Source organism: Nelumbo lutea, chromosome 1 (assembly GCF_056320005.1).
Source record: "Nelumbo lutea isolate HS-2025 chromosome 1, American lotus-T2T, whole genome shotgun sequence".
Taxonomy (NCBI): Eukaryota; Viridiplantae; Streptophyta; class Magnoliopsida; order Proteales; family Nelumbonaceae; genus Nelumbo; species Nelumbo lutea.
The window spans coordinates 65,049,801-65,118,212 of NC_142684.1; the positions used below are offsets into that span (position 1 = coordinate 65,049,801).

A 68,412-nucleotide genomic window follows, 5' to 3' on the forward strand; every position below is an offset into this window, starting at 1 on the left:
CCTCCCCAACCTTTGTTTTGCCATTCCTTTTTGTTGGATTCATGGATTTTGGAGGGAAGATTCAAAATACAAGAATTTTGAAATCCCTCTCTTGTGTTAGACCTTTGTCATTATTGATATGATCATGAATCGGGATCCTTATGCATATAGATACAAATGGTCTAATGGGAGCAAGAATTTTTAGGAACATTTCTAACATTTCGTTTCTAGGTAGAAGAGTCATTTTCGAGTAATGTTTGATCAATTACGTATTAATTAATATTCGATTGATTGGTCTGAGGTTATCGACAAACAAGATTTGTCTAAGTCACTTCATTTCTTTTTTGTCTAAGTCACTTCATTTTTTTTTGTCTAAGTCACTTCCTTTTTTCTTTGTGAGTTTCGGGAATATCCCCATTCTTAGGTTCATCTAGCCTTTTTAATGCATGTGAAGGCACATTGCTCCACATTGTTTGGGAATATAGGTTGACTTTATCATATAAGATAACTTCCTATCCCTATGGGTAGGGACCCACAAAATGAGAATACATTATAAATTGTGTTTACATATTTGGGAGGGGTTAGGACTTTTCACATGTGCATGCATCGACCCAAGTTTAACCAGTCTAGGGCGTGGTATGGCATGGCATGGCATGGCATGGCATGGGTGTGGGTGTATATGTGCACCACACCATTTCCCCTTTCTATTATGTTTGGACCATTTATTTTTAAATTTGATTAACCATATTAACCATTTTCTATTCAATTTAAACAGATTTTGTTTGTCTAAATGTTATATCATCTTCCTCCTTGTGTCCCTTTAAACGGATGGCTTATGCACTATTTAGGAGAGACATAGCTCTTTGTAAGGACACTTTTGTGCCCATTCAGGTATTGAATACTCTCTATAAATAGTGTTGGTTAGCCTAGTGGCACAAGTTGATATATAGCATTATATTCTTACTTGTCCATCATCTTTGAGCATCTTCCATTAGTGATTTATAGAGGATTGGTAAGTGAATGCATGTCTACCAGAAGCTTATGGGATGTTTCATTTTGGAAACCAATTTGCAAATACCTAGTTTCACCATAGGGGCTAAATGTAGTTTTATGGAGTGTAACTAAGTGATACAATTCAATTCATTTATATTATGCACAAGGTTCAATTTGCAATTTTGCAACTTATAGTCAAATTCTTCAAAAGAGATCTTGAACCACTACTGAACTTTGGTTTGCACTTTCATACATCAACTAGTAATCGTTATAGAGTTTTGCACCTTCCAACAAGTTTGGAGAACATAGAAACGATAAGTTCCATTCTCCTATTTATTACTACAATTACAACAATCTTAAAATTGCATTTATATAGAGCCTATCTTTTCTACCTTTATTATGAAAAATCGGGTATTGTTAACAGTTTTAGATTTTTCCCTGAGTGAACCATTTAATGGAACCAACTTTAAGTGTTGGAGACAATGACTTATCTTTGTTGATGAACATGAAAGAACTAACCCGTTCTATTGTTGTTGAACATTGGTTTACGACTCGTCACCTATGCAAGAACCACATCCTAAACTGCCTATCTAATGAATTTTACAATGTCTATTGCTCATATAATTTTGCTTATGAAATTTGGAATGCCTTAGACAAAAAGTATGCTCTAGAAGATAATAGAAATGAGAAATATGTCATTGCGAATTTCCTACATTTTATCATAAAATAAGATGTGCACATGTCTGCTCAAATTAATGAATTTCATGTGCTTGTAGGCAATAGCAGAGCTAGGAAATTTCAATCCAAGGTTAGGATGTTAGGTTCTCTACCATGGTCTTCAATGTTGTTTGCCCTTTTTCAGACTTGGGACTTGGGAGTGCTGAAGTACAACAACTTGTTGGCTTTTTTAGGTAGATTTTACATAGATAGCTTATAAGCAAAACTTAGAGCTCAAATCAGCTGTCAATCAGTCAATCGAAGGGCAGTTTCCTTTAGCCTTTTAAAATAGTTTATCGAAGTTCATCTTGAACTAGCTTAGCAAATTCTCAGCTTAGTCATCCCAAACGGACCTTGTAACCAATTTGGCATTTGCATTTGCATTTGCACAGAGTTCGGATCTGCTTCTCACATAGTGTTCCTCACACTGATCTCACAACATATTTCAACTACACACCGAAACATCTCTTGTCCTTGTATATCATTATTCATGGGAAATGTTCCCAATACATGGTGGGGTGTGGTTGTGAGATATCGGTGTGAGGGGCATATCCCAATTCATTTGCACAAGCCACAAACGACCATCTTGTTTAAAATTCTTACCAAGCAAACCCCAAATGGACTAACAAACCCAATATTTAACTTCCTAATCAACCTGTTGAAGGCAGGAATTGATCCCAAGTCTCCGCTATAACTAGTTGCATATCTTAGGTCCTGTTTGATGATTAAGTGGTTTAAGAAATAAGTTTTTATGTATGTATTTGAATAAGTACTTAATGGTGTTTTGTGATAACCTGTTGAAGGCAGGAATTGATCCCAAGTCTCCGCTATAACTAGTTGCATATCTTAGGCCCTGTTTGATGATTAAGTGGTTTAAGAAATAAGTTTTTATATATGTATTTGAATAAGTACTTAATGTTGTTTTGTGATCCCTTTTCCAAACCACTTATACTTATTTTAAGTACTTTTTGAGGTGAGGATGTTTGGCAAGGCACTTTGCCAATAAGTGCTTAATTTTGCAAAAGTGACATTTTTAACCCCAATTTCACACACCTGCATAAATATTGGTTTTAATATATTATATTGTATATTTCAAATAAATTTACCACATCATTGCTTTAAAATACATTAGGATCCACATGTAAGCCCGTGGAGTGCCACATGGGCCCATATGTGGCAATAATACAACAATAATAATAGTAATAATGATAACAAGAAATATATAAACGACAATATATAACAATAATAATATTAGTATTAATAAATAATAACAACAATTAATAGTAATAATAATAATAATAATAATAATATAAATAATATAAATAATATAAATAATAATGATAATAATAATAATAAATAATGAATGTTTTCTGCAACACACCATTAATTATTTTTATATAATAAGTAACAATTAAAAATAAAAAATTGCATATTATTCAAAAATAAAAATATGCTTTATGCAAGAAACAAAAAACATATGGAAGAACACCACAAGTTTGCAATGAGAATTTTCAAAAAAAAAAAACAAATATCCATATTAATATTCCAAAAAAATCAAATCAAAATTTGAAATGTGCAAAATATAACAAAAACAAATCAATAATTGCCTATTATTGGTGTAATACTCAACCAAAGCAACCACAAAAAACAATCTAGTTATTCAAACAAAAAAAATGTACACCAAAAAACACATACAATATTGCACTAAAATTTGGTTTATATTAATGAAATATAAAAAAATGGTTTTGCATTAAAATATACACAACCAATAAAAAAGTAGATGAATTGGAAAAAATATTGGGTAGGGGTGGAAACGAATTAAGCTTTTCACGAGCTATTCAAGCTCGGCTCATGGAAAGCTCGATTTGGCTCGGTTTAAACCAAGCTTCAAGCTAAATTCAAGCCCAATGTGTATAGTTTCATTTGCTAATCGAGTCAAACTCGAGCCCAATAAAGCTCGATTCATGAGGCTCGCGAGCCTAATCAAGCTTATATATAACATAAAAAAATACTAACATTTTATAAAAAGAAAATATTTATATATAATATTTTACATAAGTATATATATATATAAATGAATATTTTTATTTATATATATAAAATAAGAATACTATATATAAAATATTTTTAATTTTTATATGTATAATAATAACTAATCTTTGTAATTCTTATTTTTTATATGTAAAATAAAATAAAATAGTTTTATGTATAATTTTATAATTTTATAAGAAGCTTGGCTCAGAATTGAGCTCGTGCTTACAAGCTTTTGAGTCAAGTCAAACTCGAGCCAGATGTTTTACTCGTGAGCCGGGCTCAAATAACCAAATATTTGACTCAGCTTGGCTCGAATTGACCCATAGTATTGATAGGAGTCCTTACAAGTGGTTGCTGGCAAGATTCCAGTGAGCTTTTAGCCCTAGCCTTCAATCTAAACAAAAATGCCATGCATAGCCCACTCAATTAAAAAACCCCAAAAAAAATGCAAAACTGGTTTTGGAAGCAATAAGAACACTAGAAAACGAAAAATGACCACCTACCAGTCAATTTCCGGTCATTAAAGTCATTGCTAGTCGTCCCTCCAAGCTCTTGCCTCCATTGCCTTGTTCAAATTGTGCAAATGAAGACAAGGGTTTTCTTCATTCGTAGGGATAGTTTGGGTATTACAACAAATTTTAGGGACTATATCATCGCAAAAAAATTGAATAAGCACTTATTGAATAAGTGCTTAAAAAAACCACCTTGATCTTACTTATTTGTTAAGTGCCATTATTTTTGAAATAAGCACTTATTCCTGATTTATTTGCCAAATAGGAATAAGTGCTTAATCTCTACTTATTGTATGGTCCCACCACTTCTATACTATATTATATACTGATATAGGCAACCTTAGCACCTCTCTCCTTGCTCCATTACCCCAATCTTGGCTTTTCATTAACTCACTCTCCTTCTCTTACCCTTTCCCAACCCTTCCATGTAGGCATGTGGCACGCCTCTCCTCCTCACTAGAGTTCAACTCCAACTCCCTCTCTCTCATGCTCATAATCACTTAGCCAACCCCCTCATAAAATTTCTCCTAAGCTATCTCTCCCACCTAAAATTCCTCCTAAAGCACCTCTTAATCTATCCTACATGCCCAATATAGCCACGTGGCACCACTATTCCCTATTTTCTCCTAAATTAACTCTTATTATCTCCAATTCCTATTTATCTCCTAAATTATCTTTAATTTAGGAAAGACTTCCTCTCCTAAATTATCTTTAATTCCTATTTATCCTCTACCCCACTTTTCATCTTGTGAGTAAGGTGGTAAGGCGACATACAGGGGTCTCCTTGAATGACAATGGAAAGCTGAGAATAGAGGGTAGGCTAAAGGCTAAGAAGGAATATAGAATGTTGTCCCTCGTTATGACTCGGTCCTCCTTTTATAGTGGAGATCCCGAGGTCCTGAAATGAAAGAGCTAAAAGTGGTCGATTCCCATTTGGGAAGGGAATCTTAGATTCAGTGTTAATCACTAGGGAGACATTGCTAGGGTTTCGCCACATGTCTTATGAGGTATCTCAAGGACAACGTTTCCTTTCATCCAAAGATTCTCGTAATACACGTATGCTACTTCCTTTTGCGAGTCTCTTCGACTGACATTGAAGGGATGAGAGGTCCATCCCATGGACGCCCAAAGATTGTAGAATAAGGGGCGAATTTCAAAAAAAATTTCTCTCCCTTCAACTGGGAATCACATTCCCTATTTAGAAAATCATATTTTCAAGGATCATTCTTGAACCTTAAACTGAACCAGATCTGAACCAAAAGGAATAGGAGAAAATTATACCTGATATGGAGAAGTAATATCTCCCAACGAAGGTGTTCACGCCCAAGGAAGGATCCAAAGACTGCTCCCACTGAAGATGGCGCAGTGCAGGATGGAGCAGAATCAGCAGTGTTCTTCCCCAAGAACTCTGTCCTTCGCAAGAATCAGTAGAATGGTACGTGAGCACAGCTTCCTTCTCAATCCTTTCTCAAAGAACTGATGTCAAGATCCAATCTTGACTTCTCCCACAACTGGAGATCGAACTAGCAAACAGGGCGTCAAGAACAGGGAGGCGGCAAGAGAGTATTCACAGGGTGCAGAATTCTCTCTTCTTGATTTCAGCACTAAAGAGGATCTGATGTATCTCTTGGTCTCTCTCAAGGCTGCCGCCCTCTCCTTCTTTTTGTTAACTTAAAAGATCAGCTCCTAATCCCATTAGGAGGTGCTTATCCAAATCATATTTGGATCAACCTTTTCTTCTAGTGATAAGGATAAACTCTTATCTTATCTGCAGATTAGATTAGCTTTCTCCCAATCCCATTAGGAGGTTTCTAGATCTGAATCACATTCAAATCTAGACTCTCTGAGTGGATAGGATTAAGACCCTATCCTATCTGCTAATCCATCTCAGAATTCGCCCCTTTAATTAACTAAATAAATACTCCAGTTCGAAATGGGCTTTAGGCCCATTAAGCTTATGTGCTCACTTAACCTTCCTAACTGCTGTCCAGTTGGGCTTCCTTGTATGGCGTGGGACCCAAACATTGATCTACACATCAGCCACATGGGTTCGGCCCAGCCTTTGTTACAAGGCCTGGTCGAATACACTGTTAAAGACAGTGCACCCCCTGAAACCCATCAAATGGGCTCTATGGGCCCAACACTTACCCTAAGTGGTCCCTGGGCCAAGCCACCTTGTAACACCCAGGGACTGTGGGCAGATGCAAGATTAGCCCATCAGGTATTATCCTCAATGGTCTTACACTTAACCTCTCAGCCCTTAATGATCATACACTGTCCGACAAGAGAGGACCTCTCCCTCAGCTGCAAGGAACAGTGTTGCACTCTCCACTTATATGGATCCCGGGAATTAAAACCTTTTTGCAAACATTTTAGAAACCATAATATATATATACTTTTATATCTCATATAAAATATACTTTGCAAAACAAATGTCAATGGTTGAAATCGGCTGCCGGCAGTCTTGGTTTCCAACAGTGAGAGTGCATCCCCGATCATTACCTTTGTCCGACAAAGGGGCTGATCCTGTCACTATGATCAACCATTCAGATGAATTCTCGGATTGTCCCAACATACCCAGGTTTTGACCCTCGCTAAGGATCTCACTAATTGGTACATCAATGACAGCCCAATCCGACACCTAGTGCAGTATCATAATCGAGTCTAGGGGTCAGGTGTAACTTTCCAGTTTTGCCCATCAATCTCCAAGGTCCAGGGCAATACTGGAAATCTGGTCCAGTTCAAAGATTCAATTAATCCCACACTGTATGTGCCTAGGGTCTCACCCCGGTAGCTGAGACAAGCCACCCCAACCGACTTGGTGGCACCACAGTGTCAGCATTGTCAGGATAGGTCTCCCCAGACCGACCCACTGGCTGTGAACATTCTAAACTAACACAAGTCTCAATAAGTGTTCAGTTTAAGGGTATTACACAAAAACATACCAAGGGAACATGAATCAAATATGCACTTTTATTCATTTACAATAAATTCATAAGGTACATCAATTTTGATTGAAGCTAAGGGCATACAAAAATGTCTAGCAGACATGGCACGAATGATGTTAATACTTATTTCGTGTGTCTTCTATAATCTTATTGGGCATTCTATCATGTGCGTCGTTAGTGAAGCATGTGTTTCTTTACTCGTTTCTGACCTGCGATGGACTTGATCTCATCGCAGGTTTGTGATGGCTCTGAGCTCATTGCAGGCTCGCGGTGGTTCATGCTCATTGCGCATATGCGATGAATCTAAGCTCATTGCAGCCTCATGACGGCTTTATGCTCATTGCATGTTTGTTTCAAGCCCTGAGTTCATCACAAGCTTATGTAGACTCAAAACTCATCGCAGGTTTGTGCCGAGTCCTGGGTTCATCATGGGTGCCTTTGTGGCATTAGTTTAACATCTTACGTGCTATTACAGTGGTGGTAATCAACATGTACCTACACATCTATATCCATCTAAAGAAAGTTTGAATTAAATTTTTTCATAAATATTTAAATACTATAACAAATTATGTAAAATTTTTAACATATTTATTAAAAATAAAAATAATTATAATACACTTAATAATGTTCTACTTATTAATAATTTTATATATTTATAAAATTCATAATGAAATTATATAAAAACAAAACAAATTATAATTTTAAGAATTAAAAATTTTAGAAAAGAAACTATTTAAATTATTCAGTTTGGTTGCAGATTATTTAGACAACTAAACTAACTTGGTTGGGTTGGGGAGTTGGTCACCTGAAATCAACCGACCATTTGTGAAAGCAGTCCAACTCGGGTTGTATTAGTTTGGGTTGATTTTGGTTTGGTCGGTTGGTTCAAAAGATTTAAAACTCAAAAAATTAAATTTAAATTTTAAAATTGCAGTGGTATTATTGAAAAAAAAACAGAAATTAAAATTTTAAATGTACAATATAAAATATTTTAGTCTAAGAAATGTGGGAATTTTCTCACTTTACTATATTAGAAAAATTATATTTAAAATATAAAATATTAATATATATCTATGGTTGAGCTGGTTCAATTTTGGTCGGTTTACAATGGCTAAACTGGAAATTGACCCAACTTGGTCAGATTGGGAAATTGTTGAACCAAAGTTGACTGAAAATACTACAAAACTGACCAACTTGGGTCGAATTGGGTCGGTTTGGTCAGTTTGATCGATTTGATGAACAACCCTAGGTGAAATTAATTATTATTTTTTTGTATTGCAAAAAAAAAAAATTAAAAGCAGTATATGAAATATAAATAATTATTAATTATTTAAAAAGTTAAAATCTAAAACAATTATCTACTCTTATTTGTTTCTATTGTTTAACTTTCACTTAACAAAGCCCATGCATCGTAGGGGTCCCTACTAATAGAAATTGCCACATTAGATGGAAATCCGAATTAGGTAGGCATGTCATTGTAAACACGTTATATGAGAACTTTTCAAATATTTTTGACACTTGTCCATTGAAATTAATACCCCCAACCTAGGCTTGAAAAAGATTAAAGACAACTTTTAATAGTTGTCAATATTTATAAAGTGCTCACTGAATGTTAATCTCCCCTTCTTGCTCCATTAATTTAGGGAGAAAACCCACTAAATTAGAAAGACTGTTTATCACGATTCATGATAAAATAGGAAGAAAACCACCTCTCACAATCCCTACTATCCTCTTCTACCCTCTTCAAAAGTAACCCAACTCACCAGTACTCTATTCCCATTGCTCTCCATTTTGGAGGAAGCAGGGGCGGTACTTCTCTCAACCCAAAATAACACTCCTACTTTCCTAAGCTATCCATATCCTCTCCTAATGCATCCCACATTCTTTCTCTTCCAAGTGAAACACCGACCTCTTCTCTTCTTTTAGTTCAGCAGAGAGAACCCATCCTAAAGGTAAGGCAAGAATTTTCTTCAATTTTCTCCTTCTACACAACGAAACAGGGGCTCCGCCCCTTTGTGTTTCTAACTTATTGTATTCTCCTATTGTAGTTCATCCATAAACAGATTTGAAGGTAGACAAGTGGCGGTACAAAGTCCACCCCATTGTGCTTTGATATAGTGCCATAGGTAAGCAAAATTTTTCGCAAAAACTGGGGCGTCGACTTTCTCCTTCTAAGCAACGAAACAGGGGCTCTACCCCTTTGTATTGCTAACGTATTATTTTCTTATCTTGCAGTTCAACAATTTAATTAATTTGAACAACCAGCATACCTCCATCCCATTGTTCTCTAAGTGACTTCGGAGAATTACACTTGGAAATCACTACTAGAATACCTTTACCACTTTGAAACCTCCATCCCAGGTGAGTCATTCATACATTCTCCAGCATACTCCCACCACATTTTGTTTGGTGGAAATCACTGGGAATCATCTCCAGGTCACTTGGAAATCACTGGGAAATGGGAATCATCACCAAGTCCATGCATCACACTATGTTAGACCAGCTTCATCTATTGTGATCGTCCGTTCGAGCGATCACTGTAGATGCAACATGGGTAACATTGATGATTAAAATGGATATGATCATTGCTATGTCCACCTCAGATCTTACCCATTTATGTTATTCACAATTTACAATATTTGTTTTGTTTCAAAATTTTGTTTAAATAAAGCTTAGTTTACCATAACTACAGTAAACTATTTACTTAAAAATTGTTTAAATAAATAGTTTGTTTACTGTAATTACAATAAACTATTTGATAATAATAATAATTATTTATTTATAGAAAATAATTATTTAGTAATAAATTTATTTTCATAAAACTATGGTGTCTCTTTTTTCAGCAAATGTGCAGACCAATCAAAACTTGAAAACGAGAAATTTCTTTACATCGGGTGAAGATGACGACGACATCTGGGTCATATTGATAAGTTGTGAAAGTCATCAAGTCATATTGATTTTTTTTTTCAGCCTATATGCACGTGGACGATAACAACACCAACAATTCTATATATATTGGTGATTTATTGTTTTTCAACTTAAAGACTTGTATCAAATCTTCTTACCCTATAACTTATATCAATGTTTTCAATTTATTGTGCTAGTTCAACCATTGCTTGCCTAGAGACTGATTTGACAGATGAAATTGTTACTTAATCAGGATTTTAGGTTTATTTTCCACCAAATTGCTTGTCTATAAAACAGTCATTGACTTGTCCAACAACATGGTGGCCTAGCTAATCAAACATTTGAACCATTTGATCTATTTAGTAGGGTGATGGAGTAGACACTAATTCTCTATTTTCATAATTTTTGTATTCCATTTTCATCATTTGACAAAAACGAAAGTGGTTTCATTGCTAAGGCAGTTTTAAATTTTATATTTCATTTCTATCATTAATAAAAATCTTCTTATTTATCGTACTTATTTTTGTTCATATTCTATTTCTTATTTTGTGTATTTATATTTATTTTTAAAACTTTAGTGTTTAGTTATGGCATCATAGGTTCACTTGTTTGACCCAAATGATTGAATTTCTTACTTGCCACTAAAAAATAGATTTCATTTTTTTTTGTTAGTTTAAGAATATAGATTTTTATAACATTTAATATCAGAGATGTGCCCAACATTTTTTAAAAAATTTCTTTATTTTTTGTACTTCTATTTCCAAATTTTTTGTATTTAATTATGGCATATTTCATTGTTTGACCCAAATGACTGAACTACTTGCCACTTAAAAAATCGTTTTGTTTCCAAGGTGATTTTGAATATATAAGTTTTTATATTATTAAAATTGTTATTTGTGGATTTAGTTAGTGAAATTTAATGATAAGAAACAAAAATACATTAAATATATGATTAGAGAGTGGAAGTTAACCTTAAATATAAGATTTAATTAGAGGAATATAATGAAATGAAAAATAGTATTCAATTTACAATTTATATCTTCGTAATATATATATATATATATATATATAGAGAGAGAGAGAGAGAGAGAGAGACCAAATTCAAAGAAAGGGGTTTTTAAAGTCAAGAAAAAGTTTAGAAGCCTTAGAGATCTATTACCACTTCTTATAGATTCCAAATAAATTGTAATTCATCTACAAATCAACATCTAGCTCCAAGTGTTTAGAATATTTAAATTTGTCAAGATAAATACTCCATGCAATTTCTGTATACCCATACATGTGAGTTATTAAAAAAAGAATAAAAATAAACAGACATATTGTGCAGGCCCAACTTCAGTTAGTGCAAGCCCACTTCACACACCGTTTGCACACTGTGAGGATGCGCCATGCATCCTTCCACGATTGCAACATCTAAACCCATGCGAGAGGAGAGTAAACAGTGCTTATCTCTCACAACCACTGTTTGTTCTCTCCCTCTCCTACTGGCGGATGTTAACACCAGCAAACCTCCCTGTTCACTCTCTCTAGAAAAAAGTGCTCAGGTGTTAACATTCATCGGGCATTAGTTAAGAAAGAAAGAAAGGTCCTCTCTTACCAACAGCGACGAAGCGCATCACCAATAACTATTAACATTGGCAACCGGCGACAGACCATCAGGTATTGATTCTTTTTTTTTCTTTCCAAAATCACTCTCTCTAGAACCAAAAACCCTGTTCACTCTCTCCAAAAAAAAGCTCTAGGTTGTTAAAAGTTGTCAGTTGCTAGTTGGGAAAGAAAAAAAAAACAGGAAAGAATGGTTTGTCGTCGTTTGCCAGTATTAACAATCGCTGGTGATGCGCTTCGTCGCCATTGGAGAGGGAGAGAACGAATATGGGTTGTGAGAGCCAAGTACCGTTTACTCTCCTCTCGCACGGGTTTACAAGTTGCACATACGGAAGGGCGCGTGGCGCATCCTCACGGTGTGCGATAGGGGCTTGCACTTACTGAAGAAGGACTCTTATTTAATATGCATAAAATAGTTCCATTTCTATCCCCTTATAACGAGGGTTCAATTCGTTCTATTCTGATATCATTTCAAACAATTAATAAAATACCTGATTTGTCCTCAAATTCAAATATGAAAGCATTAAAACAACAAGCGGGAATATTTATAGATTTTCCATAAACCCGAAGGGTTATTATGATTTTCCCAAAAAAAATCACTAATTTGTATATGCTTTTCTAACTTGTCCTACAATGCTCCCTTTCTTGGGCCTTGAAATAATTGTCTTTTATCAATCTTTTTTTAGGGTATGTTTATTTGAACATCGTTTGTAATAAAGGAATTACATTTCTTTTCTTTTCCTTTTTTTATCTTACTTCATGGAGCTACACAACAAGGGTGGCCCATCCCCCAAACCTAGGTGCATGTGGGATTTGATCCTGAGTCTCTTTGCTACAACCAATAAGAGACCTTAACAATTAGTCAGTTGACACCTTGTAAATAAAGGAATTACATTCAAAACTTATTTGATCAAGGATGATTCTTTCATCTTTAAAAAGAGTTTTCAATTTCCAATTCTAAATTTTCTTTTTAATTTTAGTTGTGATGTTCTTTAGACATTTCTTATCAATTATGTCTTGAATTATTGGAACACCCAAGTATTTTTCATTGTTTGTTACTTTGTTTATATTAGGATGCTTATAATCTTAGAAATCAATTTTGAAGCCTGTTTGGCATTTTTTAGAAAAAAATTGGTCTGAATACTTTTGGATGAGGCCCTCTCAAACATCTTGAGATTGGGTAGAAACTACTTATAAATCAATTGAAAAGATAACCTAAAAACCATAATCAGATTTGTGGAGCCACATTCAAAATTCATATTTTAAAATCACCAATAGTGACAATTGGACCTACCGTTAAAGATGATCAAATAATAATGATTTTATTCAATATAATATTAATTAAAAGAGAAAAATATATCCAACTAAACCCTCCATAAAATTTCAGTTATAATTCATTTAAATTCAATGAATTTTATAAATGCCTATTCAAACACCACTCCATCAAATTTCAGTTACAATTCATTTAAGTTATATGATTTTTATAAATGCATATTCAAACATGTTGTCACTTATCAAATATTGTGAACTCATTTAAAACAATCAACAAAATATTAAAGTTGTCCTCAAATTCAAATATAAAAGCATTAACACAAAGGGGCAAATTCTATCCATCTAAGAAATTTTTAGTGGTAATTCGTACTTTTTAAAGTAGTATAGATTAAATCACGCTAATTATATATAATTAAATTAGCATTGTTCAATGTTAAATGGTGACATATTATTGTTAATCTATGATAATTGATTAATATTATGTCAATGTAATTATTACACATTAACAACACAAATGTAAATAAATCACATTATAATTAATTAACGCTAAAGAGTAGAATAATTAATTAGGTTAATACAAATAATATGTTAATTTAATCTAACATATTAATTTAATTTTATTTATTATGACCAAATTATAGTTAGATTAAATGTACTTATACCTGGTTAATTAAATTTCTATATTAATTTAGTGTATACTATTTAATAATTTAATTAACTTAAAACTAATTAGTTATGTTAATTTAGATAATATATTAATCTCTAACTAGTTATTAATTGATTAAGTATCTTAGTCATTGATATGTTAGCTTTATATTTTTTTATTAATTATAATTGTAGGATGGCAATTTTCCCTGTAAGATTGGGGCCTTACCCTATTCTGCCCCAAATTGGGCAAGTTTTCCTTGACCTTAAATGGAGATGGGGCAAGGATGGGGTGAGGACAGGGAAAATATTTTTGCCCCAAATTAGGGATAGGTCTGTGATATGTTTTGCATATAATTCCTCAAACCGATGCTAAATTAGTAAAATATCCCTAGATTTAATATTGATTTTTAAAATATCTCTAAGTTTTTCTAAAATTCTTATAATCCAATGGTCCCATAATTCAATTTATAAAGTACCCCAAATTGTCATGATCTAATTGCTAAAATACCCCCTAAATAGATTATTTTTAGGTGGTTGTCACAGGGCAGGGAAATTCGAGTATTCCCCGTCTCTAATAGGGAGTGGGTGCCTTATCCTAAACCTGTTCCAGTACCGGGGGCAGAGAAGGGAAAATTTGAGGATTCCCTATCCTTGACGAGGAGTGGATGCCTTGCCCTGAACCTGCCTGACACCGGGGACGGGGCAAGGATGGGGTAGAATGTCATGACTACGGAGTGGGAATATCTCCCCATGAAGTACAAAGATATTCCCAATGCAAGGCTATAATCCGACCGTGTTCAAACAGGCCTTGCACTAATTGAAACCGATCTCATTTTATTCTAGGTGCCAATGGATCAGTCTTTAAGGCTCTCTTTGATTTTACTTTTTTCAATTACTAATTAATTGACAAATTAATAATCAAAATTTACTGTTAATTAATTAAAAATATTCAAAATTAGTATTGATATTTAAAAATTTAATAATTGCATGTTTTTATTTAATGTTGATTTACTGAAAATGATTATTGTTAATTTAATATAAATAAATAATTTTAATAAATTTAATTTTATAATTTATTTATAATACTTTATAAATATAATTGGGGTGGGTGCCACTCAGAATTGATGCCACGATTCACGGGCCGGCATAGATGTATAAAGTGTAGGTTTTTGACATTTTGAATGTTTCTAGCTTACAATGAAATTAAGAAATCTTCATTACGCCTGTCTGTACTTTTCCGTTATTTTTTCATGGTTGTAAAGGGCATTTTGGTCCTGTTACGGGGCAATTCATTTTCAGTCACCGTTAATTGCTGACAGAAGATCTCTCTGAGCCTCTGCTCCCTAGGGTTTAGGGAGGTCTTTGGTCGATCGTCGGAAAATATTGATTGGGAATTTGGAATAAGTACGGGCAATGAAAAAGAGGATATATTGAGCAATGCAGAAGCTCAACTTGTTATCTCGATCTCTTGTTAGAGCGCGAGGGTTCTGCACATCTTCTAATTCAAATACAGATAAGATTGTTGCTGCTGTATTGTTCGAGAGATTACCAGTCGTTATTCCAAAGATTGATCCCGTAGTCTATGCATTTCAGGAGTTCTCGTGAGTTTATTTTTTTTCCTCTCTCTCTCTCTCTCACCACATTATATTCATCCATTTGTGTTTTTAATCAGATTTGTGATCCTTTGTTTTCAAAAATAAATGATAAATACTCACAATATACTCAAGGATGTTCAATTAATTTCCAAAACTGGTCGTGATTCTCAACAAAAAAAGTAAAAATAAATAAATAAATACATAAATTAAAAGTAAAAGGGAGAATGAAGCTCCTGACATAGCTGGTGGAATGAGTCTTGTAGGTTTCGATGGAGACAGCAATACCGACGAAAATATCCGGACGATGTCTTAAGCAAGTCCGATACCAGGTGAATTAGCTATTCTTTTCATCTTTAAGTATTGTATACGACTGTTGATGCTAGACGACTGTCTGTTTCATCTACATTTTAAGTTCATTGGTCATGGTTGATTGACTTAATATTTGATTGATACGAAAAAGGGAACTAGTTCTTTTATTTTGGTAAAGAGGGAACTGGTTTAGTATTTGGTAAAACCTATCAGCCATTTAAATGAGGTGAGGGGAGCACGAAGATATAACCATATGTTGACAGGTTTTTGGAAGGGGAAAGTCGGGAGCAAGAGAACTGGTGAATTATTTATGCTGTTTCTAATCAAAGAGACAAAAAACGTGAGTTATTTATTTAGTCATGCTTAGGACCCTTAGGTTATGGTTGGGTAAAATTTGTTATGAAAACTATCTGTCACTTGAGGCATTGGTAAGTCACATCTTCAATGAGGGAGGTCTTCAGGATATCAGAACCAAAATCCATGTATTGGCGCATTTCAATTCAAAGGTGGTTTGGGGAATGACTCTCAAGAGCTAGCAGCCTGTTTGAAATTTGGATGCTACTGGAACGAATGGTGTCATCGTTGTACTACATTGTGTTTCCGAGCATATACCATTTAAAATGGAGCTAGTTCCGTATATCTTTCAGGATTTCAAGAAAATGAATTCTTATATATATCTGGTAGGTGGTAGCGACTACAAATGACATCATTTTAGATGATTACAATGTTGGTTCAGTTGGCTTTAGAACCAAATAATATGATTTTTTTCTTGTTGCACCAAAACATGCTCTAACTTTTTTTTTGGTTTGCACATACTCCAAAAGTTTGAGCATCTTCAGTTGCAGAAGTGTTTGTTCACTTAAAAGTAACTGGAATTTTCTTGAACATTCACTATAAGCTTCCATTAACAAGTGTGACCGGTTTAACACTACAGGCAAATCTTCTTTAATATTTTCTTCTACATTTTAATAAAAATTCTTTTTGATCCTATTGCTGATAAAGAGTGAAAATCTTAGGATTTCCCTCAAGTACCAAGGGTGACAAGTCCGGATCTATTAATAGTAAAATAGTTTCCTTCCATTGCAAAATGGAGAGAGAAATAGGATAGATATAAGGTAGATATGTAAGAGTATATACATATATAGCAATGTGGTCCACATAAGCTCATATTCTCTCCTCTCTGTGCTTGCCAACTCCTCTCTGTGATTAGCAAATGGGTCTAGATGATATAGGAATAGCCAACATGGGAATTTTAGATGATTAACCAATAATTTCAAATATTTAGGTGCATCACCCTTTTCTTCATGGCACACATTTCATAGTTAAGCCTGGACCATGCCAGCTATGCAGCAAAGCTTACCAATGTTGCTGAGAAGCAAACCTTTCACCCTGAAACAGCCTGTTAACTTGTCCCATGATGATCTAGCCACTTGCAATGAACAAACAGGTGATTAGCAGATTCCACTGCTACCCCACACATCACACACCGGACATTATCCAGCAGAAAGCCTCTCCTGACCAGGCTGTCCCTAGTCAAGCACTTTCTTGGGACTTCTGATCACGCTAGGGAAAAAACCTTTGATGGGGATGTAAGAGATACAAATTCTTTGTCAAGGGAAATCGTTGGCTGCAACCTGCTCAGTCTTCCTGAAGAAGGACCTTGAAGAAAAGACCCACAAACCTTCCCGAACCCAGATTCTGTTATCTTTGCTGCTTGTGTTAAGCAGTTCATTGCTTAATCTCCTTTACACGTCTGTTCAGCTTTCTATTTCCCAGTTGTTCAAACTCTTCTCAGACCTGGATCCATATCATATGAACTATGAAGGAAACACCTCCATGGAAGGACAGTTACTGCACCAAGCATCCCTTCAAAACCTCACCCTGTGACCATTTCCCACCTTGTATCTAATCTCCATGAACTCACCGGGTCGAACAGGTCAATTGTCCCACTGTCTGGGTCAGACGGTTTTTGACCAAGTCAACGGTTTTTGACCTTCTCTGGGTTTTACTCAAATCGGACCCAGAATCTTGACCGCATTATTGTTCGAGCGGTTCAACCGTTTGGGTCAATGTCGGGTTGAACACACTGTAGAAAGAGTGATTTCTCACCCATAAAATGAAAAACGAAGCAGTGGGACGGAGCCCCTGTTTTTTTCACTTAGTCAAAGCTGAGTAAGAAAAAGGGGGGGGGGCAGAGACAGCGATTTAAAATGCACGCCTGAGGTGCACCTAGGCACACAGGCGAGGCGCATTTTAGGGTAGGTGCCTTGCCCAGGTCCTAAGGTGCAGCACTTTCAAAACCTGATGTGCCTTGCACCTTGGCCCAAGCATTCGCTTGCTTCGCTTGCTCACCGAAGCTCTGAGAACCCCCTATTTGCTAATGTTGTTCATTCATTCATCTTAATAAAATATCTTCTTAAACGACAAATAAAATTATAAAATCATTATTTTTTGTGTGAGAATTAAGACTCTAACATGGACTTGTTTGGGCTTTGCCTCGAGGGGCATGGCACAGAGGCAACTCGTAGAATCAGGAATGTAATATGTTTTACATCACATTAGCTACTTGAAGTAGTGCAATTGAGGAAAAAAGAGATTGTGGGCTGTACATGCTTGAAAATGTTTTATATGTTTGATTTTATTTTTAAATATTCATTTGAATATGCTTTACATGTTATGTTTATGTCTTTTAATTTTAGATAATAGGGTTTTTAAAACATAAACTTTAAAAGTTAAGTTTATATTTCTTATTAATATTATGTTTAAATTTTAATATTTTTGATTTTTTTTGCATTTTTTGAATTTTCTGACTTTTTTTTTGATGTTTAACAAATTTTTTTTGTATTTTTGCGCCTTGCGCTTTTAAAACACTGGGCGGACCCCCAGTTTTGTAATGCAAATGTCACAAAACAAGGGGGGCGGAGCTCCTGTTTTGTCATGCAAAAATGATAAAAGAAAGTGGGGGAGGCGGAGCCCCTGTTTTTTTCACTCAAAACTGAAAAGGAAAAAGGAGGTGGAGCCCCTGTTTTTCATTCAGACTGGAAGAACAAGAGAATAAAAGAAACCACGTTCTGGACTTCTGGGTGGGGCTTTGGGCGACCTGAAAAAAAAAACAAAACAAAACATACCTTGAGCTGAAGCTGTAGCTGGTTGAGTTCGGTGGAGTTCCTCTTCCTCCTTCACAGTTTGGTGGGTTTGGTCAAATGAGAAAACCCTACAAGAAAGACAAAACTCAGTTTTAGTGTTTTAGAAAACAAATAAAAATAATGTTAACATGTAACAGGTTCTATGTTATAAATATAAGACTGCCAATAACATTTCACAATAAATATAACAATTCCAGGACTAATAACACTAGGCAACCACCTAATATTCTGGGTGGGCACCTAATGTTAAAAGCTTCAGTCGTCTGGGCGAGGCGTCCTCAGGAAACTGCCTAGTCGCCTAGGTGCCGCCTTGATAACTATGACTGAATCGTTAGTAAGGCCTAATTAATTTAGGGCCCACTGTTCACTAAAATGAATTGTAGTTCCCTTTCTTTCCTAAATAAATTACTTCAGCCCACCCATAGGACTGAGCTTAGAAAATCAACTTGGAAAGAAAGGCCCTTTCTTTTCTTTTCTTTTTTTTTTTAAAAGGCCCATTTCTCTTTTTATGCTATGGTTGGGAGTACTTTAATAACATGCTCCCAGTCCAACAAAATTAAGGACTTAACACATGCATATAGATATGCATGGAGATAGGGAGTCCCCTTGCCTTAAGCTTCACGAGCTAAAGAAATGACCATGCATTCCCCCATTTGTAATCATCACAAAGGATGGAGTTGTAACAGACATTTCAATCTAACTTTTCCAGGTAGACTTGAAATTCATCCATGTTAGGGCATAGTCCAAGAATCTCCAAGCCACGTGATCAAATGCTTTTTCCAAGTCTGCTTTAACAACCACTTCTGCTTCCTTACATCTTTCTCTAGAGTCAATAAGATCATTTACAATCAACATCTCATCAAGTATCTATAATCTATCTCTCTTACACAAACACTCCTTGGATCTGAGAAATGATATCTTTCATTACCTCTATCATGTGCAAGGCCAATACCTTTCGTCCTTTCCTAATATTATATACACTATCGAGAAGGCTGATATGGCAAGTCTTGTAGGTTTGTAATCCCTCCTTTTTCAGGTATCAAGGATGTAAATATTGCATTCAAACTCCTTTCAAATTATGCATTCATATGAAACCCCCTGAACACTTTCATTAAATCTTCCTTTAAAAAGTGCCAGTGCCTCATGAAGAATATTAGGGTGAAACCATTGAGCTCCGATGACTTATCCTCGCTCATTTAACCAATTGCCCCTTTTACCTCCTTTGAGAAACAAGTTTCCAATTCCCTAGCTTGCTCATTTGGTATGCAGCTGAAATTTAGTCCATCAAGGGTCAGTACGATCTTCCATTTTTCTTTGTGCAGATCAGTGAAATAGCCAGAGATATCCTCCTTTAACTATACGTCCTCAAAAACTACTCCATTAATTTCAAGCCTTTTTTATGGTGTTCTCCCTCATCCTTGTGTCTGCTACCTTGTGAAAAGGCAGTATTATTGCCACCTTCCTTCAGCCGTTGAATTTGAGTTGTTTGCCTCCATTTCCTTCAGCCATTGTTCCCCCTCCTTTCCTATCTTGTACTTTTTTTTTTCTTTAGCAGATGACTAATGCTTGCAGTCTACCTCTCCCTTAACTTGCTTCCAATAATCCAATTCCTAAAACTCCCCCTGTCGAAAGCCTTTTTTCTTTCTTCCTGAAAATTTCTCTCCTCTCTCCTACCCTCTCCCACTCCAAAAACTGCTTTCCCTCCAGAAAATGCTAGGTACTGACATGAGCATTTTTTGCTACACCCAAGCTAATGCATTTTTAAGAGCCTGGGCCTCCTACAAAACATGGGGCATTCTTAACCAATGTTTTAAGATTTGGATAAAACCGGATGGTCGAACCAGTCAACCAGGGAACCAGAAGGCATTATGGTTTTTAAAACTCCCAGTTTTTATTTTTTAAACCGGTGGAACCGATCAAAACCCAGCAGAACTGTTGAAAACCTGTTGGTTTGAATGATCCAATCAGGTTTCCATGACCCACCTGGGTCAACAATGGCTAGAAACTTCAAAATGAGAGAAGAGGATTTGAACTTGAGAATATTAGCCTTCAACCATTAACCCAGTGTGTCTCTTGCGAATATTTGTCTCTTTTAACATAAATATTGGTCAAACATGTGTATTTCTAAATAAAATGCAAGTTGCAAGACTTGAACCCTGGTCAATTATACAAAAACCAACATCTTAGCCATATAGCCACTGCCCATACACCTGTTTACCCGGCGGCCATTCCGATTTTGTGTCCGGTCCGAGTCTTAAAATACTGTTCGTAACACCAATTCATGCATTGTATAGGCCCCTGTTAGTTAGGAAAGATAAATAAGAGGTCAATAATAAGAAATAATGGAGTAACAAAATAGGGATATATTATTTTCATAAAAGACTGTCTTTTTCTTATTTCATAATTTTACCCCCCTGGTGGATTGGCAGTTTCAACTGTGTTAAAATATCACCTTTTGGTTTCAAGTGGTGTTGAATGTTGTAGCTTGGTTCAGGACACTCATCTATATCTATTTCATAGATTCCTACATATTTGCTCTAAATGCCCTTTCCATATGAAAATTGCTTTTTTGATCAGGGGAAAAGGTGACTACCAGATTGACTATGTACCAGCTCCACGGGCCACTGAAGCTGACAAGAAAAATGATAGAAGGTACAGGGTAAACTTATATGAAATGCATTTTAGTAGGAGAGACCCAGAATGCTTAAATATGCAAATCTCTTTATCTTTTTGTTTGTTGCTGTATTAATTCATTTCATATTCTATATTCTAATAAAAGTTTATTAGCATAGCATGAGTACATTGTTAGTTCTTTTTGAAGTGAACAGTCTGAACTGAATATTCATCTCTGTTAAATTGCACTAGGAACAATTGTTGCTTTGGGCTATATTTTCATATTTCTATAATCATGTCAAAATCATCTTAAAAGGGTCATTACCCAATGTTGGTCCCAGATTTCTTGGGTCTTGGGAAGGGTGGACTGGATATGGATATAGCCCCTTTTTTTGATCAGCAATTTGCACAAAGTGGTTACTGTCAAACTCAAACCTTCATTCATGCTTGTAAGCCTGAGATTTTACTATTGTACAAAGCGATGGTGTCTTGTGTCAAATTCATCTTCTATGTGCTATTGCTTTCATAATGTCTGGAAGGCACAATGTTGTGGTCTATGAATCATAAAGATTTGTCAGTTGAAAAATGAAAACAAAGGGGACTGAATGCTACCTGACACAATGTTAGCATATGAGCAGACCAAGGTTCAGATTATCAGTTGCCTCCTGCTTCAGAAATAGGGATAAAACTCCATTCAGATTATTGCTAATCATTTTCTTTTATATGTTGTTTCTTCATTAAATCCAGCTTTACATTTTTCCGCTCTGTTTTCCATTGACTAGACATTGGAGATCCCTTTGGGAAAATCCAGCTTTACATTTTTCCGCCCGGTTGGCATTTCAACCTTTTATAGCATTACTTTTGAGTATTGACTAGGAAAATGTAATAAAAGAAAGCTTGTAATATGGCTTACCTTGTGGCAGTCACTCTACCAAACGAATTAACTGAACAATCTTTTCCATTTACTGCTCACTATTTGAAGAGGTTTGCTACTTCTTTTCTGTGGATTCTTGTTTTTAACGAGTTATTGATATTGATTTCAGATTCTATAAAATCTCTGAAAGATAAGACATAGTTTGTGAAAGCAACTTGAATGTTGTATATGCCTTTTAGGTTAGTATATAAAAATATATATGAATTTTATTTTCTAGCTAGATAATGCCTTTGTACAGAAAAAGAAAGCAAAATTTTGACATTAGAATTCTCAAACATGCATTTTATGTAATAACAAGAAATGCACTTTGGAAGTTGTCTACTGAACTGACTTCTGGGTGTCTTTGAGCCAAGTTTGGGTTCTGAATGTCTTTGACATAATGGAGTCTATGATTTACTGCAAATGTCTGATTTTCTTTTCTTTCTTTAAGGTCATTACAGCGAGCACTTGACAGACGACTTTATCTTCTCCTCTATGGTAGTAGTTATGGGGCTCCAGCTGGAAAACCTGTCTGGCATTTTCCTGAAAAAGTTTACGAGGATGAAGAGACATTACGCAAGGTTGACATCAACCTGCCATTTTTCCCTTTTTTGGTTTGTTTCCTATTTCTCTTCTAAAAGTTTTTTGTATGCTGATTATGCCCTTAAATTGCAGTGTGCAGAGTCCGCATTAAAATATGTAATTGGAGACCTTTCCCACACATATTTTGTTGGGAATTCTCCTTTTGCTCATATGGTTGCAGAACCAACAGGGGATGCACCTGACCTTCCTTCATTTAAGGTAGTTATGAAGTTATCCTCTTCTAACTGTTATCTATTTTTTTACATAGCGCCTATCATATTAAGATTCAGTCCATACTCAAAAAGAATGCTATTTCTACAACTACAAGAACCAAAGTTAGTGTGGGTAGGCCTTATCTTTTTGTTATTAGCATTGTGTTATAGCTTGTGTTTTTCTTGGACTATGAAGTTAAACTTGATTTTCTTCCAGCTAACCTGTAGCATCCGAGGTTACCAAATGGCCCAAGCTCCCTTGCTAAGCTTGAAATCTCTTAGTGGCTGTCTAAGTGACCACACTCCTAGGTTTCTAGATTACATCCACCTTATTACCGGCTTGGAGTCTCCTTCCACTTGTAAGTGCTGCATTCCCCATTGTTTTGCCAATCTCAGGCCTTGGAGTAAGGCCTTAACTTCTGCCCTTAAGGAATCTCCCACCCCAATTGGGCCTGAGTACGGGTCAAAACTCTTCCTCATTTCTGAAAACATTCCCATGTGCCAATGGACCTGGATTACCTAATGAGCTTCCATCAAAATTTAATTTCACTCTGAACTGAAGTGGTAGGGACCAACTCTTTTGAACTAAAGGGGAAGAGGGAGAGGATACAGCTATAGAACTCCAACTTCTAATTAAATCAACTGTGGAGAAGTCCTTGAATAGATGCAGGACTTTCAGCCAATGTAGAATCTTGATGGCAATGCCCTCAACAAGTGCTTCCTTGGATTTTTCTTGCCCTCGGAAAATCCTATTGCTTTTTTCTTCCCAAATCAACCAAAGGGCAGCTGCTCTTGTTATTCTCCACATTACCCTACCTCTTTTCTTTGTTTATTGGAAGAAGCTAGAGTCAAAAAGGTTCAGCACACACGAGGGGGATTCCACTTGCAACCAAAAAGAGAGGAAAGCTAATCCCACAAGTAAGAAGCAAAAGTACAAGAAATCAAAAGATGAGTTGTCGTCTCACCACTTCTTAAGCAAAGGCAATAGACATGTGGGGAAAGGCACCAATTTGGTCTTTTTCTTTGAAGTACATTCATATTATTGATCTTTTGGGGAGCCACTTCCCTGCTAAAAGCCCTAACCTTTGGTGGAACAGGAATACACCACACTCCTTTAGCAGGAAAGGGGATAGGTGCAGCAAAAGGCTGAATTAGGGAATTGAGAGGAGCAAGAGAAGATCCCTGAAGAGGGCTTTGTCACTGAACTCAACTAAGTAAACAGTTCATCTGCACAAGCCAATTCTGAATCCCTCAATCCTCTTATCAAGCCCAAATTTCAGGTCCCCTCAGACTCACAGAATGAGGAAATGGCTTTGAATTTATTTAGGGAAGGAGAATACATTACGGGGAGCCTGTCCTTAAAGGGGTGTGTTTCCAAACCAAAGATCCTACCAGAACAGAATTTTGTTACCTGAGCATACATATCAACTCTAATGAAAGGATGAAAGGTAGGCAAGACTCCAGCAATGGCTTTCCAAGGGGAGAAATGAGAAGCCCTAGGGTCGAAACCAACATCCCATCCATTAGCTGCCATCCCATGAATGCTTTCCACCACCAAGTGCCATAAACTGTCTTGCTCTAGGGGAAACCTCTACATTCACTTCCCTAACAGTGCTACATTTCTTAATCTAATATTGTCTATGCCTAGACCCCCGAATTCCTTTTTCCTAGAAACTACTTCCCATTTCATTGGATGGTCCGTTTTTTAGTCTCCTGGTTCCTGTAGAAAATCTCTCATAAGCTTTTCTATCTAATTGGCAACCTTGATAGGAAATTTAAAGGTAGACAAAAAATACACCGGGAGGATAGCCACATAGTTTTCAAGGCGCCAAGGCGAGGCTGGGCGTCAGGGGGACACCTAGGCGTTGGACTTTTTTATATAGAAAATATTTATTTTTGATCAATATTTTTATGTAGAAAATATAGATCCTAGGGTAGTTCCCTAGGTACCATAGCCATATTTCCTTAATGATTATTCATAAGAAATGTATAGAGTTCATGTTAAAGTATAGAAAATCAACATATTCATGAGAAGAAAAAAAAAAGAAGGAAAAGAAAATTAAAAAAATATAGGGTTTGAACCCTTATATTTGTTATAGGAAAAGAAGAAAAGAAAAAGTAGTAGTAGTAGTAGCCTCTTAGCAAGAAAGAAGTCCCTAGCTATTCTATTTACTAAGATTGAAAAGTGACAAGAGGTAATACAATCCTTAATCCATTTACACCATTTCTCTTCAAAACCTCTGTTCCTCAACACTTCTAGCAAGAAATCCCAATCCACCAAGTCGTATGCCTTTTCTAGGTCAAGCTTACAATCAGATCCTTCTCTCGTTGTCTTTTCGTGTAATCCCCACATTCATTGGCTATTAAAATCTAGCAGTAGTAGATTTTAATCCCCAATCAAGCTAATAGGTCTAAAGCCCTTAGGCTGACTTGCAGACACCTTCTTGGGGATCAGGGCTATAAAAGTGGCATTTGCACTTGAATTTATATTTCCTCTTTCAAAGAACTCCAAGAAAACCTCCACCAAGTCATTACCTAAAATATCCCAACAATCTTGATAGAATGCCATAGTGAAACCATTTGGGCCTAGGGCTTTTGATCTTTCCATAGAGAATACTACCTCTTTTATTTCCTGAACCTAAAATGGCCTCTCTAGGGGTTCCAACAATTCCCTTTCTCTAGTATGCCACTCAGAGTCGACTAGGGTCTCTCTCACTCTACTGGGGTTGTCGTAAATGGATTTAAAATACTCCACAAAAGCTCTTGCAATATCTTCCTCTCTTGTCAACACTACACCATTTCATTCCAAACTTACAACATTGTTTTTTCTCTTCCTTCCATTTGCCAAATTGTGAAAAAAATCTTGTATTACCATCTCCTTCATCTACTTGCATCTTGATTTTTGTCTCCAACATATCTCTTTTTTTCTAAGGATTTCCTCTAGGTCATATTTCAACGTCCATTTCTCTTCCCTTTCTTCAAACCTCAACCCTTTTCTCTGCTTCAGCAACATCAAGTTCTTGAATCCTTTTAATAATAGCCTCCTTTCTATCATCAATTCTGCCAAACTATTCTTTATTCGAAGCTTTGATCCTGGCTTTCAAATTTTGTAGCTTCTTGTAGAATCTTTATCCTTCCCACCTAAACACCACTTGATCCTCTTCCCACCACTCTTTCACTTTCTTTTGAAAGTCTGGATGTAGCAGCCATATGTTCTAAAACCTAAAAGGGCAAGGTCGTTCTCCTAGTCTTTCCTGTGATAGTCTAATTGGACAATGATCCAAAGTAGGTCTAGGTAGGGCCTTCACCACCAGGCCTCTCCACGGTTCCAATCTGAAGAGAATAAGAACCTGTCTAACTTACAACAAAAGGGCTCTTTCTGAAGATTAGACCAGGAATATTCAACTTGCAACATTGACAACTCTCTTAATTCAAAGGATCCACAAAAGAGTTGAACTTCCTCATACTTGAGGTGACCCTATGGTTGGGGTTATTTGTTTCATTGACAAACCTAACGACATTAAAATCCCCTCCCAAGTACCCTATATGAGTTTGGCCCATAAACATTTGTTAAAGCCCATTCTAGTCCATCGTCTCTCTTCTTTATTTGATTGTAACCGTAAAGTTACCAATTAATTCTTTTGTACAATCCAATTCCTCATTTTTCCAGATTGTAAGAATTCCCCTTGAGGCTCCCCAAGACTGCAAAAGCCCAACTCAGTCCTCTATCCGACCAAATACTTCTCACCCATCTCCTATCCACTTCTAATAATTTTGATTCTTGAATTAACAAAACATCTGGCTTCTCTTTTCTGAGGACTTCCCTTATCAATCTTCTTTTCCTAGAGCTCCCCAAACCCCTTACTTTCCAACTAATAATCTTCATTGAGAAACAACCTTATGATCAATCCCTAACAACACCTTTAGTTAACCTGACTAATCCCTTTCTCCAGTACACCCCTTGTCATGGTTCACTTCACACCTCAGTTTCTCCACTTCACTCAATTTCTTCTTTCTCCTTTTAGGCATCCCTCCTTCAAGCTTATTCATAGGTTTCTCTTGGTCTACAACTCTTCTTTTACTGACTCTTCCTCCTATTCTCCCTCTTTGATGTTTTTTCACCTGTAGCTGTCCCTTCACCTTTCCTTCCCCATTCCCAGGTACTAGGAATTGGAGTATCACCCTCCTCTTCCTTATCAAAGTTGGCCCCTAATTCCTCCTCTGCCAGAAGTCTAAAGATGCAATATTAATCCCGAAATCCTTTCCCCTTCCTCCATAGATTCATTCAAAGCCTCCACATTTTCTAATGCCTGTGTTACTTCTAGTGATTCACTAGGACAGGCAGTTTCAGGATGAGAAACGACTCCACCTGCAGCCTGAGATGAAACAACAATTGGGAAAGGGGAAATATTAGCACCAAAAACTCGAGGAAAATTAGAAAAATGACAATCCATACCAGAGTCGTCAATACCCGAAGTGTCTCCAAACCTGCCTAAGTTTTGAGGGAGTTTGCTGGGGGAAGTCTCCTCAGGATCAAACTGTGTTGCATGAACAGGGGAATAGGGAATGTCTGTTGCTTTGCCATTCAAATTGGAAGACAATGTACTCGATCTACAGACACCTTGACCTTGTTGTGGACTCATGACAGGTTCTTCTGTCTTTGGCCAAGATGTTCACCTCACCCGAAGTACCGCCTCCCATTCCCAAACTCTTCCAAGGTTCCAAAGGCTTCACAGTCTTAGGCAGAGTTTCTTCCCCGAATAAAAGTTTTGTTCCAAGGTCTCTAATGCTAGAGAAGAGCTTTTGAGCATGTACTTATCACACTTCCTATGCTGGAATCCTCGAGGAAAACATCGTCTTCTTCCTTCACAGTTGACCCACTCTGAGTCGAAACCATCTTCATCATTCTTCTTCCGGTCGAACTTCGGATTTGTATGCTCCAGGGTTGTGGAATAGGAGACTAGCCTCGGCCTCCAGTTGAAAATCTCAGCCGCTGTTGCATTTGACTCACCTTTCTTTGAACCGGGTCTTGATTTGGAAGATGATAGATCTGAAGTCCTGAACAATGGTCTATCACCTTCGGCATTGCCTTGGTCACGTGACCACTGACCACTTAAGTAGTCACCTGATCTCCTTTGCTCCTTTGGCCCAGCCCCGACTTTACTTCCTGTAACTTTTGGTAATGGCCCATTTAAAGGTCCATTTCCAGCTGCGTTTTGGTTTGTCTACAGGCCCATTCCCAGATGCCATGTGATTTATCAAATAGTCCCTATCCCCACTATGTGAACATGGTTCAACCCTTGTCGACTTAACCGGCTCAACACTTGGCCTGATGCTATTCAAACTTTGCACCACTCTACCTGATTTTTTAATGGTTGGCTCATTAAATGCTCCATCTGTCAAAGCTTGGGCATAGGTCCTGCTCCTGCCTGTAACTTTATCTTGTCTTGCATGCTCAAGGCTTTTCCCCTGTAAGCAAACCTTTTGCATTCTTCTTTTCCAGACTTTCCAAAACTGTGTAAATCTCAGCCATTTTCAAATCAGCAGTCCCTGATTTCCATGCAAGTGTTCTTCTTCCACCTCCTCTTCCTCTTCTCTTCTGGACTTTCTTCACAGAGTAGCTTCAATGGAGGATGGGAGCCAAGCTGAGTAAAAACAATAGTCAGTAAAGAGTTCAATCTTCCTTGGGATTTCTTCTGGTTTAACTCCACTAAATCTTATGGCTGCTGACCTAAGGTCTAGCAAGAAGACACCAACAAGTCTTGCCTTACATAATGAAGTAATAGACTCAAACACTTCTTTCTTCCACAGATGGAAAGGAAGACCATCAATTCTAACTGTGATTCCATCCACCACCTCCAGGTCCTTCGAGTTTGAAACAGGGGACCAATTCATAACTGTAACACTTCCTTCAGCTGTCTGCACATTCATTGCTCTGATTTCCACTTCATCTTGCAACAGGTTGATCAAGGCTTTTCACTCTTCAAGCGGAGTGATTAAGACAAGACCCTTCATTTTTAGATTTTTAATTAAATCGACAGCTATTTTCCCCCAATCCCCTGGTTCCTTTTCTACTACTTCTACTAGTTTCTTTCCCCAATCTGCCCTCTCCTCTCTATAGGCCAATTTCCCAACACCCAAAGCATTAACCCACCAGCATACTTGTTGCTTCATGTTCTTTCTTAGGAGCAATAATCTCTGTTTCTACCATGGGTTTTTCCAAGACTCTTACTTCTTCAAGAATAAGAACTCCTGCAACATATTGTTAATCTCCGCCCAGATTAATCCCTTTCTTCCATCAGGAGTGCAGAGCAACTGTCTTTTCTTCTCTCCAAAGAACTCCACCACAACCAAGAATCTACCCTTGTTATTACTAAATCTATCTGCTAAATACTTCCTCTTTTCTCCTTTGAGCTTTTCCAGTCTAACTCTCTGCTAGTAAGAAGTGCTCCCTCCATAAAACGTTGAAGCCATTCAACCACATCAGTCCCTACCAGTAGAATCATAGTCTTTTCAAAAATCAGATTTTTCGCTTCAGCCTTCAAAAACCTTCCCATGTTGACTGCTGCTCGAACTCCATCTCTCTGCTAGTAACTATTATTATATCATCTATTGGTGCTACTGCTAGATTTCCATGAAGATACTTTTTCTTTCATTCCTAGTCTTGCTACATATCATTTCAACATCCTCATCTTAACTATGCTAATTTTCTGAATGTGTTGCTTTTTGATTGTCCAATAATCTAGTAGCTCTCTTATTAAAGTTTCCTTTCAGTACATTCATATTATTTGACTACATAAACTGCTTCACTCCTTTCTATCCACTCTGATTCTTTAGATAACATCCTCTTTAATATTTCCCTTGTTATAGATTTTTAAAACCAAGTAGCAGAAGTGGTTGACTTAGTATCTAACCCCATTTTAGTCTTATCAATCAATATGATGCCATTAGCAATTAGCAAACAATAAAGCCATGGAACTTCAACCTAGAAATGCCTGCTTAACTCACAAAGGACTAATAGAAATAAATACAGGGCATATAATGACCCCTAGTCTAGATCCCTTATTTTTTTCATCAGCAAATAAAAGTTCTTTTATTAAATTATTAATTACTGGTTACAGTACAAAGACAATCCATCATGTATGTGACCTAGGTCACAACAGATTACAACATTGCCCAAAATAAAGTGGGCCTATCAACCCCCTGCTTTGCTAGCACATTCGCCAACCCATTTGCTTCCCTTTTCACCCACCCAAAACTAGAATTATATTTCTCTGCAAGTAGGTCAATTTGTCTGAAGATAAATTTGAATTTCCATGGTGCTGAGTCAATTTGCTTTGCCCTAATTATGACCAGTAGTGAATCCCCTTCAATTTCCAGTTCTCTTGCTCCTAGCTGCTTGGAAAATTTCAAGCCTTGTAGGAGAGTCTGAGTTTTAGCTTGAATCGAGTCACAAAATCCAATTGGTCCTGAGATCGGTGCCACCACTACTTGATAATTCCGAAAATCTCCCCCTATTCCTGCTCTCTCCAGATTACAAAAGGAGCTGCCATCAAAGTTTAGCTTTAACTTTTTTAATCCTGGTGGTATCTAGTCCATTCTTACACTTTCTCTATGTGTTTTTGACTGTGCCACTTCTCTCCAATTCCTTAATATGTCATCTGTAGAAACACTCCCGAAAAATTCCAGTGTTTGAACCCAATGTGCAGATCTGATTTTTATGGCTTCAATCACTTCCTCCTTTGACTTTCTTTTCTCATTTAATATCCTTTGATTTCTTTCTTCCCATATAGATCAAACCAAGGCTGCTCTTATTGCCTTCCACATACATCTTCCCCTTTTCTTTTGTTGCCTCAAGAAATTGGAGCCGAACAAACTCACTGTCTTGTGGGGGCCCATCTACAACCAGAGAGAGAGAGAGAGAGAGAGAGAGAGGGACACACACATCACAGGTGTTTGCCTTCACCAGGAACATCTCTCAACAAAGAGCTTATGCTTTAGGCTACAATCAGAATTTGCTTTGGATTTTGTTTTGGATTTCTCTTTATTTGCTTCAGGTCTTATTTTGCTTCATTTGTACTGCAATCAAACAATATATGGCAAGATTCGAAACAAAAATAAATCAGAATTTGCATCCAAATCATTTGCACTACTATATTTTTGCATCAGTGTAAATAAATTTGCAGTGCAACCAAATGCAGCCTTAGGAGGGATTGGTTTGCAGTAGATTTCTCTCACAGGGAAATTAACCCTCACAGTTAGAAAGGGTTAGCAGATTAAAAAAAGAGGTACAAGAAAACAAGCTAGCATGGGCTGGATGCCAAATTCTATTATCAGAGCTACTTTGATCCAAGTAAACCATCTCCAAATTTGAAAGTAGGAGGGAATCATATTCATTATCTCTCAAGCCCCTTCTGAACCCAAAGTCCCAATTTATCCCAAATTCTGATGACACTCCAACCCTGGCTACAGGTTCAGCCTTAAGATTTGACAAAGAGTAAAGGCTAGGGAATTGCAAACTAAGGGGCTGGTCCCCAAGCCAAAGGTCTTCCCAGAATGACTTTATTCCCACACCCTATGCCAAGATGGATCAAGTTAAGAAAATAGGGAATACCTCAGTGATTGCTTTCTAGGGTAGTTTGAAACTGCATTACAAGCTAATTTTGCATCCCAACCATTGCCCACTACACCATGAATGCTTTCAATGACCCTATGCCATAGTCTTTCTTCCCCACGAGGAAACCTCCACTGCCATTTACCTAGGAGGGCCATATTTCTCTTCACCAAGTTCCCAATGCCTAGTCTGCCTTGCTCCTTGGGTTTACAAACCTACTCCCATTTTACCAAGTTGTCTTTCTTTTCCTCCTGGTTCCCATAAGAAGTCCCTTATTATCTTCTCTAGCTGTTTAGCTATTTTTTCTGGGGTCCTAAAGGTGGACAGGAAGTAAATGGGTAAGTTTTCCAAGGTAGACAGGAAATAAGTGGGTAAGTTTTCCTCACAGCCTAGTCTAGACCCCTCGTTACTAGAAGCTCTCTTTTGCTTCCAACGATGTTCTTTGTTTGGTCACTATACTACTATAAATATCAAGGTTTAAAATGTCGATGTCGATGGAAATATCGCTTACCAAAATATAGGACATATGTCGGAAATGTCGAGGGGAAATATTGTAAAAATTAGAGACATTGTGGAAATATTATGAAATATGTGGAAATATGCAAAAATATTTTGTAAAATAATAAAAGAAGCATTAATACATATTTCTAGACTATTATCTTATTCCCAACCATTATATAAAGTTAAGAAACTAAGATCAATAACAAATTAGTAAATGACGATTTACTGATTTATTATGCATTTTGATGTTTTTATAAGGTTATCTGATATTTTCTTTTCTTATTTTTAGTTCTGATTTATTATAAATTCTAATATATTTATTTCACACTAGTAAATAGAAATACATTTATTCTGATTTTTTAAATATTAAAGTTTAATACATTATGTTTTATTATAAATTTAATAGACTGATTCTCCTTTTTGTAGTATTAAGATTATGATAAATTCTGATTTCTTATAAAACTTAATGAATTTATTATGATTTTTAACACTAAATTTATAATAAATTATGATTTAGTATAAATTTTATTAAACTTATTCTGATTTTTTATATTAAATGTAGAATATGGTTTATTATAAAATTTAATAAACATTTTCTGATTTTAATAAATATTTTAAAAAATACTAACTAGTTAATATTTTATTACTTGAAAAATATTTTATGTTTTATATTATAAAGTAATTAATTTATTCTTTTGTTTTTGTATTTTGTTTATTCTTTTTATAAATATTTTATTTGAAATATTAATGGAATAATCTATATTAATATACTGTATTATATTAATATAATATACTAATATGTTATATTTTTAATGTACATTAGTTGACATCTTGTCGACATAATAGGAAAAACTGTATTTTTTTTGGTTATTTGGACTGATTTGGTCGACATTTCCGAAATATAGGAAATGTCGACCGACATAATGTAATTTTTATATTACCATCCATTTTCATGTCGGTGAGCCTTGACATCGACATATGTCGGGCGACATTTGAAACCATGATAAATATCCTTAATTAGGTCAACATTACCAACTTTGTGTTTATTTTCTTTCCAATACCTACCACATTTCCCCCCTAGGGACCCTAATCATGCTCCTTTCTCTAGATTGATATACCGCATGAGCAATTCTTATCTTTTACTTGAGCTTCTCTAGTGCTTAGTTACCAAGGTGACTCCTACCCAGGCACCTAGGGGTGAGCATTTCTAGCCTGTCCTTGCAAGCAATCATGTGCATATATTATAAATAATATACATGTGTGTGTGTGTGTGCACACTTTATATTATACAAAGTATAACATATATTTCATAAATATATTATGTCCTATAATATACAATACTATATATTTAATAAAATGCATTTAAAGTCATAGGCCTGAAGTTCTGGTCTAGGCCCAGGCTATAGCCCTTATCATAGGTGCCATGCCCAAGTACAACCTGACCCATGATCACCCCTCTAGGCACCTAGGCGACTAGGAAGTTTTTTGGAGGTGCCTTTATTGTATGTGCTTGGGACATTTTTAGGCAAAGAAAAGGGCAGGCAACACCATATTGTATGTTGTATTTTGTGTTCTATGATGCATAAAATCATTTGGTATAATTTGCCTGTTTTTCATTATTTTTTTTTTCTTGGATTCTTGCTGCAATACTTCATTGCTTGGATTAACTTTCTGTTACTTTGCTTGTTTGTTTAGATTTTTGTCATATGAAAATTTATGGTTTTAAAAACATTTCATGATTTAAAAGCTATAAAATTAATGATGTAATATCTCTATATATGAAAAATTCATTATTATTCTTTCTTTTAGCATTGTTTAATACAATCGTCTCAATGAAATGATAGTTTCCAAGGTCGATCACATTGGCATAATAAAGTTGTTTTTTTTAAGTATTTTCTTTTTCCATCTTAGGGTTTTTTCTCACTCTTATTGATTACCCATGTAAAAGGTAGCTTCCAATGTTGCTCTTCCTTCCTAGTTTGAAGCCAAAATTGTTGTCTGATATCCTTGTTACATGTCATAGTCTTTGATCAATCATTTGTGCCTAAGCTTCTCTTATTCTTACCCTGTATAGATTAAGAAAAATGCAAGATAATTATGGAATGTGATTACTTTAATTGAGATGTTCCAAATTATGTCTCACTGTCTTAGTATGATAACTTAAATGAATCCCTAAAATTTTCTCCAATACTTGCATGATCCTCAATTGAGCATTTTTCAAAATTGAGCATCACAAGCCCCTGCCTTTGTTGTGTATGATCAAAGAAGCTTGTGATGATTTGTGATCCTATTGAGTCCACAGAAACACCTCTAAAAATGAGTAACTCACTCATAGATTGTAGTATATAAGTATAATTTTGTTTGTGTCAATGTTTAACGTAATACAAAGGATGTTCTTAGCAGGCTATGTCAAGCATGTAGCTGAGGAATACATGCAATATGCAAACCCAACCCTTTCCATTAGATTCCTAACCTTGAGCATAGGTTTGGCTTTACATGACCAAGATTGACCTGGATGGTAAAAGTTGAAGGGAAAAAAAGAAGAAGAAGCATCTCAGCTTGATAATCTACATCCATCAAAATCTAATGTGTAGGGTTTCCTCATGGACTAATTGGCACAAGCATTAGTAGATTGCTTTGGTGTATCTTCTCTAGGCTGCGTTATTGTGGGAAATCCCAGGTTGAATTGTTAAATGGTGGGTGTTTCACATTTGTTACATCCACGGAGTATATCTAGGCAAGGTTTAAAATGTCAGTATTGGTGGAAATGTGATGAGTTACCACTCACCTCGGAAGCCCCTTCGAGGGTGGCTTAACCTCCTGAAACAGAAGATGGGAGGGAAAGGGGAAAGGTAGGAAGATGACTCAAAGAGAGAGATGAAAGGGATATTCATTCACGCCACTTATTACATGATCAGGGCCTTATATAGCTGGCCTACATGTATGCAATCATGGAGAGAATATCTTCTGGTGGCAGTGTAACTAACTTTTGGAGGCTCTGCCGCGTGTCACGCTAGCCTCTCTGTCTTCTAGTGAAATGCTGTTCGGTGGTGGCCTGCTCCATTCCTATAGTTGGGTTCAGAGGGAGTGTTGGGTCCCAACAATTCCTCCCCCCTTAGCATTGACCCTGCCCTCAAGGTCTAGGTTTGGAAACCTCTCATTCAGCCTAAGATAAGGTTCCCAAGTGGCATCATCTGGAGGAAGCCCAACCCATTCTACCTTGGCTTCTGGCACAACCTGACCACCTCGTCGAACCCAATGGAAATCTACAATTCTGATAGGCTCCGTGTCAATGTCCCCTTCTTCAGTGAATTGGGGTAAGTTGGGTGAGACAGGTGGTATGATTTCCCACTGCCTTCTTAAGAAGTGAGATGTGAAACACTGGATGAAGCTTTGAGGTTGCAGGGTGGTCCAACCGATAAGCAACAAGGCCCACTCTCTCCAGAACCTTATAAGGCCCATAATACCTGGGTGCTAGCTTGTGCCAAGCCCGTCTTACTATTGAGATCTGGCGGTAAGGTTGGAGCTTGAGGTAAATGAAGTCACCCACCTGAAATTCTAATGGGCGGTGGTGAGTGTCATAGCGGGCCTTCATTCGCTGTTGGGCTTTTGTCAAGTTGGACTTAAGCAATCTAAGAATCTCGTCTCTCGCAAGTAGACGGGTCTCTACTTCTGCCACCTTGGATGACCCATATTTATAAGGTAATATGGGAGGAGGTTCTCTGCCATATAGAGCTTTGAAGGGTGTCCTTCCAGCAGCCGAGTGATAAGTTGAATTGTACTAGTATTCTGCCCACAGAAGCCAGTGAGCCCACTGTCGAGGCTTTTCCCCTATGAAACATCTAAGGTAGGCTTCCAAGCAACGATTCAGAACTTCAGTCTGCCCATCAGTCTGCGGGTGATAACTCGTGGAGGGGTGCAGTTGGATTCCTTGCAACTGAAAATATTCCTTCCAGAATGAACTCAAGAAAGCAGGGTCCCGATCTGAGACAATGGATCTTGGGGTTCCATGCAGCTTGGCGACGTCCCGGATGAAAATGTCAGCCACCATTGCTGCGGTTTAAGGGTGAGGTAATGCAGAGAAATGGCTGTACTTGGTGAGACGGTCAACCACTACCATGATAACCTCCTTTCCTGCAAAACGAGGAAGACCCATGATGAAGTCCATGGAAAGGTCTTCCCACACTTGATTTGGAATCTTGAGAGGTTGTAGAAGGCCAACGGGAGACTGTAACGAGTATTTCTGCTATGGGCAGGTTTGTCATTCGGATACATATTGTAATACATCCTTACGCATTCCTACCCAATCACAGTGGCTGCTGAGCCTCTTTAGGTCCGTAGCACCCCTGAGTGCCCTCCCAAGGCGGAGTCATGAAACAACCTTAGCACTTCAGCTTTGTGGGCCGAATTTTGTGCAACAACAAACCGACCCCTAAAGAAAAGATCAGGCCCCACAACTTGGTAACTAGCAACCGCGTCCGCTTATCTCTAATGACCTGCAACTGCGGATCAGACCTGGCTTCTTGCTGTATAGCTTCAAACAAAGGGAAACTGGCTTGAGAGCAGGTCAGATGGGCTAACTCTTCTACTCATGACAAGGCATTAGCTACTCTGTTTGCGGGCCCCGGCTTATATTCTATGAGGTAGTCAAAGCCCATCAGTTTACTAAGCCATCTTTGTTGCTCCGGGGTGTGCACCCTTTGCTTTGCTATGTATTTCAAACTTTGTTGGTCTGTCCTAATAACAAATTGGCATCCCATTAGGTATGCACGCCACTTTTGTACTGCCATTACCACAACCATCATTTCTTTGACATAAGTGGATTGACTTTGGTGAGCTGCTGAGAGAGCCTTGTTGAAATAAGCAATAGGCTGCCCTTTCTGCATCAAGTCGGCCCCTACTCCTACACCCAACGCATCACATTCTATTTCAAAGGGCTGAGAGAAGTCTGGAAGAGTGAGGACTGGAGGGCTAGAAACTGCTGTCTTCAAGTCTTCAAAAGCCCGTTGGGCTTTATCAGTCCAACTGAAGGAATGCTTCTTTAATAGACGTGTTAGAGGGGCGGCCATAAGCCCATACCCCTTAATGAAGCGCCTATAATATCCGGTAAGCCCAAGAAAGCCCCGCAGAGACTTTACAGTAGTGGGCTTGGGCCACTTCTAGATGGCGTCTACCTTTTCTGGGTCTGCCATGACCCGACTTGCTGCAACCACATGGCCTAAGTACTGAATTTATCCTTGTCCAAAGGAACACTTTGTCATTTTGGCATGTAATTGGCGCCCCTTTAGAGTTGTGAGTGAGTTTCAGATGTTCCATATGTGTGTCCCAATCCCTGCTGTACACCAGAATATCATCGAAAAACACCAGAATAAATCGCCTTAGAAATGGCCTAAAGATGTCATTCATGAGGGCCTGAAAGGTGGAGGGGGCGTTGGTGAGTTCAAAAGGCATAGCCAAAAACTCATAATGGCCATCGTGGGTCCTAAAGGCCGTCTTGTGGATGTCAGCCTGGTGGATCCGAATCTGATGATACCCGGACCGCGGGTCTAATTTGGAGAACACTCGTGCCTCTCCAAAAAGCTAAGGAGTTGAACATCAGGAAACTCTTAATTGAAGGGGATTCAGAGGTGGTGATAGGGTGGCTGCTTAAAGATCACAATGGCTTATGGAAGTACAATAATGAGAGGAGGAAATTCAAGTGGCTGGTGTGGGAGATGGAAGTTAAGATACGTTGGGTTAAAAGATTGGCTAATTCCCTAGTTGACGGTTTAGCTAAACAAGGGGCAGAAAGGGATTCACTTTTTTGGGCCAAGCCGTAACTTTAGTGTGTTTTCTTTCTTTTCTCTTTCTTTTTTCCTTTTCTTGAGGTTCTTTGTTGCACTTGGAAGATAAGTGTGCTTGTCTTCCTTTTGTAAATCTTCTATTGATGAATTAATGAAAGTGTTATTGATAAAAAAAAAAAAAAAAAGAACACTCGTGCCTCTCCTAACTCATCCAGTAGTTCGTCCATGAGGGGTATAGGAAACATGTCCTTCACAGTAATCTGATTCAAGGCTCGGTAATCTACGCAAAAGTGCCAACTACCATTCTTCTTCTTCACTAAGAGTACAGGAGATGAAAAAGGGCTGGTGCTGGTCTGTATATGCCCTTTTTCCAATAGTTCTCTCACTGCCTTCTCAATTTCCAGCTTCTGAAAGTAAGGGTATCTATATGGCCTCACATTGGCCGGATTAGAACCGGGTAAGAGAGGTATCTGATGATCACGAGCCCGAGGTGGAGGTAATTGGTTCAGCTCCTTGAATACATCGCCAAACTGATCGAGTATCGATCGTAAGGCCTTGTGTTGGGCTTCTGTGGGGTGAACATAGCCCTGGTTGTCCAGAATTGGGACTGTGGGCTGAATGCCTAAGTGTCACGGGGATAATCGTTGGGGCCTCGTGCGGCGCTCGAAATGGGCGAGTAAGCCTACGAAACAAAGCAAACACACACACAAAGGCAACAAGATGCACACGAATTTGCAAAAGGGCTATTTGTATTGCATTAATCAGTGGTAAGCACAAGCACACAGTACAGTGTCAAGGGGATCTCGTGCTTAACCTTTACACGCTTATGAGCTCACTCGACTACCTACCTCCCCTCAAAGAGTACGTTAAGCTTTTGGGGGAGTGACAATATGAAACATCAAAATGATGGAAAAGCATACTAAGTAATTACAATTACGCCATTGGCGGTCCCCCTTACAAAATACAAGCAAAGCCCACCCATGACACACATGTTGACACCATGAAAGCACGTGGTTGGCACTCGAATGGCTCACTGTAGGTGCTTGATGGCGCGACGAAGGAGTCACCTGTGACATTCTCCCCCACTCAATTCGATCTACGTCCTCGGAGATCGGCTTCGGCTGGTCGCTTATAGTCACTGTTGCGGAAGGAGGGTTCTTCTGCTGCTCCCCAAACTGGCTGTCGTCCAAGGCCGAGGTGTATATTTTGGTGGCATGGCCGGGTTGGCTCATTCTGTTGGGGTTTCCTATGGCTAAGTCCTTTCCTGGCAGCCTCAAGGTATGTTAGTGGCTGGTCCTGTTTGGCTAAGGGGTAGGTTTGGGCCAGGTAAGGATCAAAATGGTGTTTTGGATTATTAAGGTGTGGATTCCCATGCATTTTTCCCCAAGGGTATCTCACAGGGCTACTACGGGAACTAGTCTTAGGGATGATGTGAATGTGGTCCCTAGATGGCTTGGGTGGTACTCGCTCTCCCCGGTGGTTGTGGTAGTAGATGTGGGCAAGGTTTGACACGGCCTTGGGTCTTCTTCTGTTGGGCCCACCAGTTGCAGGCACTTGCGGCTTCTGCTGCGAAGTCGACTTCTGCTGATGTGGTTGGCATTGAAACTGATGTTGCTGCTGGTGTTGACTTGGGCGCTGACATTGGTGTTGGCGCTGAAAATGGAACTGTCTTGGGGGTGACTTCTTCCTGGTGACGACTTCCCAACCGGTTCCAGTGTCGATGTGAGGTACTTGACAGGGGTTCTTCCTTGTTGACGCCGAGCTGTCTTCATGGTTGATAGTTTCTTGGTACAACAGCAAGGCTGAAAGCTGCTTCCCAAGTATCTGCAAGGCTGATGAGACAGGAACCATGCAAGGGGAGTGTTCGTCCAGAATAAGCAAACTGTTGATGTGTGGCATAAGTGCTGCTTCCGCCTGCTTGAGGAACTCCACTCCAAGAACCACCTGAAAATCATCCAAGGGAACCACAGATAGATTGATGGGTCCTTTCCATGGTCCCACTCGGAGTTCTACTCCACGGGCCGTGCCTTCTACTGCCTTGGCCCCAGAGTTGACAGCCTTGACCCACCCAGCTTGTTTGGTGGTGGTCAAGCCGAGTTGCTTTGCCTCCGCAAGCGAAATGAAGTTATGGGTGGCCCCAGTGTCCACCAAGGCTTGGGTCGGCCTCCCGCCGAGGGTGATGTCTACATAACTCAGCCCCTTGTGGGCTTTGGTGGGCCGCTTTGATGTGGCCTCTTTCTTGACCATGGCATTGATGAGTTGGAGGGCGCCTACTCTGAGCGCCGCTGTGGGTTTCTCCTCATCGCTCTCTTCACTATCACTGAGTTTGGCGATGAGGGCAGTTATTTTCTTTCGGGTTGGACAGTCACTCGTCCAATGCTTCCCGTTGCAAAGGTAACACGGCGTAGGAGGTCTCCTAGAGGATTGGTGGCCCTGGTAGCTTGGGCCTCCTTGTGGTTTCTTCCCTTGTTGGTAAGTGTAGGGCTTGTCCGCGGGCACTGGCTTCTCCTTTGTAGGGGTTGATTGTGGATCTCCCCCACTCAAACTCCTGGTACTTGGGCTGGATGGTCTTTGCACATCTTCCTTAGGTGTTCTCAGATCAACAAGCTGTTCAGCTATGGCCATGGCGGTGGCAAGGTCCTCAACCCCACGTCACTGGAGTTCGAGCTCAGCCCATGGTCTGAGACCGTCCATAAAATTGAACAGAAGATCCTTGTCTGACATGTCAGTGATCTCCAGCGTCAAGGCCGAAAACTCCTTGACATAGTCATGTAGTGATTCTTGATGTCTGAGATTCTTCATTCTTCGGCGCGCCAAGTACTCCACATTTTCTGGGTAGAACTGCCGCTTGATCTCACGCTTGAATCCAACCCAAGTGTCGATGGTACGGGTTCCACGTTCAATGTCTTGGCAACACCTACACCACCATAACATTGCAATATCAGTCAAATACATAGCAGCTGTACGTACCTGAGTTTGGTTGTCAATGATGCCAGTGGCAGAGAAATATTGCTCCAATTGCCACAAGAAGTTGTCAAGCTCCCTAGCATCCCGAGCACCCGAGTAAGGTGTTGGCTCTCGGATCTTGATGTTCATGGAAGCTAGGGTGGAGGGAGTGCTTGGTGTGTTGGCCACTGCCCTCTTTAGGAGAGTCATCTCATCTCTCATCTCATCCAATTGCGCTTGGAATCTGTCTAGCAAGCCCTGTAGGCTGCTTTGGGAAGGCCCAGCTCCCGAATTTTGTATGGTGGTGTGCATGTCTCTGAAGGCACCATCGAAACGTCCTTCTAGTTCCACCATTGCATTCTCAACCGTCTCTAGGCTGAGGTGGAGTTCATCAACCCGATCTCGGGTTTCTCCCACTGTCACCTCGCAACGTAGGAGGCGCATGTCCACGGTAGCTAGTTGGTCGACTGATTTGTCGCGCTTGCTAGCTTTGGTTGTACGCCCCTTTGGGGCTTGTGTCTTGGTAGGTTCGTCAAGTGGAGCTTCGTCAGTGTCGTGGCCTTGAATCCGCCCATGTGGTGTGTCATCGGAAACGCCCCGATTGCTCTTCATTGGGTTGATGTAGGGACGAAGACGGTCCAGAGTATTTGTAGGAGCATCTGCTCTGATACCAACTGTCACGGGGATAATCGTTGGGGCCCCGTGCGACGCTCGAAATGGGCGAGTAAGCCTACGAAACAAAGCAAACACACACACAAAGGCAACAAGATGGCACACGAATTAGCAAAAGGGCTATTTGTATTGCATTAATCAGTGGTAAGCACAAGCACACAGTACAGTGTCGAGGGGATCTCGTGCTTAACCTTTACACGCTTATGAGCTCACTCGACTACCTACCTCCCCTCAAAGAGTACGTTAAGCTTTTGGGGGAGTGACAATATGAAACATCAAAATGATGGAAAAGCATACTAAGTAATTACAATTACGCCATTGGCGGTCCCCCTTACAAAATACAAGCAAAGCCCACCCATGACACACATGTTGACACCATGAAAGCACGTGGTTGGCACTCGAATGGCTCACTGTAGGTGCTTGATGGCGCGATGAAGGAGTCACCTGTGACATAAGTGCATAAATATGGGTTGACCAGCATCCTTGGAGGCCCGTATCATGGAGGATAAAGTGTCATGTGGACTAGGGGGCTGCACCCCTTGTAAATGACAAGACTGGCCATCCTGGTGAAAATCCATTGTCATTTTGGCCCAATCACATATAGCAGGGCCCAGGCCATGCAACCAATGAATCTCCAAAATATTATCAGCCCCCGAGAAATCCAATGGGTGGAGATCAACCACAAAATTATGGCCCTGTATGAGGATTTTTTCCTTCTTACATACACCATTACATGACATCTGACTCCCGTTAGCCACATGGATTGAAAAGAGAGGAGTGGATTGTATGGTCATACCTAGCTGCTTAGCCAAACAGCAAGTGATGAAATTCAGGGTAGAGCCACTGTCAATCAAAATCATCACGGTCCGGCCCACCAATCTTCCTTCTACGCGCATGGACTGAAGAGAGTTGAGGCCCATGAGGGTGTAAGGAGATCTCGGCCCCGTCAAGTTCTGGTCCGTCTAGAATCAGTTCATAGTCATTTAAGTGCTCTGGGTCTGTCTCTTCCGTCTCTTCCTCTGTCTGTAGGAGAAACACCAGCTGGACCCGGCATTTATGGCCCGGTCCAAACTTATCATCACAGTTATAACAAAGGCCTTTCTCGCGTCGGGCTTGCATCTTAGCCCATGAGAGACGTTTGAAGGGCATAGTGGGCCAGGGCAATATGGGCTTCTGATGATCCCCAACTGGTTTCATGGGCTGCTGATCGACCCGTGGAGGAGTCCTCAAATTTGGGTAGGTCGGTTTTCTAGCTCTACGAAGGTTGTCGATTCTTTCTTCTTGCAGGCGAGCCAATCCCACCGCAGCCATGACAGTTGCCGGACAGAGAGCCCTCACCTCCAGACGGATATCCTCTCTGAGACCTCCCACAAAACATCCTACTAAGGCTTTCTCCGGCCAGTTGTGTACCCTGGTTGCCATCCGCTTGAACTCGAGCTGGTACTCTGCTACCGTTCCAGTCTGCTTCAACCGGGTGATCAACTCGTCATAGTCCACGAATGCCGTCGGCCCAAAGCGGATGCACAAAGCTTCGGTGAACTCCGCCCAAGTTACCTGGGGATGATTCTGGCGATACCACTAGAGCCATAGAATCGTGCCTCCTTCTAGATGAATGGAGGCGATGGAGACATGCTGGTGTACGGGAGTTTCGTGGTATTCGAAATATCTTTCTGCTCGGAAGATCCAAGGAATGGGATCTCCACCGGAATAGTTGGGAAAGTTGATCTTAGTGACTTTTCCGGTGGGGTAATACCCTGTTCTTTGGCTATTGGAAGCAGAGGCTTCCGCTCCTGCTAGGTGACTGGTCTCGCCGGACTGTTGTTGAGAGACGAAGCTGGAGACGACCACTTTGAGTTCCTTGAGTTTGTTCAACACCTTGGTGGAATCTAACCTCAAGCTGGTTGACCCTTTCATCCACGGTAGTGGAACGTGTTTGTGGCATCGTGAAGCCTGGGATTTGGATAGCCTGGCTCTGATACCAATCTGATGAGTTACCACTCACCTCGGAAGCCCCTTCGAGGGTGGCTTAACCTCTTGATACAGAAGATGGGAGGGAAAGGGGAAAGGTAGGAAGAAGATGACTCAAAGAGAGAGATGAAAGGGATATTCATTCACGCCACTTATTGCATGATCAGGGCCTTATATAGCTGGCTTACATGTATGCAATCATGGATAGTATCTTCTGGTGGCAGTGTAACTAACTCTGGGAGGCTCTGCCGCGTGTCACACTAGCCTCTTTGTCTTCTAGTGAAATGCTGTTCGGTGGTGGCCTGCTCCATTCCTATAGTTGGGTTCGGAGGGAGTGTTTGGGTCCCAACAAAATGTTGATTGTCCAAGTATAAGAAACATGTCAGAAATGTTGGAAATATCAAATGAAAATATTGTAAAAATTACAGTCATGGTGGAAACATTGTGGTATATGCAAAATATGGAATGATATTTCATGAAATGATAAAAGAAGCATAGGTACACATTTTTAAATTATTATCTTGTCCCAAATCACTAAACAAAGCTAAGAAGCTAAGGTTACAGACCAAAGAATACGTTCTGAAGTTGCCCTGTAAACCTTCATGATAGAATGAATTTAAGCAAAATTTAAACTCATAGAAAATGTAAATGGTTGTAATAGATCGATCAAATAATCTATTACACAAATAAAAACTAGTATTAAACTTCATGTTTGAAATGAATATTGAGCTAGCTCAAAGTGGTAATCATGTAAGTTAGGTGGGCAATAACAATGTTACTCCACATATCTACAATAGTCACTAACTTATGTTATATTACTATCTTTTGTACTCCACATACTGGGAACATGTCGATTCCAGTAAAATTTCATGTTGCTACCCATGGAAGTGGAAATGGAAATATGCCGTGGAAACTATCTGTTGTACTCCAGATAGTGTTGGTAGCGTTCATTGGGGAATATGTCAATTCTAGTAAAATTTCGTGTTGCTACCTATGGAAATGGAAATGTCATGGAAATCTTAGGGAAATTAGGGACATTTTAAACCATGCTAGGGGGATTACAAAGTTGAAGTGTATGCCAATTCTTTCATTTGTGTCTTGTGACATAAAAACTTCATCCTTCTGTCATTAGTTTGTTGCAGTTCAGCTGATAGTGTACTTGTGGTCTACTGCTATTTACCCTAACAAAACCCCCATCCACCCCGCAAAATGAAAATAAAAAAGAAAAATGGAAAAGAAAAAAAGAGTTATAAAAGAGAGAAAAGGGAACAATAGCCTGAGAATTTCATGCTATATACAAGCCTATCCCATGATTTAACGATCGATATGCCATTGAACAGAATGGAATGACAAGAAAGAATTCATGTAACTGACCCCATATTTGTTGAAAACAAGGCTTAGATGATGATGATGATACAAGCACACAAGTTTATCCCATTTTGTATGATTCTTAACCCAAGTGAACCTTATGAGGTTGGTTGGCTTTACCAGTTAAATGTTGACGTAAATTGTAAAACAATTAAAACAGAAGTGAAGAATAGTTGACTCTCTCTCTCTCTCTCCCTCCCTCCCTCCCTCCCTTCCCTTGTGTATGTGTGCATGCGTGTACGTGTGAGCATAATAGGAACTCCTTGCAACAACTCTTTCTTTTCTGTGGAAAGAGGGGGGGGGGGGAGGAATGTGGATATATGTTTAAGAGCATCTTTGATTTGGACCATCTAGGAAGAGAGGAATGCAAGAATTTTTCATGAGAAGGAAAGAAGCAAGGAAATGGTGAAAGAATGTCTCTCTTGAGCATTAGTGAAAATCTCCTTTGTGGGAAGTGGGGGACAAATAGGGAAATTTGAAACCAAAGCAGCACATGAACTGAGCCAAGCTGAATTTTGAATTCCGTTGAGAAGTATAAGAAAGCCTACTACTTGTTCTTTTAAAGGATGTGTTTATATATCTGCATATTTCTGACCATTCTTTTTCCCAGGATACCTGAGTATACCCTTGTTAATTTTGTTCTGTTTTATGTGTGTGATCTGTTCCTTGTATCAGCGGTTCTTCTTCAAATCACAAGTTATTGCTACCAACAAATTCAAGATTGAGAAGTGTGAGGATTATGTCTGGGTAACCAAAGATGAATTATTGGAGTATTTTCCAGAGCAAGCAGGCTTTCTTAACCAGATGATAATCAGCTGAATTTTCTTCCTTATTAAGTTCTCCTTAGGTTTCCAGGCCTCAGTATTTGAGTTTTGAACTTTGAAGCTTTTCTTCATGTTCAAGTAACCAACATGGATTCCATACAGTGACAAAATTTGAGTTGTAATGCAAATCACAAGAAAAAAGAGAAAAAAGAAGAAAGAGTTGTGAGCGTGTCACGAGGAACCAGAAATCTGAGTATTCTATTGAATGTTCCTTTTGTGGCTCAGGGACATAAGTTGCTGATCGGGAAACTATGCATTTTTGTAGAATAAAATTTCCGTGCTTGGTGGCATATTATTCTTTTGCAGCTCCACAGTACGGTTCTGATTTCCATGCCATCTCATCATTGATATCCTTTTGTTCTTTCTTCTTGGTACTGAAATATTGAATCATTGTGATTAAATTAGGAGCCAAAATGACTGAGGTAAAATTATTATATTATTGTGGTTATTTTTTTTTTGGTAGGATCATTGTGGTTCATTTAGGAGTCTATAAGACTAGCGAGTAGTATGTATCTAGAAAATTGCCATGCTGACTTGGTTTTATTGGTCGGAAGTTTCTCAATGAAACCGAGTCCGAGATATAGAAATGGTGACTTTACTGAGGTTTAACACAAATCTATAACATGTATGTGCATCTTAACGATCTCATCCCGTGCACCTTTGCTGATAAAAAAAAAAGACATCTCATCCCGTGCAAAAGTAGAAAGAAATTCTGAAGTTTTTGAAAACGTATGGAAGGGAACAGATAAGACACTTTCTCCACTTATCAAAAATTTCAGGCTCCATTTTACTCGAAAAGATGGCTTAGCATTGTATATCAACACTTATAAAAAGGTTGCATATTAACATTCATATCAAGGTCTTCAACACAGTACGGCCGGGGAGTCTGCCACACGGCCAGGGATACGGTTAAGGGTGTCAATGGACCAGCTTTGGACTGGTTTTCATCCGGTCCAAAATCAATTTGAACGGATTGAATGGACCAACAAGACATTGGATTGGACCAATCTGATCCAAATTATTTATTAGATTGGATTGGACCTGATCCGTCCTTGGTAAATTTATATTGGATTGAGCTAGTAAATTTATATTAGATTCAATATAAATTAAAACGAATTTAAACAGATTCTAGACATTGAATTGAATCGATCCAAAATGGTCTAAAATATTGATTGGACCCCCCTACTTCCAAACTCACGAGCAACCACATGATTGTCCTTTCAGAGAGAGAGATGACGTCAAGCTTCACTGCCATTTCTTTGTAAGTGATGGACAGGATCCTTTTCTTCATTTACACGCAAGACAGAAAGGTTATGGCTCCACAACAATCTCCATCATTTGTTTTAACTTCATGGTAAATTTAATACGAGTCCTACGATTGCAAAGCCTACCTCGAACACATGCGACGACATATTTTCAAATGACCATGTTTTTAAAACCGACCGGTGACCGAATCGGTCAGGGTCCGGTTATAGGGTCGAACGGTCCGACCGTTTAAACCAAACGCTTGGCTCATTTTGACACAAAAAAAAACAATTAAAACCATTCGAACAGTTCAAACAATTAACTACCCAATTCAGCATTCACTGACCAAAGTCAATAATTTTGAGAAAAAATTCAATTTTTAGGAAAAACGAAACCGATCAAATGACCAATTTCCAATTTTTCCGGGCCGGCCATCCGGTCCTATCTGGTTTTGAAAACCATGCAAATGACACTAGATTTCGTAATTGACGAAATAGTTAACAATATGATGATATGCATTTAAGCAAAATGGTTTTATACTTTAATTGGAATGAAGTGCCACTCATTCATTCTATAAAGTATAAACAAAAAAGATGTAGCGGTAGCAGACATGCAAAAACAAACTGAAAACCTACCAGACATCAAAAAGTCGTAAAACCAACCAACCCTCATGAAATCAAATTCCATTCTCACCGTCCTCACGACCATTTGCAGCTATACATTGAGAATATCTTCTTAGGATTAAAATCATACAAGTATGATAGAGATATTTTCAATATATGACACAATGGCTGTGAGAACAGTGTAAATACAGTCTTGTGAGGACTGTGCATTCAAGTTCAAAGTGCACATATGATGAAAAGATAAGAGGTCCACTTAATTTACCAGTTTCTGCATGTGTTGGAACCTCTGTTCTCTGGCTGAAGTGGAGCTGCTTAATTTATATATATAGTTAACATAATTAACATATATAGATTGATAAATGATCCAGACGTCAAGTTGTGACGTTGTAATTTGTAAAAGGCTAAAAAGCTACTAACTTTGGTGGACGGGGCCTACTAAATTGAGAATTGAAGATGAGGATGGTTTATCAAATTAATGCAAGGGAACTGTCACAATTAACTTACAAGTTACACTGCTTTGATGATCAAGTTTGGCTCGGCCTCGGCGTGGGCTAGCATAGTAACTATGAAGATACTTGATACCATGAGTCTATGACCAATTAAGCTTAATTAAATAGGCCATTGATCGTTCTCACACTTGTATTAAGTACCATTTTTTATTTTTTGAAAATGGTATTAAGTACCATTGAATAACTGGGTTGGGCCCATGGTTTAACATGGTTATCCCATGCTTCATTTGATCTTAAGTATAATTTCCTAACAAATCATTACGCTGTTTGGTTTAATAGAAAATAAGGGAGAAACAAAAAGTTGAGGGAAAGTTTTTAGTAGAAGTTGAGGGAACACCCAATCTCCACCAGTCCACAATTTGTTTTAAGAGAAGAAAAAAGATGCGTGTTACCATTGAATTGGTCTGTCTCTAGAAAATTAGTTAAAGTTTTTGTGTTTTCTTTTTTTTTTTTTTTCTATAGATACTGAAGGAAAATATATGTTGTACATGAAGCTTAATTTACTATTATGAAAATTAAATATCCTTTTAGAAAGTAAGTTCTGAAAGGAATTTAGATTTTCTAGGCAATTCATCAAAGTAACAAGTGACATTTACACTCAGCGTTTTCGATCCGCGGTTGACCCGGCCGGTTGAACCGTTTGAACTGTCACTTGACCAAGATTTCAGGTCCAGTTCAGTGAATACCCATTTGATCCGGTCACTGGGTCGTGGGTTGCACACTCAATGTATGCAAGCTTTCGGAGGTCATAACTTTGCATTCCGATGTCCGATTGGGTAACTTTTCAAGATTTATGCGTTGGCCCACTATTTTCACAAAAAAAAACCCTTCTTTGGTTTTAAATTGCAATTTTTAATATTTTTTATAAATAAAAAATAAAAAATTGAGTTAAAAATATAAATTAAATATAAAAATACATATGACATATCTAAAACATATTTATACATTACTTATTGATAAAATATATTTATACATATATACACATATATACATATGTATATATAACCTGTGACCGGAGGCAAAACGGTTCGGCCTCTGAATTGGTTTTTAAGGCATTGTTTACACTAATATATATTAATATTATTTTAGCTAGATTTGTCTTAATTTAGTCAATAGTTTTATGTTGAGAGGACCCGTATGTACGTTTTCTGTTCAAAATGTGCTAACATAGATTTGGGTTCTTTTGCTCTTATTTCTATTTAAAAGTATTATTAATTAAAAGATAAAAGAAAAACCAGTTGTTAATTAATTAATAATTAAAGCTTATCGTAATGCCCCCAGAAAAATTAGATCAAAGAATAAAAGAACAGATAATATAGGATTCTTCTTCTTCTTCATTCTTCAGAGACTAAGTAGGGCCCCAAAAGCTTGCCTATGGTGGCAAAATAACTAAAGTGGTTCAGAGTAACCCCTATCCCCTTCAATTATAAAAAGCTAAGAGTAAGATCTCTTTATCATCTTTATCTTTTAATAAGATCTCATTTTGTAGTACTTTCCTAAGCTTTCTGTTTCTATATATCTTATTTTCTACCAACCCAAAAACAGTCTAATATTCAAATGTAAAACAAACAGGAGGAAGAAAAATTAAAAAGAATTAATGCTCTGTCTTTATATTATATTTATGGTTGAAACTTGATTTTCTAGTCACATTGTCTGATGGATAAATAAGAAAGATAAAAATGAAAAAAATATATTTTTACCTCTGTGAAAGGTAGAAAAACATCGTAATGGGCACAAGTAGTGATCCTAGAGAAAGATGAAATTAAAAAAAAAAAAAAGAAATTGAGGCTACATTCACCTAAATTAATTTAGAAGTAATTTATTTTCATATGATATTAATTATTTCAGGTTTAATTAATCAATAGATGAAGACCAATGTCAATGTTGCAAAAGTAAGTGATGCTAAGGGTGTCAATGGACCGGCTTTGAATTGAATTGGATCCTGTCTAGTCCAAAATCAGTTTGGATGGATTGAACGAACCAACATATATTAGATTGGACCAATTCAGTCCAAAATATTTATTAGATTGGATTGGACCTGGTCCGTCCATAACAAATTTATATTGGATTAGATTGGATTAAGCCAATATGTGGTCCATTGATATAAGACACAAATTAATATATGTGTCAATGGACCAGGTTTGGATTACAACTAATTTAAATCAAAATAAATTTAAACAAATTGAATGGTCCAAACATTGAATTAGACCCATTTAAATTGGTCCAAAACATTCATTAAGTTGAATTGGAACTGTTCCATTTATAATAGACACATATTGGACTGGATCGGATTGGACCAAATGCAAATCTAATTGACATCCTAAGTAATGCATAAGGGTAAACAATTAATCCATCAGAAGCGCCAATTACAGCAAATTAAATGCAAAATCACCTCCAGTTCAGCCACCAGCCCTGTAAACACGGATTGGATTCTTGCTTTAAAAAGATATTATAATCGCGATGTATGATATCATAGATTCCCAAGTGGCCGCTAGCTAACAGAGAATCATGACTCCGGGATGACCCCCTTTTTACTCCTGCACTTTCTGCATTCAGTGTGAATGACAAAATTTTCTCTTGTGTTACTGAGTGGACGTGTTACGTGTAGGGTAAATTAAGGAAAATTAAAGATGCACACTGCACCCAGAATATTCATATATAAATTGGAAAGATAAGATAATTAAGAGATAAACATTAAAGAAAATGAAAAGGGTTCTACTCATCTCATCATCGGAATGAAGTAAGAGAGTTGGGTTCACGGAGTTTTCAATGAGGAGAATAATCCAACCAAGCTCAAGCTGGTCTGCCAGCTGCAAAACCCAGGTTGCTTTTGGCTGTATCTGTGGAGCCGTCTGTGATCTGTGATCTGTAAACTGTGAACTGTGAACCGTGAAGGTGAAGCTTTTGCTGCCGCGTTGCCTTATCATGGACCTGACTTTTACCACTGCTTACATCTGTACATGTATTTTCTCTTTGTCTTGGCCGTCGACTGTCCAGCAGCAGCTCCTCTGGATCTCTTTCCTCCCTTTGACAACTCTTCATAGATATTATATATATAAATATATTCTGTTTCTCAGTGGGAATCGGAGGTCATTAAAGAGATTGCTGGGTTATTGAAAGCTCGGAATGTGAGGCAGCTGCTGCAACTCTTTTTTTTTTTTTTGAGAGGGGCAGAGAGAGAAATTAAGAGGCAGAAAGTTAAGGGAGATGAAACAGTCGGAGCTTAATTATAAGATAGATAGAATCGATTATGCTTGCTCTTGGACTTGGAGTCGTGCACCTTTCCCTCTGTCACCAGTAAGTTTCACTGCTTCATCTCTTTAATTTCCTACCTGTAACTCGATCTACTCTGGCTAGCTGCTATAATTTGTTTGTGAAGAAGATAAACATAATTAACAACATTATATACCTTGAGCTAACTATTAGCTAGCTAGCCACAAGGTATCCTGTGGTATCACTCATTAGCATCTTATAATAACATTATGAATTCATTAATAAATATTGTTATTAACTTGAAAATAGGCATAATTAGTGCAGTGATAATAATGAATTCTCTTCTGAAGAAGTGTTGTTGCACTTAATTTGCAGGTTTCATGCCAACATCTCTATCTGAAAAAAGTGTAGTATTAGTGGTGCAATTGATCTGCCTGGCTCCCTGAGTGCCATCTAAGGAGACTGTGTCAATAGTGTTTGACACTCTTCCTAGTTGGCATCAGGGGAGTCATGCAGATTGCAGACCCAGTAATTAATTAAATACAGGCCCACAATTTTCAGGTGACTTTGTTTCTTCATCCCCAACTTCTAATTATACATTATATATGTCTTCTTTGATACTATGAAGATTAGAATTAATTCAGGCCTCAGAGAAGAATGATGTATGCTTATTTTTATTTCTATATATATGGAATTGTTGATATATAGTATTTCAAACTTGCAGTTTATTCTTCTTCTAGATCTGCCGTAATCATCTAGCTATCAAACCAAATCATATTATTCAATTTTCTTTAAAACTAATGTTTTTGAATCGCCGTTGATCCGGACGGTGATTCCGGTACCGGCCGGCCGGTAAGTATATATATATGGGTCCCCCATTCCCCAATTTTATGGAACGGTGCATGCATCTAATGAGGACTCATGGCAAGCCAGCGATCGATGGATCACGGTGTGGTGTGGATAAGATAAAAAGACTTGAAAGATGGAAATGGGCGTATCGGATACATAGAGCAGGTACGTACAAATGTACTTATGCTCATAAATACCAACTTGATTTGATGGTATGGAATGACGTTTTTAAGTTTGGTTTTTACAGGAATAATTCATGAGTGGTCACACTCACACAACTAATCAAGTGTTCACTGATGACCAAGTAATAATTTGTTCTTTCATCTTCATGCGATTTGTTTATGCAGTTAAATATGCTTTAGTTGTTCATTTATTGTATCATATATAGTTTCTTTGGAGCCCAAGCGATCCACATATATATATACATATAGACGAGGTCAATTAATTTATGGCATGTTTGTTTGTTTTGAAGTTTGATATTTAAGAGTGTAATAATTATATTAAGAGGTATATTGGTATCGGTGAATTTTTATTCTCTTAACTTGAATGTAGAGAATATTGTTTTGAATTTTGAATTATGAATTTTAAAAATTACCAAATATCCATTTTGATCTCATATATGAGAGTTTTTGATTGTTTTTTTTTAGAGTATTATTGAAAAACAAAAAGTTGTATGATTGCACTTTAAGGGATAAGAGATAAGAGGAAACAAACAACTATTTTTCTTTTAAAGTTAAAAGATTCATCTTAAGAGATAAGAGTTAAGAGGAAACAACATGCCCTTAATTGAATATGCATCTATGCTTTGATAGTAGCGAAGAATATATCCTTGGGTAGTTGGGCTTGTGGTCTGCAAAAAATTAATTAAGCAACAGGTGTAGCTCATGACTTCTAGTTATGGCCTTTAAAAATAAATAATCCGATGATGTTGTAATAGTTCATATTATTTATTTGGTGTTTCTGAGGCTGGTCAATTTATTCCACATTTAATTACATGTCTAAGAGTCTATCTATCAATATCTATTCTAGAAAAAAAAAAGTGAGGAGGCTGGAGTTGTCATGTTTAACTCAAGTGGGATGGGCTAGATGTAGTCTTGTAGATGGCCTCCATCACATTATTCTTAATTAGTTTGCATGGTAACATTGCCATTTTTAGACCGACCACGTATTGAATTTGAATGGATACTGCTGCCATGCTCCCATATGTATAAGATTGAAAAACAAAGGCTGGTTCACGAGAATAGGGATTTGGAATGGGAATCAGAATGGATTCAACCGTTTGGTTGGATAGAATTGGAATCCCATTCTTATTCTTACTGGAATGGCATTTCCATTTAATGGAATGAGAATTCCCATTCCAATGGGCATAGAATCTTATTATTGTTGATTCCAATTTTCAATTCCCATTATTGTTTGAACTAAACAGACTATGAGAATAGACATTATGATTCCAAAGGATTTTGATTCTGACTACAACCCAAATAGACCCTAATAGTCTAAACTCTATGCATGACCACACACAATAAGCACAACCTTTACACACACTCAAACAAAATTTTAAGGTCATGTTCCTTTTTCAATAAGTTATTTGTTCGGATAAGTGCATTTATCTTGGTAAGTGTTCTTGAATGCAGTTACTCATATTCTTTTATTTTCCAAGTAAACAACAAAAGTCATTATTAAAAAAATCAATTTTATCACATCAACTTTCTCACCTATCAAAATAAAGAAAAAAACCCAAAGAAGTAAAGTAAAACTAGACTAAACCAGTACACTGAACAACCAAACACTACTGTGCCAATCGAATAAGGTAAAGTAAGTAGATGGCCCAGTCAATGTGAAGGAATATAATGAATGGTACTGAATACTGATCATATCGTACTCATGCATTTGCATGATTCGTTTGCCACATATTTGGCCTATTGCTTTCTCGTTTAGTGATGTCATTACATCTTATTTCTTATTAATTGTAAATTATTTCTTTAAATTATTATTACAACTAATTAATCTGAAACTGATGACATGTCTCAACACTTTAATCAATTCTCATTAGCTTACTACAAATTACGTATTAAGTACAAACATTCTATCGCATGTTGAGACACAATAAATTCATTCACTCAAGTTTACATTACTCATCATCGATCAGATAGCTACTGAACCATGCCAAGTATACCAATTAATTATATATTAATGGAACAGCTGCTGCTACAAATGAATTTATATTGTAAGTTTATGCAACATTAATTTACTCTTGTGTCATTACTCAATACTAGCTATTAGATATGAATGACTTATTATTACCTAAGCCATATGTGAACAATTTAACCATCTCATAATTGTAAATAAAATAGAAATTCAATTAACCAATATACGACTTAATTAGTTCCGACTCACATCACATTGAATTACAAGTATAAGAAAAGAAAATTTAACTAGAAGTTTGGGCTCACTTCACATGCTTTTTATTTACTTGGGAAGATAGTAGTTGCACATAGGGGACTAACATTTTATGTATAGTAATGGCATTTTTTTAATCCTAGGGAGACTAATGAATAAAACGTAGAAATCAAAAGTCTAGAAAATCAACTAACAAAAGCAAATTAATTAAAATCTTTTTTATAATTCATTTGTCCCATGTTAGTAGTATGGGATGCTAATGTGAGATATTTCATATCAATAGTATGGGATGCTGTTGTAGGGTATACATGTGTTTGGGTTCTTTCCCTTTAACATTTAACTTTTAGGGGTGAGTTCTCCTGAGGCATATAACAAATGGTATCAGAGCCTATATTATGCCTTTCAGTTGCAATCGTGTGGCATAAGTGGTGATGTCGGTATTGTAGTATTAGGCCGAGACTAGGTGGACTAGTGCAAAATCAGTCTGCATGGGCGCCAGGACTACTGTGGAGCGTGGTGGAATATTGCGATCCATTTGTCCCATATTGATAATATGGGATGCTGTTATGGGGTATATATATATATATGTTTGGGTTTGGGTTCCCTCCCTCTTAACAACTAGATTTTAGGGGTAAATTCTCCTGATACACATAACAAATCCCAAACGCTTTGACGAGGAGCCATGCAATCAGTCCGGCGCTTGGTTTCCTTCACGATGACTATGATTGTAGACGACGTCGTATCTCAGCCCAGCCACTATGTTCTTGCATTCTTCTAGCATCTACCTGTTGACCTGGCATCTCTACGTAGTTTGGCTTGTTCGTTTTAGAGCTTCAATAATTATTCTTGAGTCTCCTTCGGTGACGAACTTCTTTGGATTTAACTAATCGATTAACCTGTGAACTTCTAGAACTCCTCTCATTTTCGCGATAATGCATGAAAGAATTATGTTCTCAACCGAACCTGCTTTGAATACTAAAGTTGCCGCAGGTGGCTTCTCGCGATGCATCCAAAGGAATCTTTTATTCGATTTCATGTGGGAAGGGGGCTCCATTTGACTTAAATAGATTTCTTTTCCATATCCTTAATTTGATAAAACCATCACTTTTTAGACTTCAATTTATTCCTTACAATTTTTAGTGCTTTATTAACTCTAGGTCTAGGGGCCCAATCGATGAAGCTTATCTTCTCCCAGAAAACAGAAACAAAAAAAAAAAAAAAAAAATCAACCAACTTGTTTACATGTTTCATCTCACCGTCCTGGGCTCTAACTAGGGTGCCGACTTGGCTTTCAATTATCCTCCAAATCTGGGTTGCTATTGGGTAGTTAAGTAGGATATGGATCTCATCCTCACTCCTCCTTTGGAGTCTCTCTGGTTAGAGCTCAGTACTGGTGAGATAATATTTCGGATATGGACATGAACTATAGCCAGTGGTTCCGCAGATGTAAATGCAATTTTGCATTTGCACTGATAAAATGTGAAGCAGTTAGTGAGTGACCCTAGTTTGACAATACCACCCTAAAAAAGCAGAAATTATGATCACGTTGGAGATGAGGATTGTTCATGTGGAAGCTTGCTTTCTAAATAAGCTACTGGTAAAATTAAGGCCCAGTTGGAGGTTGGCACGCACAACATCCGAATCCAAAATACCGCATGGTCCCTTTGGGCTATGGTTTTCAAACCGCCATTCATCCCGATGTTTGGATTGTTTGGCCTTAAAACTTTCCAGTCAATCGGTTCTGTTTCACAATCTTATAAAAAACCATTGGTTTGGTCGACAACCCACTAACCCTAGTGGTCAAACCATTGACTTGTTTAACCTGAAAAACAGTTTTAGCCATTTTTTTTATTTTAAGTATTTTTTCTTATTTTTTTAAATTGCAATGGATCGATTGTTAAGACCAGATTTCATCAATAGGGGTGGCAACGAGCCGGGATTTTCATGAGCTGCTCGAGGTCGGCTTGTGAAAAGCTCAATTCGGCTTGGTTTCAATCGAGCTTGAGCTCAAGCTTGAGCCCAGTTCATTGGCTAGATTATTAAACGAGCTTGTAAGGCTCGCGAGCCAACTCGAATATATATATATATATAGATAGATAGATAGATAGAATAAAATTATAAAAAATAATATATAATAAAAATATTATAATTAATAGTTATTATGATTCTTAAAATTTTAAATACCAAATAAAAAGTACTTATATATATTTATTTTTATAAAGTATTTATATATATAATAAAATTATAAAAAATAATATATAATAAAAATATTATAATTATTAATTATTATGATTCTTAAATTTTTAAATATCAAATAAAAAGTATTTATATATATATATTTATTTATTTTTATAAAATATTTTTTCTCAAAATCGAGCTTGAGCCGAGCCAAACTTGAACTTATGAATTTTTTACTCAAGCCGAGCTCGAACTCAAGGTTCAGGCTTGAACAGAGCTCAAGCTCGAGCTTGAGCCTAGTACTATTCGACTCGACTCGAGTTGAATCCACCCCTAGTCATCAAACCTATATAACACCACCTACTAAATTGGACATTAATTAGATGTGCACTCAGGATTTCTTACTCACTTTTCCTACCCACTCTCTACCCACCGTGAATTGGAGCCATACATCTCTATTATGATGTGTGGCTGCAATAGCTGCCTGTGTGGCCGCAATTCACGGGAGGTAGAAAGTGGGTAGGAAAAGTGAGTAAGAAATCTGAACTCTTAGATGTGCCTGTATGCAGTATGCTGTACATATATTCTCAAGTCTTGAGTCTTGACCATAAATAATTATGTTGCACTGGGTGGGCCTTCAGTCGTCTAAGGTCTGGGGATTTCGGACCAAACTTGTAATTATGCATCTGATTTAATTAGCTACTTTAAGCATTGTTTATTGGCCAAGCTATTGAGTTTAAATGGAAAAATTTTCTTTTCTGTACCATATAATGAAAGGGTTATAATAGCTTTCATTTTTATAAAGTTCAACTTCCTGCAACAATTACTGTGTTAATTTGTTTTAGAAACTAGAAAGTAATGAAAAGAAATTGTGTTATGTTGGTGGTCCAGTAGTGTTGAAATAGTTAGATAATACCAAGGCAAAATAAGTGTAGTCTGTGGTCTTTGTGGACTGTTGTGTGGTCTCTATTTACTTTTCCATCAATTCCCTCTTGTCGGCTCATTAACGATCTAATGAAATTTAGAGTTTTGAACAATAACGATAGCTGTAGTAGTCGAGTTCATATCTCCGCCCCACAACGCCTCACAGCACATTCCTGCCGTGTATTAGGAACATCTCCTGATGATAGTACTATAATCATCGGGAGATGTTCAATATGCTGTGGGGCGGTCCCTTGTGGGGTGGAGATGTGATCTCGTTGTAGTTGATATTGTGGTGTGGGAGTTGTAACGTCATCAATCGTCTCAATCAAGCAGAATCAGACAAGCTTATTGTGTTCCTCCCTGAATTACATTTTTTTTTTTCAAAAAAAAGAGGAAGCAGCTTCATATATTACTTGATAGTTAAGTTAGTTAATTAACTAACTTAAGCCTAGTAAGAAACAATACCAGTGCAGCTGCTTCTCAGAGTCACTATATATGTAAATTTCTTGATCAGTTAAGGTGGAAGCTGCTTCGAGACCTGCTATTAGTGCCCTTATCTCTGAGTCATAGCTTGAGACTGCCCAGCATGGCTTGCCTTCAGCAATGGTTTCACCTGTAGTTCGTTTGAAGATGAAGTTTCTTCCTTCAGTTCCTGTTAAAGGATCAAAAGAGCCATCAACCTGTAGTTCATTCTGCATGATCAAGCTAGGAGGTGCAGCAATACATATATTGCTGATATGAGGGAAGATATCTTGCTGGTAGCTTTGTAAGCAATTCAGCAGATTGAGAGGGCTCATCAAAAGTTTTTTGAACACTAAGTTGTTGCGAGCCTTCCATATCAGATATAGTGTTGTGCCGACTGTACAGAAAAGTGAGGAAGTCGTGGAGGGATTTGAAAATCTTTTTACCACAGTTAACCAACCCTGGATAATTTCATGAGGAGATTTTACTTTGATTTTGTCTGGATTAAGACCCGAATGGTTATGAAGCCAAACTGCCCTCGCGTATGGACATGTAAAGAAAAGATGTTGCATTGTTTCTGTGGTTTGCTTACAGAAGGAGCAGATTTGTTCTTCTGGTTGCAGCCACACAGTGCACTTGTCTTCTGTTAAAATCCCTTCCCATAGGAATTTTCACATGAAAATTTTTATTCTAGGAAGGAGATTTTGCAACCAAAGAAATTTCCAGTCGAAGAAAGATGATGATCCTGATGCCAAGGATTCTGTCAGATATCTGTACATTGAGCTCACAGTGAAATTCCCTTTTGGGGCTTTATCCATATAGGGACATCAGAATCCAAGGAAAGATTCGGGTTTAATTCCTTAACATGTGGGATATGGCTGGCATCTAGGCTCTCTTCTAGAAGTTGCAGATTCCATGTGCCATCTATGTTTAACAGATCTGCGACTTTAAGATCCATGTATTGTGAAAATCCATTTATGTTTGGCATTAGAGTTCCACTTGAGGTAATCCTCTACGAAGATGAAAATATTCAAAAGAAGCTTATCCTCCTATTTTAATGGAGTAGGTGGGGGTAGAGATGCATTGAGGTGGGGGAGGGGGGCTAGCACGTCCCCACAAATCAATCAATCAAAGGAGATTACAATGACTAAGAGGGAAACAAAACCACTCTCATAAGAATGAGCCTCTTTTACAAGTTAGTTAGCTATTTGGTTTGTTAGACACTGTAGGCCCTTAGCTCCAATCATATTGATGTACATTATATCATTTATTGTAAATGAATAAAGTGCATAATTGATTTAAGTTATATTGGTGTGTTTCTGTGTAATACCCTTAAATTGGACACTTGTGAGGTTTGTGTTAGTTTAGAATCTTCACAGTCGTAGGATATATCTGGGGAGATTTATCATGCCAAGGCTAACATTGATGTGCCATCAAGTTGGTTGGGATGATTTGTCTCAGCTGCCAGGGTGAGACCTGAGGTACATGCAGTGTGTGTTTTCTTGAAATCCTGAATCAGACCAAATTTTAGTATTGCCCTGGACCTTGGAGATAGATGAGCAAAACTGGAATGCTACACCTGACCCCTAGACTCAATTATGGTAGTTCACTAGGTGTCAGATTGGACTGTCTTTGATATGCCAATCAGTGAGATCCTTAGAGGTGGTAAAAACCTGGGTATATTGGGACAATTCGAGAATTCACTTGAGTGGGTGATCATAGTGATAGGATCAGCCCCTTTGTCAGACAAAGTGAATGATCAGGGAATGCACTCTCTCTGATGGAAACCTAAACTACCAGTAATGGATTTCGAATGTGTTTGAAATTTGTTTTGCAAAATATATATATGGTTTCAAATTGCTTGCAAAAGGTTTTAATTCTCAGGATCCATGTAAGTAGAGAGTGCAACACTATACCTTGCAACTGAGGGAGAGGTCCTCTCTTGTTGATCAGTGTTTGATCATTAAGGGCTGAGAGGTTAAGTGTAAGACCATTGAGGGTAATACCTGATGGGATAATCTTGCATCTGCCCACAGTCCTTGGGTTTTCATAAGGTGGCTGGACCCAAAGACCATTTAGTGTAAATGTTGGGCCCATTAAGAGCCCATGGTGATGGAATCAGGGGTTCACTGTGTCCTACAGTGAATTCGGCCAGGCCTTGTAACAAAAGTTGGGTTAAACCCATGTGACTGATGTGTAGATTGATGTTAGGGTCCCATGCCATACAAAGAGATCCAAGTTAACCAGCATATTAAAGGGTAAGTGAGCAATATGACTTAATGGGCCTAAAGCCCATTTTGAACTAGGCTTAAGTTAGTTAATTAAAAGGGGGCAAAATTTGATTTATAACCTGATCAGGATTAGCTGAAGGCAACCTGTAGAATTCTCCCCAGTTCTTGCTGCCCCAACCCAGTTCGATTTTCACCTATGGAATTGATCAAGAAAGGTTCTTGATATTGTTTCTTACTAGCAGAAACAATCTGAAGTCATGCTCACCAGCCCTTATTCGATTCTTACTGAAGAATTCAAGTTCTTGCAAAAGAACCATCCTGCTGATTCTGCTTCACAACACATTGTGTCATCTTTAGTGGAGGTGGGTTTTGGTCTTCGGGCGTGAACACCTACGTTGGGAGTTACTGTTATTTCGTTTCAGGTATGTCCCTCACTTCCCTTTTGGTTTTAGATCTGGTCCGGTTTTGATTCAAGAACGATCCTTTAAAATGCAGTTTTCTAAATTAGGGAATACGATTCCCAGATGGGAGAGAAAGATAATTTTGAAATTTCGCCCAACCTTCCTATAGGGTTCGGCCATCCATATGATGGATCTCCCATTTCTTCAATGGTATCAAAGCCAAGTTCACATTCTTGAACCAAAATTAGACCTGATTTGAACCTGCGCAAATAGGCAAAATCGATTCTACCCGATTTGCACAGAATAGGGTTTTCTCTAAGAATTCGGTTTTCAGCTATGGGCGAATGATCTGAAACTAATTTTTTTATTTATCTGCAATAATTATAGAAGTGTTCTATATTTATTTCTTGAATTATGGGTTGTTCATTTGGTGGAGATTGAAATCTTTTATTGGCACCAAGAATTTGTGCACCTACTGTATCATTTTATTCTATTCATTATTGGTTTGTAAATAATTAATTATTTATTTTTTAGACGGAATGTATATGATTTTTTATTTGGCACCAAGGTTTCATAGCCGCAGGTCAGGAATATATGATATGTAAAGTTAATTGATCCATATATGGGCTTAAGCAAGTTTCTAGGAGCTGGAACATCCGGTTTGACTCTACCGTCAAACAGTTTGACTTTGTGCAGAATCCAGATGAGCCCAGTGTTTACAGGAAGAAAGTGGAAGAAAAAGTTACATTTCTGGTTCTTTATGTAGATGGCATATTCTACTCATTGGGAATGATGTAGGAATATTAACTATGATGAAAGTGTGGCTTTTGCAGCAATTCTCCATGAAAGTTCTTGGAGAAGCCTCCTACATATTAAGACTTCGACTCTATAGAGATAGATCAAAGAGGATAATAGGATTATCCCAGTCTACTTACATTGATAAGATTGTCAAAAGATACAATATAGAGAATTCTAAGAAAGGAAATGTTCCTTTTAGGCAAGAAATCACTCTCTCCAAGGGTTTGTCTCCCAAGACTCCTGAAGAGATTGAGGTTATGAAAGAGATTCCCTATGCCTTAGCCGTAGGGAGTATCATGTATGTCATGTTGTGCACTCGTCCTGACATTGCTCAAGCAATGAGTGTGGTAAGTAGATACCAATCTAACCCAAGGCAAGAGCACTGGACCGTTGTGAAAAATATAATAAAATACATTTGAAGGATAAAAGAGTTTTGTTTGGTATTCAATGGTAGTTCACTACAGATCGTCGAGTATACTGATATTGACTTTCAGTCAGACCCAGATGATAGAATGTCTATATCTGGTTACATCTTCATGATGGGGTCCTGAGTAGTAAGAATAACAGATTTAATGATCGAAGCCAGGCACATTGCTGTAAGTGAGGTTGCCTAATGAATGAAGGTGTTCATTCTAGAATTTGGAATTCAGCACATCACCCATTCCACTGTTGTGTGACAACACTGGATTTATAGGAGATTGATGTTAAAAGGTAGAATCAGTGTGAAGGGATGAAACATCCATCGTATGGACGCCCGAATCTTGCGGAATAGAATGGGAAAATTTTAAAAAAAATTCTCTTCATCCTATTGGGAATCGTATTCCCTAATTTAGAAAAATCATATTTTTCAAGGATCAATCTTGAACCAAGAACTGAACCAGAATTGAACAAAAATAGTAGGAGAGGGATATATCTGATACGGAGAAACAATATCTCTCAATGGAGGTATTCACGCCCAAGGAAGGAACCAAGGACTGATCCCACTGAAGATGGTGCAGTGTAGGATGGAGCAGAATCAACAATGTTCTTCAAAAGAACCAGATCCTTCACAAGAATTAGCTGGACGACACGTGAGCATGACTTCCAATCAGCCCTTTCACAAAGGACTGATATCAAGATCCAATCTTGATCACTCCCACTGAGAATAAAAAATCGAACTGGTAGATATGGCGGCGGAAGGAAGGAGGCGGCAAAAAAGAATTTTCGCAGAGGTGCTGAATTCTTTGTTCTGTGATTTCAGCTTTGAAGAGAATGTGAATATGAATATCTCTAAAGGCTGCCGCCCCTTGCTCCTTTTAAAATCTTAAAGGGATTAGCTCCTAATCCCATTAGGAGTTGTTGATCCAAATCATATTTGGATCAGAGTTCCCTTTAAGTGATAAGGGCAAACCCTTATCTTATCTGTAGATTAGATCAACTCTTTCCTAATCCCATTAGGAGGTTTCTAAATCTGCTAATTTAATATCAGAATTCGCCCCTCATTTAACTGATCAAATTGGCCCAGTTCGAAATGGGCTTTAGGCCCAATAAGGATATGTGTTCAGTTAGCCTTCCAAACTACTGCCTAGTTGGATTTCCTTGTATGGCATGGGACCCAAACATTGATCTACACATTAGCCACATGAGTTCAGCCCAACTTTTGTTACAAGGCCTGGCCGAATACACTGTTATGGACAGTGCACCCTTTGAAACCCATCACATGGGCTCTATGGGCCCAACACTTACCCTAAGTGGTCCTTGGGCCAAGCCACCTTGTAACACCCAGGGACTGTGGGCAGATGCATGATTAGTCCATCAGGTATTACCCTCAATGGTCTTACACTTAACCTCTCAGCCCATAATGATCAAACACTGTTCGACAAGAGAGGACCTCTCCCTCGGCTGCAAGGAACAATGTTGCACTCTCTCCTCACATGGATCTTGGGATTTAAAACCATTTGCAAACGTTTAAAGACCGTAATATATATATATATATATATATATATATATATATATATATATATATATATATATATGTATGTATATCAGTATATAAATATATTTTTCAAAACAAAATTTTAATGATTGAAATCGGTTGCCAGCAGTCTTGGTTTCCATGAGAGAGAGTGCATCCCTGATCATTATCTTTGACTGACAAAGGGGCTGATCCTGTCACTATGATCATCCACTCAGATGAATTCTCGGACTATTCCAACATACCCAGGTTTTGACCCCCGCTAAGGATATCACTGATTGGCATATCAAAGACAGCCCAATCCGACACCTAGTGTAGTTTCATAATCGAGTCTAGGGGTTAGGTGTTATTTTCCAGTTTTGCCCATCAATCTCCAAGGTTCAGTGCAATACTGGAAATCTGGTTCAGTTCAAAGATTCAATTAATCCTACACTACATGTGCCTTGGGTCTCACCTTGGTGGCTGAGGTAGGCCACCCCAACATTTGGCAGCACACCAATGTCAGCTTTAGCAGGATAAATCTCCCCAGACTTACCCAACGACTGTGAACATTCAAAACTAACACGATTCTCATAAGTGTCCAGTTTAAGGGTATTACACAGAAACACACCACAGGAACATGAATCAAGTATGTACTTTATTTATTTACAATAAATTCGTAATGTACATAATTCTGATTGGAGCTAAGGGCATACAACTATCTAACACAGCGGAGAATGTGGCGTACCCATTTACTAAGCCACTAACACAAAAAGTGTTTGAGAAGCACATGGAAAGTGTGAGACTCCGGCTTGTACCTGGTTGGTTATAAGTGCAAGTGGGAGCTGTTAGACAGTGTGTGCCCTTAGTTTTAATCAGATTGATGCACATTATGTCATTTATTTAAATGAATGAAGTGCATAATTTATTCATGTTATATTGTTGTGTTTTTGTGTAATACCCTTAAACTGGACACTTATGAAACTCGTGTTAGTTTAGAATCTTCACAGCCATTGTATAGATCTAGGGTGATTTATCCTGCCAAGGCTGACACGATGTGCCACCAAGTTGGTTGGGGTGGCTTGTCTTAGTTGCTAGGGTGAGACATGAGATACATGTAGTGTGGGTTTTCTTGAAACCCTGAACCGAATGAAATTCTAGTATTACCCTGGACCTTGGAGATAGATGGGAAAAATTAGAATGTTACACCTGACCCCTAGACTTGATTATGGTATTTCACTAGGTGTCAGTTGGGCTGTCTTTGATATGCCAATCAGTGAGATCCTTAGAGGGGGTCAAAACCTGGGTATGTTGGGACAGTCCGAGAATTTATTTGAGTGGGTGATCATAGTGACATGATCTACCCCTTTGTTGGACAAAGTGAAAGATCAGGGAATGCATTCTCTCTATTGGAAACATAAACTGTAGTGGATTTCAAATGTGTTTGAAAATTGTTTCTGCAAAATATATTTATATAGAGATATACATATATATTATGGTTTCAAATTGTTTGTAAAAAGGTTTTAATTCCCGGGATTCATGTGAGTAAAGAGTGATGCATTGTACCTTGCAACTAAGGGAGAGGTCCTCTCTTGTCGGGCAATGTTTGATGATTAAAGGCAGGGAGGTTAAGTGTAAGACCATTGAGGGTGATACATAATGGGCTAATCTTGCATCAAACCATAGTCCTTGGGTTTTCATAAGGTGGCTAGACCCAAGGACCATTTAGAGTAAATGTTGGGCCCATTAAGAGCCCATGGTTATGGACTTAGGTGTTCACTGTGTTCTACAATGGATTCGGCTAGGCCTTGTAACAGAGGCTGGGTTGAACCCATGTGGTTGATGTGTAGATCGATGTTAGGGTCCCACAACATATAAAGAGAGCCAAGATAGCCAACAAATTTAAGGGTAAGTGAGTAATATGATTTAATGGGCCTAAAGCCTATTTCGAATTGGGCTTAAGTTAGTTAATTAAAAGGGGACGAAATTTGATTTCTAACCTAATTAGGATTAGCTGAAGGATAAGATAAATCTTATCCATTTAAGAGTCCAGATCTAAATATCAGATTTGGATCAAGAAACTCTCTTGTAATTGGATTAGGAGGCTGATCCAAAGAAGGCAATAAAAAGGGGGCGGATTTCTCAATTTACCTATACTCAGCAACCTGTAGCAGTTCTTGCCGCCCCAACCCAGTTCGATTTCCACTTGTAGAACTGATCAAGAAAAGGTTTTTGATATTGTTTCATGTTAGAAGAATTCAGGTTCTCACCAGCCATTGTTCTATTCTTACTGAAGAATTCAGGTTCTTGCTGAAGAACCATCTTGCTGATCCTGCTTCACCACACAGTGTGTAATTTTCAATGGATGCGAGTTTTGGTCTTCTCTTTGGGCGTAAACACCTACGTTGGGAGTCACTGTTACTTCATATCAGGTATATCCCTCACTTTCCTTTTAGTTTCAGATTTGGTCCGGTTATGATTCAAGAACGATCCTTGAAAATGTAGTTTTCTAAATTAGGGAATACGATTCTCGGATGGGAGAGAAAGAAATTTTTGAAATTTCGCCCAACCTTTCTGTAGGGTTTAGCCATCCATATGATGGATCTCCCATCATATTTGGCGTGTGTTTTGTTCTATGGGCATTTCATGATAGATGTTTATCAAAACATCACCATGTCATTGCCAAATCTGCATTTTCCCTATTATATTCATTCGTACACATTGATATTCACAAAAGTGAGTTTTAATTTTTGTGCACACCAAACGTTGGGGAGAAACTTCATTTTAACGCTTCCCCCAACGGTTAAGCGTTTATTCAAATACAACCATTTATTTAATAAATTAAAGATATATGAAACACATATTTAATAGTGCATGTCTTATTATCAAAGCCGTTCAAAGAAATATCTAAATAAATGCATGCATAATGATTAATTATAAATGAAAGAGTTCAACTACTACTGCAATGCAATACTTGCACTAATAGATTTAGATTAAGAGTACTTTCTTAGGGGGAGTACAATCCACTTATCCCTTTTTATTTTTTCCTCTTCCTTAACCGATTTCTACACGATAGATTTTTGTGCCAAAATGAAATTTACTGAAGATTCCTTTGCAATAATAATTTCTCCATTGAAGAGTAGAATTTCTTCCACCATGACAACGACAACCTGCCAAAGCGTCCCTACAGAGAAGAAGTCATCTACTTCACAGAAGATGACATTCGCGAAATACAATATCCGCACGACGATGCCTTGGTAGTAAAGTTGTTAATCAATGATTTTGAAGTAAAAAGGATCCTGGTTGACTCTAGGAGCTTGGCCAACATCATCTTCCTAGAAGCCTTCGAGCGCATGGTGCTCGGTAGAAATGACCTACAGCCAGTCGACATACCCCTAGTTGACTTTAGTGAGGGTACCAGTTGTAGTGGGATCACCCCCAACTTATCACTAATCACAAATCACTTAACACTATAATCATGATAGAATTCGTTTATCTGGTTTTCTTGATCGAGATATCTTTCTTGGGTCCTTTTAGAGGTGGGTTTTCCTTAAAATGCCTCCCCATGATCAATGCATGGTAATGGAGTGACATTGAGCTTAACCTTAAGTGAAGGCAATCTAGGTCCTAATATAGCCTTTGTGAGAGCATCACCAACTTGATCTTGGGAGGAGATTTGGTGAACCAAAAGTCACTTCTGAGTGACATAAAGATTAAGAATTGAATGTTAATGCCAATTTCCATGTGCTTCATCCATGAATTGAGTGCTTTGTCCATGAATGGGACAGAGGGTTCGTTGCAAAATAGGTTGCATCCACATTGTCACAATAGAGAGTGGGAGGTGAGGGAGAGTCAAAACCAAGCTGACATAACAAAACAAAGGTTCTATACAAGTGTGTCTTTGTTGTGACATCGGGTAAGTTTCTTGGATACATTGTTAGCCAATGTGGCATCGAAGCAAACCCAGAAAAAATCCAAGCAGTGTACTAGACATGCGACCTCCTAGCTCGGTTAAAGAAGTCTGAAAGTTGATTGGCTGAATAGCTGGCCTGAACCGATTTTTGTCAAAATCGGCTAGGAAGTGTTTATTGTTTTTCAAAGCAATAAAAAATACCAGGATTTTGAGTGTACCAAATAGTGTCAGCTCGCTTTTGATGAGTTGAAGATATACCTAAGTTTACCACCGATGCTAACTAGACCTAAGACCGGGGACGAGCTTAAGCTCTACCTCTCCGCGAGTGATGAAGTAGTCAACTTGGTCCTAGTTAGAGAAGTGGGAAAAGTACAACACCATGTTTATTATGTAAGTAAAGTCCTGCACGCTACCAAGACGAGGTACTCGGACATAGAAAACTAGCCTTTGCCCTAGTGTTAGCAGGACATAGAGAAATTATTTATTAAAAGTAGAAAAATAATTATAACATAATATTCAAATTAATAATAATAATTCAATATCTTATATAATTAATAATGAAATTATGTAATAATAGTATAAATTATATTTTTATGGAATTTTAAATTCAATAAATAATTAATATTTTAGAATTTAAATATTTTACATGTTATTTAAGTGTTTAAATAACTAAATATTTTAAGTAACAAAATATTTAACAAAGCTAGATTTTAAATTAGTTAAAATAAAGAAGTTGTGTAAGAAATTAAAAAAAAATCTGAAATGTAGAAATAATTATAACATAATTATTGTTATTTTTGTATGATTAAACCTAACTAAATTAATTATTGTTATTTTTGTATTATAAAACATTATTAAAAGCATTATACAAAATATGAGTACTTATTAATTATTTAAAAAGTTGAAAATATAGAACAATTATATACTCTTATGTGTTTCTATTAGAGTAATTTTCTAGAACACACCTTATAGTTTTACATATTTACGTAAACCTACTTTATAGTTTTCATTTTACTAAAATATCCCATATATTTTACAACTTATTTACTTAATCAACCTTTCATTAAGGAGT

The 68,412-nt window shown here is 37.8% G+C and overlaps 1 protein-coding gene and 1 long non-coding RNA gene across 2 annotated transcripts; both read left to right on the forward strand.

The window, feature by feature from the left end:
• Positions 1-14,798: 14,798 nt before the first annotated feature.
• Positions 14,799-45,951, forward strand: LOC148874969 (uncharacterized). Its single transcript, XM_088963939.1, has 6 exons — positions 14,799-15,216; positions 15,474-15,539; positions 21,243-21,317; positions 22,643-22,772; positions 22,867-22,992; positions 45,513-45,951. The coding sequence occupies exons 1-6, from the start codon at positions 15,053-15,055 to the stop codon at positions 45,654-45,656; spliced, it is 705 nt and encodes a 234-aa protein (XP_088820065.1). The 5' UTR covers positions 14,799-15,052; the 3' UTR covers positions 45,657-45,951.
• A 4,776-nt stretch (positions 45,952-50,727) lies between these two features.
• Positions 50,728-52,699, forward strand: LOC148874970 (uncharacterized). Its single transcript, XR_016105511.1, has 5 exons — positions 50,728-51,000; positions 51,116-51,335; positions 51,627-51,812; positions 51,976-52,265; positions 52,348-52,699. It is a non-coding gene; the product is annotated as an uncharacterized LOC148874970 (long non-coding RNA).
• Positions 52,700-68,412: the final 15,713 nt, after the last annotated feature.

Bases quoted from the DNA above. Each gene is read 5' to 3' on its own strand.
- LOC148874969 (XM_088963939.1), top strand. From the start codon at position 15,053: ATGCAGAAGCTCAACTTGTTATCTCGATCTCTTGTTAGAGCGCGAGGG. The intron at 15,217-15,473 runs GTGAGTTTATTT...TGAGTCTTGTAG, and splicing joins TATGCATTTCAGGAGTTCTC to GTTTCGATGGAGACAGCAAT. The intron at 21,318-22,642 runs GTACAGGGTAAA...TCTTTCTTTAAG, and splicing joins GACAAGAAAAATGATAGAAG to GTCATTACAGCGAGCACTTG.